General features: G+C 47.4%; 1 long non-coding RNA gene across 1 annotated transcript; it reads right to left on the reverse strand.

The window, feature by feature from the left end:
* Positions 1 to 23,490: 23,490 nt before the first annotated feature.
* LOC149338490 (uncharacterized) lies at positions 23,491 to 23,768 on the reverse strand. Its single transcript, XR_016283853.1, has 2 exons — positions 23,686 to 23,768; positions 23,491 to 23,625 (listed from the first exon to the last, which is right to left on the reverse strand). It is a non-coding gene; the product is annotated as an uncharacterized LOC149338490 (long non-coding RNA).
* Between the last annotated feature and the right edge of the window lie 48,321 nt (positions 23,769 to 72,089).

Here is a 72,089-nt window from a genome sequence, read left to right on the forward strand (position 1 = left end):
ATAATCGTAGTTCATTGAATGTCTTAACATGTAATAAATGAGTGTGCAATGTTTCAAGAGAAAATTCTCACTGTGCAGAACATTACTCATGCTGGCGTTACACAGAAAACAATAAAATTGCATTAAAAAAATATTAATGGAGATGAAAAAAATCAATGCACTCAAGTTTCTGTATACAGGAAAATAAAGTCCTATAGAGCTAACATGCTCCACACCTATAGGGAATTGCGCCTTTAGCGTTTCCCTCTTTTTTTTTTGCGCATGCACCAGCCCGATTTTTCATTTCGTTTTTCTTTTTTTGTTTATTACGGTGTAAGTAACATTTTAGCTTGTTTTTGAACGGCACAGAATCCTAATTTCTAGCGCAAAAGTTAGAAGAATATATCTGGTCATAAATGAAAATGGAAATGAAAACGCCATTTTTCAAGAAAGTTGGAATTTCAAGAGCGTCATCATCGTACCTTAATTACGGCAATGGCCAGTTAAACGCGATGACTGTGCGCAGAACATATTTATCGGTGCATCATAACTTCTTGTTTAAGTAAATTCCATTCGGTATTCACGAAGCGGTCATGCAAGCTGGGCGAGTAATAATCTAAAAGAGCAGACAGATCACGGTTAACAAGGCCACAGTCACCGTTTTTATAATGACAGAATATATTAATGGTGGTTTCTTAGATCAGGCACGGTGCAAGTCAAAGAAAATTGAAGCACTAAATGATCACTTAAGCTTCGTAGGCACTGCATAGGCTGGAAAAGATCATGTGAAATGGGGAGTACTAAATGCAAGACGTTAATAGTAGTACACGTAATTAGTGTGGCCAGTATTGAGACAGAATAGCATTACCATCGTGTCGTTATACGAAATGCCTTAAGTGCTTCATGGGCATGATTGTCTTCATTGTCTGTATATTACGTTTCTTGCTCAAGTGATTGAGCATGTGTGGTTGTATCGTGATGCTGTGTACGCGCCTTTTTGTTTTTGTCGCGCTTTACTTTTTGTTACTATTATTACTGCTTGATTTCGTGTCTCCTTGTCACTTGAATTTTTGTGATGCTTTTTTGTTATGCGCATTTCCTTGACGTACCATTGATATGCCCACTGCTGCCCAAGGCCTCAGTCTGAGGCCGGCAGTATCTTGTAAATAAATAAAATAATTTTTTTTTGCCGATTAGTCATTTCTCTCGCCTCACTGTGACGTTATGCATGTGGCGTTTAAGCGCACAGCTGCAAATGAGATTTCTAATTGTGTCGCTGGAAAGACTAAAAAGTCCAGCCGTTTGGCCTTGCAGTCACACTCAGGAGCTAGAACGGCACTGCCATGTTTCTCCTGGCTGACTATAGTGCTTGGCGGAGTCAGTTTTGCGGGCGCGCATCATGAGCTAGCTCCCCAGGTGCAAGATGGACCTCTCGCTGTTGACGATTTCTCTCCTCTGTATGGGTGTGCAACTCTCGTGTTAACGCTGCCGTCGCTTGCGTTCGCTTCGGCGTTCAGAAAAGTTCCGCCGTCCAGTAATTCGAGAGACCCAACTTCTCCGCCACAGCAGCGAGCGACTGAGTGACGGCGCGCTAACGAGCAACGGGCCACTTCGTGATGCTGTCATAAAAGTCACAAAACCACCACACCTCCTGCATACTGCTAGTGTTAAAAGAACTTTGACGTGAGTGGCGTGAATCACGTCGTCCAAGCTATCTCGCTAGCGTCAGTCGCATGCGCTGGAGGAGGTGAAACTCGACGCTCTCGCTCGAAATATATGCGAATGAATGCGGCTGCGATGATAGTAAAGGTCCTCTCGGCGTGTTCTCACTTCGGGAGGGAATGCAGCCCGCGAAATGCCGTCGAGTTTTGTCGCCTCGACGCAAAGTCGAAGCACCAAAGATGCTATAGGGGTCATCAAGCCTTCTTTTCAACGCTGTTGACATTGCAGCGCAAATGACGTCAAGTTTTAGATATTTTTTGAGAAGATGCATGCATGTTATGCGGTCGGTCAGCGCAAGACTGTGTGAGTTTGTACACTAAACACGAATTACACGAGATGGGAGGTCTATCGGTAATCGTCCACATTAAAACTACGCACTGCCATGCGCAAGCACCGGTAAAACCGGGCACATGATATCATAAACACCAATGTTACACCATCTAAGAAATGACGGTGCGCTAAAGAAGTCTGCAACCGTTCATCAACCTACTCTAACGGAGCCTTTATCAGGTGATCCGAATGGTGTAGAAGAAAAACTCCGTACGGCAAGTGAGGCGGAGCGATGTCGAATCACTGCTGTGCTTCATAAGAACGCGCCAGTGGTAACTGTGTACTTTTCTTCACCTGTTTTGTTTTCTTCATCTGTTTTGCTTACTTCCCGAACGAAGCAGTAAGTTTTCGTTTCGGTGGACATGCAATCAACAGAAGACAGCACCAAGGATCGGGGACGGCGACAGAGCCGTGCATAGGGTCCGAGTTTTCAATATTCCGGGGGAGGGGGGGAGGGAGCAGTTAGCATTCTTTGCTCATTTTCATTCGCCTCCCCCCTTCCTCTGGGCATGCTCCTTGGCAAGAGATATTTATTAATTTATTTTACTCAAGGATACAGAGCACATTAAAGAAGGGAAAGACAATTCACAGCAATCTAGAAGACAAAAAAAAGGTAAGGGAGCCAAGTCTGATCCTTGAGGAACCCCAGAACCAACTGGTACAGCAGAGGAACCAGCGTCGTTAATGCTGACAAATTCAACACGAGAAGAAGGAAATCCACGAATCCAGTTAAGAACTGGAAGGTCAATGTTCACCATACTTAGTTTATATAAGAGTAGTGAGTTATCAGGTTAATGAAATGCTTTAGCAAAGTAAAAAAATATGCTGTCAGACGAAAAAGCGAAGTCGAAAAGAAGTGCGAGTCGTAAGCGAAGGAAAGTAGTTTTCTATATGATTTATTATTATTATTGTAATATAATAATAATTAATTATAATTATATATTATTATATATTATTATCACATTATTTATTTATTTTCTATTCCCCCCCCCCCCGTCGCCGAAGCATTATGGAGAGGATTGGGTTACGTAAATCACAAAAAACAAACAGCGGGAATTTTAGCGAACAAACGCGTATTCGAGGGGTGTGTTTAATATTTATAATCTATCTTTCTGAGCCTAAAATTTGCTTGCCCTCTTGCGAAATTGGCCACAATGCCTCAGTTTTTTTCACTTTAAGCCCATCTTATAACCATGGTATAAGCGCACCTTTACCATTTTTTGGGACAACTGAGGTTAAAAATGTATTGTTGGTATATGTTCCTCCTTGCAGCTAGAGTACAGCTTTCAAAACTTTTATAGGGAGGCCATCGCAGCATTTTATCTTTTGGGTAGTTGTGGCAGTCCATTAAATATGATCGTGGCTCTGATGGGTAAGTCATATGTACAGTCGGGCCTCTTTAATAATGACAGTTTGGCTCCCGAGCAAAATTTTCTTAAAATTCCTTAAATTTCATTTCCATATTAACGAATCATGAAGGAAAAGAAAAATTTCGATACAAAACGTGAGGCTAAGGTCTGCTTCTGCACATAGTGGTGGGCAGTGAAGTGGAATCTAGACAAAGTGTTGGTAGCTGAAAGTACGCTAGCCTGGTCGCCGTTGTCTATAAAAAACGGTTAGCTTGGTTCAGCACCGTTTTTCTGTGTGGAATTTCTGGCTTGGGGAGGGGAGACCACCCCCACATGAATTCACGCCTAGGATAGTGTAGTCATAATGAGCATGATATTGAAATGTGACAGCATTTCTTTACTCTCCTACAAGTGTTAGTAATGTCAGTGACATTGAGTTTTTAATTTCGCAGGAAGACTTGCACCATTCCTCCTCCATATCAAGGCGCAATTTTCCTGTTCATTGGCCAGCACCTTGCAGTAAAAGCCTCATAGCTTCTGTGGGGCTTCTGCTGTTTGCAGCACTCTTGGTGCACCGTGTAGGAAATCTAAGGAAGGCATACTGTCTGCTGAGCTTTCTTGAGCGTGCTTTTACAAGCTTGGCATAAAATAAGCCATACTTCGATGATCTCGAGCTCATCAATTTTCAAAAACTGGTTCATCTTCCTTCGCAGCAGCCTCTTCTATCCGCCAGTACGGGTTGTACATATCTACTTGTTTAGTATTGTTTGAAACATTGCTAGTGGAACGCAAAGTCTGCTGCTATATCTCATCAATGTTAACATGTTACATGATACAGTTGTCCAGAGTAAAAGAAAAAGGAAAATAACATCAGCCTGAATCTGAGAAAACTGATCTATAGCCTTTGTCAAAAGTAAGGAGCCAAAGGTTTTGGCTTCTGTAGGTTGTAGGGCCTGTGTAGCTTCCATGGGCGCTCTAACATTCACGGAGGTGAGGGCGAGAGTTTATGCACTTCCAAGAGATCTGGAATGCTAACGATGGACAAGCCGCAGAAGCGAATTCCCGGGGCTCTAAACTCTTGACAAATGCTGGACGCAATATGTGGCAGTGCGGAAAGACAAGTGACAAACAGGAACAGCGACATGGCGTTGACCCTTGGAATCAGCACTCCACTGTGTTTCTCGTCCCCGCCTGGGCTAGCTATAGTCTTTAAATTTTTGCATCTAGCTGGGACAGCTTTATTTTCTTCTGTTTTGTAATAGTTTTCCTATTCAGCCACACAATGCAGTTGCTAGCATTTATGCATATCCTGCAGTAAGAAAAAAAGTTTCGTAATGATTACGGATTTGGTGAACATTTGTTTTCGAGCAAAAATGTGCTTAGATACAGGTCTTCAGACATTCAATTATTTGTTTACTCATTCAAAAATTATCACTTTGTTAGTCTGGTCAGCTTCCATGGGAACTTCTTATCTGGAATTTTATTTCACCTCGTTATAAAGTGAAGGTGATGAATGCGTTTATTCCTATCAAACAGAACGCCTGTGCCATTGCCTTATCAGAGAAGAGGGAAGGAAGCGATAATGTGTTGTCCCCCGTTGAGAATACAGATGTCAGCCGACCATCATCATTCAAGCGCAACCCCTGACAAGGCCTCCCACACCACAAGGGTGAGGGGAGGAGGGGGGGGGGGGGAGGGCGGTTTCCCTGCCAAGTGGCTCATGCAATAAGGCTCGTCACCACCGGGAGGAGTGCGCTGCACAAATGCACCACGCTCGAGCCACCCCGACGGATCGAAGCCCGACGCGAGCAGGTGTTCTAAAATTTGATGCTAAATTTTTATTCCACATTCTTCAAGCACCGCCATTGGCCGCTCCCATTCTTCGCAAACCTTCTTTCGTACCAAATGCCGTCGTTCTCGTTGGAGGTGGAAGCAAAGCTCCCTCAGATTTTGTTTATTTCCATCAGGTTGAGGATGCGACCGCTGCAAGCCGCGTGGCATCGGGCCACCCTAATTTAATAATTCACTTCCGCGAGCGCCAGCGCGAACAGGTTTTGTGCCTTGCTGTGGATCGAATTGAAGTATGGGATGATCTCATACAGGACGCTTGGCAGTCCGAACAGGTCGCGAAGAGGCTCGAAGAGCGCTGTTTGAGATACGCATTCTTGGAAGATGTGCGTGCCTGTTTCTTGTGGTCCGTAGTAGGGGCCCGCATCTACGAGGCCGGAGAGTCGCGAAACGAAGGCGCAGCATCGGATGGGCAGAATTCCTCGCTCGTAGCGCCGCATGAAAGAAGCGCGGCGCGCGTCCAGAAAATGCACCGTTAACAATTGCCATTCCGGTTTTTCATCTGCATCAGATCCGGTACAGAGAGAGAGAGAGGGGAAAGGCAGGGATGTTAACCAGAAAGGATTCCGGTTGGCTACCCTGCACAGGGGAAGGGAATGAGGGGAATTAAAGAGGAAAGAGAGAAGTAAAGGGAAATAATCACAGTCTGTCAATTAAGGCAGTCGCTCTCAAAAAGCGAAAGAGTGCCTTGTAAGCCTTGATGGCAGTTGACTGTTGTGGCCACGGACCGAGGATCTTGGCCTCTGTGAAAGGGCGAGGGTCCAGGCGGTCCAAAGCACATCGCAGCTATCCGGTACAGAGTGTTGGGAAACGCGAGAGTGAGAAAAGCCAACATTGTATTCAGCGCGATGTTGCGTGGGGGATCGGGGGACTTTGAACTGATCTTATTCATGGCTGCGGCCTTGGCGCTATAAAATGCAAGTAGTGTCCCCGCGCAGGGCGCGGTGTGCGGCAGTGGCTGCTGCGTGAACACAGTTAGCCGCGTGGAAAGGAAGAACGATGTTAGTGTTCTTGTTAGCGGCATGTCGCACACGACACCGCGGAGTGTCCACTGTGCATGCAGCGCTCTGGCCAGGGAATCTAGGAATTCCGAGGCCACCCTTGCGTCTGGGTTGCTAGACAACCGCGCGTCGGATTTGGTCGGGCGCTTCTTGGCATAGAAATTTGTAAATTAGTTTCTGCGCTCTCCTTCTGACACCAGCTGCGGGTACACACAGGATGCTCGCATTGAAACATATGACTGCAACCAGCAGGGCCCGGATAATAGCGCCATGTGCTGTGATTGGACACCACAGTTGGCTAAGATAGGTTGTCAAGGTTGTTAATTTTGTTATAACATCAGGACACGCGCCGCGGTGGCTCAGTGGTTATGGCGCTTGGCTGCTGACCCGAAAGACGCGGGTTCGATCCCGGCCGCGGCTGCCGAATTTCTATGAAGGCGAAATTCTAGAGGCCCGTGTTCTGTGCGATATCAGTTCACGTTAACGAACCCCAGGTGGTCGAAATTTCCGGAGCCCTTCACTACGGCGTCTCTCATAGCCTGAGTTGCTTTGGGACGTTAAACCCCGATACACCAAACACATCCGGACCAAGGCATGCCAGGGAAATGGATCGTCTTTATTCCGAGTAGGTGTACATACATACCGATATGTGACGTCACACGGTTTGCAGTCAGAGATGGTGGCGCCAGATACACATGTTGGCGCGTTAGCCGATTGCTGCGCTATCACACTCTTTCCCGCTTAATTCAGCTACACGCCCTCCTTCATGATGAAGTTAGCGCCAAAAACTAGGACCAAAGTAGGAGACAAGACACAACACGAGGGCTTTTTCGCAGCTAAAACTTTAATGCAAGAACACATGACATATATACCCATCTCGTGAAGTAAATCAAAGGAACATACATGATAACGTCAAGATACATCTGAAGGGGTGATACATCTGAAGAGTGCTCAGGTAATATAAACGGTGCATAAACAGGAAACTTCATGGTCACAATCACGAAGAGCAAACCCAAATACCCCCCCAAAAAAAAACAAGAAGGAAGGAAGGAAATGATATTAATTCCACGTGTGGTCCAGGTATGCCAGCTCCTCTGCTGTTAAAGAGATTGACGTTGCGCTTATGCATGAATTTCCCTGTCGCGAAATATAAAAAGCCTCTGCAATTTCGCGCTGAACGCGTTCTTTATGATGTTTTTATGACAGAATTTCAGCCTGCGCATACCGGGGATTGCATTTTTTCTTGCACACTGGCCCACATTCCGGCTTACACTCTATACATCCCTGGCAATGGTCAACCAAATGCGAAGACTTCGACCCAGAGAGCGATTTCTCGTGTTCTTTTAGCCGCACGTTTCCAAAACGTCCTGTCTGACCTAAGTAGGTCTTGCCACAGGAAACAGGCAGTTCATACACCACACCCGTTTTGCATGGGATGAATCCCGTAGTATCCCCGCCGCGGTAGCTCAGTGGTTATGGTGCTTGGCTGCTGACCCGAAAGACGCGGGTTCGATCCCGGCCGCGGCGGTTGAATTTTTTTGGAGGAGAAATTCTAGAGGCCCGTGTACTGTGGGATGTCAGTGCCCGTTAAAGAACCCCAGGTGGCAGAAGTTTCCGGAGCCCTCCACTACGGCGTCTGTCATAGCCTTAGTCACTTTGGGACGTTAAATCCCATAAGCCAAACGAAACCGAAGTATGGCATTTCTTGGACCTTTTCTTATTTTTATTTTGTCCTCTCTGGTTCCCTATTGTTCTGCTTACTAGGCCACACACTTTCTTGAGCTTGTTTGGAGCCGAGAAGATTACCTGTACGCCATAGCACCTGGCCACGTTGGCAAGGTTGTGCGAAAGTTGATGCTTATATGGTATCACTACTTTTTTCTTCTTTATTTTATCGTCCTTTTCCTTCTTTGATGCAATACCGTTTACCGAGCGGATAAGTTCTTCGCATGCAAAACCAATAGCGCTGTACGGATAGCCTGATGACTTTATTCTATTTACTTGTTCATGAAAACTTTCAGCCATGTCGTGCGTGTAGGAATTTACCAGGACTTAACATAGGCATTAAAGTGCAATGCCATTTTTTACAACTTTCGAGTGGCCTGAGGCGCTATGCAGCAGGGGTTTGACTGATCGCGGATTATAGCGCCAACAAACATGACCCTGGTTGAAAGATAGCAGCACATCAAGAACATGCAATTTGCCCCCGGCTGGTAATTCGAATAGGACAACTAGACCATGCCCACATTCCCGGAAGACGTTCAAAATATTCACAACGTTGTCAGTGAAGCGTGCACTGTCCACAAATACCAAGTAATCGTCCACGTACGTGAACACATGAGAACACATGTCGTTTAGACGGCTTTCAAGACATCTGTCCACGCTGCTGAGGAAGATGTCGGAGAGGACGGGCGCCACACATGAACCAATACATACACCTGACTTCTGTATGTACGTTTTGCCTTCCGAGGTGGCACAGGTAGACTTCAGGTAAAACGAAAACAATTTAAGAAAAGACTCCACCGGGATTCCTGTACTATTCCCGAACATTAACACATCATTAACTTATCAACTAACATTATTGAGGCCCCCACTAGAATTACAGAATGTACATAAACGTTGATTGACTTATGTTTATCTTCATATGAAAAAAATGTAATAGAAGCTGGCGTTTTAATGAGTGATATCAATGATCATATGGCGCAGTTTTGCTTTTCTCCCGAATTTTTCCTCATGCCGAAACCGGAAAATCGATCCAATTATTTCGAGGCGGAACATTACGAAAAACAACATTAGTTATTTCCGCCAGTTTGTAGCATCAGTAGACTGGAGCGCTGTTATATGTTTAGAAGATCCGAATTCGTTTTATAACCAGTTTCTGGAACGGATGATTAAACTTTATGACACTGCATTTCCTTTGGTAATACACAAAAATAGCAAGAAAGGAAGAAAGCCATGGATAACTGAAGACCTGCTGCGCAGAATAAAAGCCCGTAATGAACTCTTTGAAAGGTTTGTATCATCGAGACAGAGATATTAAAAAAGTTTAAGAAATTGAGAAATAAGTTAGGGGCCGATTTAAAGAAGTCTTGTATGCGCTACTATACTGATAAATTTGCCAGTATTCACTTCGATCCGCAAAAAACGTGGCGCACAATAAAGAGCTTGTTGAGACAACCCGCTAACTGTATGCCTAATGAAATGGAGTTAGGTGAGCAATTATTCAGTGGCGTAAGCCTTGCAAATGAATTCAATCGACATTTCCTAGATTTTGGTGCCATGAATTCAACATCCTCTCCACAAGCTACTACATATATTAAGCATAGTATCCAGAACATCATGCCTTTAAAACCTGTTACTCCCGCGGAAATTGTCAGCATAATCAACAATATTAAGAACAGCTCTGTGTTTGGTCTCGACGGGATCAGTGTGTTGCCAATGAAGGCTGTGGCAGATCTGATATGCGATGTGCTGTGTCGATTGATTAATCTAGTGTTTGCGACAGGTGTTTTTCCTGAAAAAATGAAAATAGCAAAAGTGTGTTATACACAAAGGAGGAGCTCTGAACGATATAGGTAACTATAGGCCTATATCAATTTTGCCATTGTTCTCAAAGGTAGTAGACAAAGCTATTAACACTAGATTGATTAATCATCTAAATACACACAACTTACTATCTGACTGTCAATATGGATTCCAGAAAGCCAAATCCACTGAGTCAGCACTGCTAAAAATTCGAGATAAAATTGTCAATAATATTGAGCAACAACTGTACACCATAGGTATATTTTAGACTTTAGGAAAGCATTTGATTCCATAAAACATGACATTCTGTACACCAAATTACCTCATTACGGCATAAGAGGCCTTCCGCTTAAATTGAACCGCAGTTACCTAACAAATCGTAAACAATATGTCACAGTAAACAGTATCGTTTCAGACACCGGAGAGATAAAATTCGGTGTCCCGCAAGGCTCCATTCTTGGTCCTGTAATTTTTCTCTTATATGTAAATGACATAGTCTCACTTTCCAAAGCCCAAGATATTATTCTCTACGCGGATGATACAAATGTTTTCTTTCCTTTTGATGATTTAACATCTCTCTGCGTAACCGCAAATATGTGGCTTCGGAATCTGTCTCAGTGGCTTCAGGCTAATCACGTTAATTTAAACGTGAAAAAAACACAAAAATATTTTTTTTGGTCATAAAAATAAGCGGACCAATCTTGCTTATACAAAGAAATTTAACCTACATACTTTAGAAAGAGTATCCGAGCATAAATTCTTAGGGGTCAAATTTCATGAAAACCTTCACTGGTCCGAACATGTAAATTCAGTAAAAAGTAGTATTGCTCAAATGTTGGGGATGCTAAACAGAATTCAAGCTTACCTTCCAAAGAACCTAAAACGCCATCTATATTTCGCCTTAATTCATTCCCGGTTGACTTACTGTCTACTTGTTTGGGGCGTAACTTCAAAATCAAACCTTAATAAATGATATCTGATGCAAAAGAAAGGTTTAAGATTTATTCATGGCCTATCTTCTTATGAACACGTGTCTGAGTTTTTTATTAAAGATGGTATATTGAAACTTGAAGCCTTGTATTACCAGCGGCTTTCCGAAGCTATCTATCTAGAGGTGAAAGCAAATAGCGAACTTTTTTTTCTACTTACACTAAGAATTTACCTTATTACACGTTCACACACCACTCCTTTGTTAATCCTTTCATTAGAACGAATTATGGTATGCAACTGCTCAGCTGGCAAATTCCTAACTATTTGAATCTTTTCCCGCCTTTAATCGAAATCATTAATTGCTATTCTTCCCTGATTTCCTTCAGGAAAAAGGGGAAAATTTATTTTCTGGATAAGTTGTAAGCATATCCAGATATTGGGTCAATTATCCTGCTTGCGAATAGCATATCATAATGCAATGTTGTCCTGTGATTTTATTATTTTCTACTGCATGAGTTTATGCCCACTGATTGGTTCTGTATTTTATTATTCAACTTATTCTGTCAACTTATTTTGTGCTTAGTTTACACAATTGTATAATTTGACTACTTAGTGCTCGCTTCAATCCTGCTCTTTTTAATTTCCTCTGTAATCGACAGATTGCCTCTGTTCATGTGCAGGTTTGCTTTAGTTGCATCATTCCTATGCGCTTGCTGTTTGTGCTGCAAGTTTTGTAGGGACATTGGCCCAGTCAGGCGTTCATTGCTATCGCCTTTTGCCTCTGACCCTTGGCACTACTTCTGTACTGTCTTAAGCACAATAAACAAACAAACAAACAAACAAACAAACAAACAAACAAACAAACCAACAAACAATTTGATTTTCAAATGCAGTTCTTCACGCTATGCATAAGGGCCGAGTGAGGCAAAGAATAAAAGAGGTCGGTGACATCAATGCTGAAAGCTTTGTAAAAGTAAAGGCGCCAAAAACCACACACACACACGCACACGCACACACACACACACACACACACACACACGCACGCACGCACGCACGCGCACGCACACGCGCACACGCACGCACGCGCGCACAGGCACACGCACACGCACGCACGCACACACACCACACACACGCGCGCGCACGCACGCGCACGCGCACACGCACATGCACACGCGCACACGTACACGCACACGCACACACACACACACGCACACGCACACGCACACGCGCACACGCACACGCACACGCACACGCACACGCGCACACGCACATGCACGCACGCACGCACGCACACACGCACACACACGCACACACACACACACACACAAGACAAGAGAACGGGACAGAGCGCCTCCCACTTTGTTGCTACCAGGATTACACTTGAACAATACATCTACCAGTTTTTAAGAGTTTGGAACCAAATATGGGTCATTAATATGTAGAACGGACAAGTACTTTACTAGATAGCTCGAGATGGCATGTTGCCATGTGTTTCTTTCTGTAACAATCACACGGAAAGGGATATCTGGCTTGTGGGTTTTCGCTGAAAAGAACATATTCGCGGGCGAATACGTACAAGCCAGATATTCCTTCCCGTGCCAGAAAGAAACGCATGGCAACATGCCATCTCGAGCAATCTAGTAAAGTACTTGTCCAGCCTACATATTAATGACCCATATTTGGTTCTAAACTCTGAAAAACTCGTAGATGTGTTGTTGCAGTGTAATCCTGGTAGCAGCAAAGCTTTCAGCATTGATGTCACCGACCTCTTTTATTCTTTGCCTCACTCGGCCCTTATGCATAGCGTGAAGAACTGTATTTGAGAATCAAATACTTCAAAATATTCAAAACGTTGTCAGTGAAGCCTGCACTCTCCACAAATACCAGGTAATCGTCCACGTACCTAAACACATGAGAATACATGTCGTTTAGACGGCTTTCAAGATATCTGTCCACGCTGCTGAGGAAGATGTCGGAGAGGACGGGTGCCCCACATGAACCAATACATACACCTGACTTCTGTATGTACGTTTTGCCTTCCCAGGTGCCATAGGTAGACTTCAGGTAAAACGAAAGCAATTCAAGAAAAGACTTCACCGGGATTCCTGTACTATTCCCGATCTGATTCTTTCATTTTACCTGAAGTCTACCTATGCCACCTGGGAAGGCAAAACGTACATACAGAAGTCAGGTGTACGTATTGGTTCATGTGGGGCACCCGTCCTCTCCGACATCTTCCTCAGCAGCGTGGACAGATATCTTGAAAGCTGTGTAAACGACATGTATTCTCATGTGTTTAGGTACGTGGACGATTACCTGGTATTTGTGGATAGTGCAGGCTTCACTGACAACGTTGTGAATATTTTGAAGATCTTCCGGTAATGTGGGCATGGTCTTGTTTTCACATTCTAATTACCAGCCGGAGATAAATTGCAGTTTCTTGATGTGCTGCTATCTTTCAACCAGACTCATGTTTCTTGGCACTATAATTTGCGATCAATCAAACCCCTACTGCATAGCGCCTCAGGCCACTCGAAAGTTGTAAAAAATGCCTTTGTACTTTCATGCCTACGTTCAGTCCTGCTAGTTTTCATGGAGAAGTAAATAGAATAAAGTCATTAGGCTATCCGCACAGCGCAATGGTTTTGCATGCGAAAAACTTATCCAATCCGCGGCCGGGTTCGATCCCGGCCGCGGTGGTTGAATTTCTTTGGAGGAGAAATTCCAGAGGCCCGTGTACTGTGCGATTTCAGTGCACGTTAAAGAACCCCAGGTGGTCGAAATTTCCGGAGCCCTCCACTACGGCGTCTCTCATAGCCTTAGTCGCTTTGGGACGTTAAACCCCATAAACCAAACCAAACCAAAACTTATCCGCTGGGTAAAAGATATTGCACCAAAGAAGGAAAAGGACGAAAAAATAAAGAAAAAAAAAGTGGTGATACCATATAAACATCAACTTTCGCACAACCATGCCAACGTGGCGAGGCGCAATGGCGTACACGTAATCTTCTCGGCTCCAAACAAGCTCAAGAAAGTGTGCAGCCTGGTAAGCAGAACAATAGGGAACCGGAGAGGAGAAAATAAAAATAAGAAAAAGTCCAAGACATGCCATACTTCGGGATTCATCCCGTGCAAAACTGCTGTGGCGTATCAACTGCCTGTTTCCTGTGGCAAGACCTACATAGGTCAGACAGGACGTCGTGTAAACGTGCGGCTAAAAGAACACGAGAAATCGCTGTCCTCGCATTTGGTTGACCATTGCCAGGGATATATAGAGTGTAACCCGGATTGTGTGCCGGAATGTGGGTCAGTGTGCAAGAAAAAATGCAATCGCCTTTATGCGCTGGCTGAAATTCTGTAACATCATAAAGAACGCCTCCAGCGCGAAATTACAGAGGCCTTTTATATTTCGCGACAGGGAAATTCATGCATAAGCGCACCGTCAATCTCTTTAACAGCAAAGGAGCTGGCATACCTGGGCCACACGTGGAATTAATATCATTTCCTTCTTTCCTTTTTTTTTGGGGTATTTGGGTTTGCTCTTCGTGATTGTGACAACGAAGTTTCCTATTTTTGCACCGTTTATATTACCTGAACACTCTTCAGATGTATCGCCCCTTCAGATGTATCTTGACGTTATCATGTATGTTCCTTTGATTTACTTCACGAGATGGGTATATATGTCATGTGTACTTGCATTAAAGTTTTAGCTGCGAAAAAACCCTCGTGCTGTGTCTTGTCTCCTACTTTGGTCCTCGTTTTTAAGGCAGAAGCCTTTAATGCCTCATCGTTGTAAGCAGGAGCTGTCGACAGAAATGTCACGCTTTTCAGTTGGTCGAAAAGGTCGTGACGTCACAATGCGCGAATTTCAAACGGGGCCAATTGTACTTTGGCTACTAACCATGCAACAATTAAAGGGATCGTATAGTGATGCTCCAAGTAAATTCGACTGAGTTTAGTTAATTGCTTACTTAACCAATTAGTCTAATCAACCTTTCTAGTCAGACCAGATAAATAAATAAAACCGAGTAAGAAATTGGCCGTGCTTTGGAATTGAACCCCGGTCTCCGCAGTGCGAGTCGAGCACGCCAGCACTCCGCCATGCCAGCTCGATGGTTTGGTATGAACAAAGGTGCGTCTAGTGAATACGGTGTCTTCGTTCACTCCCATCTTCCTCCCTTCCCGTTACGGCGAGGTTCAGGTGTGCACCGAGATATGCGAGACAGATACATTTCCTTTCCTCGAAAACCAATTTACTGACGAGCAAGGCGTATTTGTCCGCGTCTCAGATTGGTCCAAATTGTCGTGATGTCACCACGCGCGAATTTTGACGGGTGTCCACCGAAATATGCGAGACAGTTAATGCGTAATTTCCTTTCCTCAAATACAATTTTAATTTTCTTCACTACGGCCCCTTTTTCTTCTTTCACTTCACTTCCTCTCTTCCTGTACAGTGCGGCTCAGGTGTCCACCGAGCGACAGAGAATTACTGCGCCATTTCCTTTCCTTAAAACGCGTTGCGTTCAAAGGGCAAGGCATCGCGCCGAACGGGTGGTGGCGTTCAATGGGCTCCGTGGCAGCGCTACAACACGCTGTCGCGTTCGCACTCCTAAAGGCGAAGCTTAAGCGTCATTAATTGGCAGTTAATTAATGCATCAACAAAATGTTAAGTGAACAATCGCGTAGCAGAATGCAGCACTCAGGCTTTCGTTTTTCAGCACTTTAACTCCTAAAGTTCCTCCTAATTTTTGGCGCTAACTTCATCATGAATAAGATTCAACTCGCCCAACTTTCCACCGTACTACACGCCGTCACAAAAGTTCTGGTGTCAAAACCAGTGTGGTTGCGTTCGCACGTGAGCACTTCTACGTAGCGCCGGCTCCTACCCTGGTGCACACAGTGTTGACGCGTTGGCCAAGGGAGCCTCCGTCAGCTCCTGCGGATCAGGCTACACCGTGGCCGGCTGGGTTAATTCGTTAGGCACTATCTGCGCCGCTGATTGGCTCCGATGCCGACAGTGAAGAGTCCGTGTCAGACAGGGATGGTTACACTTCGACCGGTCGGGTTGCCTCAGCACCCACATTCTTGGGCGGAGGAGTAGAGCTGGGTCGGCGTGCAGAGGACACAGAGTATCGGCATGCGTGAAGTGCAACTCATCGCGCACTTCCACCACGTAAGTCACATTACTGACAACTTGGGACACATCATCTTCTTCCCAGCAGGCACTCTCACCGCGCACAGTTTTCAGAAAAACACAGTCGCCCACCACAAACGCGCTCTCTAGCCCACGGACCAAATCGCGTTGTGCCTTTAACTGCTCCAGTTTGTGTTGCATTGTCTTTGCAAAATTAGGTTTGAGTAAAAGTTTTACGCGTGGCTGACGCTTCAAAAATGTTCAGCGGGTGTTGTGCCCGCCGCACTAGCCGATAAGCGATAAAAAAGCTATCTATTCGTTCTTGAATCGTCGGCTTCGTATGCGATGCCTCGCTTTTAAGTACCTGCTTCAGCTAAGCCTTTTTCACGGTTTGTACGGTTCTTTCTGCAGCACCATTGCATACTGCATGGTAAGGCAGGGTACGAACGTATACACCGTTGGTGCTCAGGAAGTCAGTGAACTCAGCTGAGGTAAACTGTGGCCCGTTGTCGCTCACCAATACAGGCAAGCCGTAAGCGGCGAAAACACCCCTAATCTTCTCAATGGATTTTAATGCAGACGTTGACGGCACTGGGAATACTTCGATTCATTTTCAGAACGAATCTACCGGTACGAAAAACACATTTCTTTCTTTTTGTGCAAAATCCACGTCCACGCATGACCAACCGTGCACAGGGTATGGCCAGGAGTGAAGAGGGACCGCTGGGAAGCAGGTTGAACTGCTTGGCAGATTTTGCATCTCTGCACGTACTGTTCAATCGCTAAATCGTTCCCGGGCCACTAGACAAAGCTTCGCTCGCGCGACTATTTTCATGCGGCTGGCTCCCGGATGCTCCTCATGTATCATGGTTAGCACGCGTTCCCTAAGCAGTTGTGGGATTACAACTCTACACCCCCGGTCACGCACCCCTGCTCCAGCGATAGTTCGTCGCGGCGAACTATCGCTGGAGCAGGGGAGCAGGGAGCGGAACTATCGCTACATACTCTCAAGGCAACCCGTTAAACGTGAAGTGTGCCACCCGGCTGAGTGTTAAGCTTCGGTTTGAGGCTTTTGCTATCTCGACAGCGGTCAGAGGAAGGCATTGAAACACTGCCAAGCATTCGCATGCCTCGCTTTTCGTGGGTACCGGCTGGGGCAGCCCTGACAATGTGTCGGCCACTTCTGCATTTTTCCCTTCCTAAACTTTAGTTGGTACCTGTAAGCTGCAAGCATTATAGCCCAGCGCTGCATACATGCGGCCGCCACTGTTGGAATACGTTTATTGTGCCCTAAGATACCAAGTAATTGCTAGCTATCTGTGTATATGGTGAATTCTCGGCCGTGACCCGCCGCGGTGGCTAAGTGCTTATGGTGCTCGGCTGCTCACCCGAAAGACATAAGTTCGATCCTGGCCGCGGCGTTGGAATTTCGATGGAGGCGAAATCCTAGAGGCCAGTGTACTGTACGATGTCAGTCCGCGTTAAAAAACCCTACGTGGTCAAAATTTCCGGAGCCCTCCACTGAAATTTCTTGAGTCCAAAAATGAGGCCAAAGCCTAGCGCTCATACTGTGCATACTTTTTCTGCATCTGTAAGTGTACGCGACGCAAATTAAATTGGTTTCTTGTCGCTTTCAGCCGTCTCTTGAAAGATAACCGCTCCTAAGCCATAGGACGATGCCTCACAATACATTGTGAGTGGTTTCCTGACGTCATAGAATGTCAGCACCTTGCTGCTGTTCAGCAGGGCTTTCGTATCATTAAATGCATCGCTGCAATGCTTCGTCCCAGACCATTTCTGATCTTTTTTAACAGCCGGGAAAACGGCTCCACTATAATTGGGGCGCTCCAGAGAAATTTGGAATAAAGATTCTAAATACGCATTAAGCTCTGTGATATTGGCGGGCTCTGGAGCTTCTAAGATTGCCCCTTTCTTGGTGTCCTTAGGGTAAATACCTTCTTTAGTTACCGTGTGACAAAAGCACGTGACCGACTTCAGAAAGAAGCGTATTTGTTCAGGTTGAGAGTGATGTTATATACACTGAAGCGCTGCAAGACGCGCTGCAGTGTCTTCTGGCAGTCTGTCGTGTCATGTCCAGTCACGATCACGTCATCGATGTAACATTCCACGTGCGGGATGCCATGAAGCACCTCGTCCATCATGGACTGGAATATTGCCGGCGCACTGGCCACACCGTAAGGTAGGCGTTGGAATTAAAACAACCCTCGACTAGTGTTTATTGTCAAAAAAAGGTCGGGACTCTGGAGTAAGCGGAAATTGCTGGCACGGCAAAGTGAAAATTGGTTGGTTGAGGAGGTTTGTAAAAGGGCGCTCCAGGAGAGGTCAGAATTTCTTTTGAAAGGCGGGCTGGAGGCCGTCGGTGACAGGGCTACGATTCGGTGTCATTAGTTGCAGCGCCGCGAAAAGTTCGTCCTCGTTTATCCACGTCGCGTCTACTGCGGGCTCTTCGCGCGGGTTTTCCAGAGGGAAGTCGTCCGATGTGCACGGCGCGGCCTTGCATAAATCCTCGTAAGAATTGCGAGGACACTTTGGCAACTAAAGTGTTGAGAGGCGAAAGCCGAGGACACTATGCCGTGACGACTCCCGGTAGATGTGACGACACAGCGTTCCCGTGGCTATATCGATACCCAAATTGCACATCTTTCAGGGATCTTAAATGTTAATTACGCTTAATTACACATTTTACACAATCTACACGGTACACACAGAAGTCAAAGTGCGGGTTAACGAAAGGGCCGGCTAGACACCTCACCCTCGTAGAGCGAGGTAATCCTACAACCGCCAGGGATCAGCAGGTATTCCAGCCAGGTTAATTCCCGCCTTGAGTTGTCAGACGGAAGGGAAGGCAGCGAAGTGTGCTGTTTTTCATTGAGAGTACAGATCTCAGACGACCATTATCATCTTATGGCATCCCCAGACAAGACCTCCCGCACGGCAATGGTGAGGGAAGCTTTGTTTTGGGGAGCAGGCAATTCCTGCCAAGGCGCTCGTGCGATCAGGCTTGTCACTGCCGGGAGTTTTGCGCAGTCCAAGTGTACCACGCTCGCACCTCCCCGGAGGATCAAAGCCTGACGCAAGCATACCTCCTAATACTTCACGTCGATTCTTCCAGCACACTACTCAAATATTATCATTGGGTGGCCCGATTGTTCAAGAAACTTCTTTCTTCCAAGATGACGTCGCTCTCTCTCAAGCTGTGCGTATTTTGTTCTTCACCTCTAGGAGGCTGGGCATCCGTGCGCTGTCGCGGCAGCGCGCTATCCAGACTTGATAGTTGATATCAGCAGTGCAAGGACAAAGTGCTCCGCCCTTCGCTTTGCAGGAGTTCATGTAACGCACTGTGCGATAAGGAATACCTGAAAGTTAGTATAAGTCCCTTAGCGTTTCTAGAAGCAATACCTGCAGGATGAATTCGAAAAAGACGTGTGCAGGCGTCTCCGGCACTCCCCAGAAGGGGAATGCGTCGTTCAGTCCTGACAGCGACGCTACGAATGTGCGGCGGCGGATGGGCAGGATAGCGCGAGCGTAGGAACAAAGCGCTTTGTTAGGGTCCCCTGCTGATGAGCTTGAGCTGGTTTCTGGGGAGCTGGTCTTTGTCTGCTTCTTTGATTTCTTACCGGGGCTTGGCTTGCGCTTCGGGCGGTCGCTGATGGCGTCCATTTCTTCTACCCCTTTGGTCTAGTCCTTTTCATGGGTGGCAGGAACACGACCTACTTATATTGGGCGACTTGCGCATCGCGCCACCCTCTACGGGAGCGCGCGGCCGAAGAAATACCTCGTGACCTCTGAGTAGGGACTAAGGCAGCCGGTAGGTGCCGCTAAAACTCACCCCCTGAGCAGCGTTTCACGCGCTTCGGCTGTGCCTGCAAGCGACCGGCGCCGGCGGCGCATAGTTCCGCGCAATAGTTTGCGAAGCCGTTATTTGGCATGAGAAATGGCTGCGGCAAGGTAAAGCCGCGGGCCAGTGAAATGAGAGTTGCAGTGTTGAGGGAAAGAGCTCGTGGGCTGGGGTGCGGCGGCGGCGGGAGGTCATCAGCCGCCGTCGTTCTTTCGACGGACGCGATTGCGACGACACTCGCCTTTCCTGCTCTTTAACCGCGTTTTCACTCTTTTTAGTTGGCGGGCGATAGCAGCACAGTTGGAGCAGATTGGCAGTCTCCCTTCTCGACTCCCGTGCACGTTCATTCCTCCGTGTTACGTATTTGACGGGCAGGCTGTCCACTGCAATATTAGATGAATACGCGAGCTCGGCCTCTTCCCCCTTGTTTTTTGTCATCCGCTTAAGCTTTTGAACACAAACTTTAGTGATGAGTCTTTTGAAAGGGCGAGATTGTCAACTTTAATGCATGCAATATTTGTGGAAATTTTCAGGGTGAGCTGAGCTGCCAGTTGCAGATGTGCTGAAACAAAAAGTGTCAGTGGTGCTTTATTGCGCCATCACAGAAATAAGTGCTATACTTTCAGTACTTTTCGAGAGCGAGGTTTCTCGTTCAACAATTTTCTTTTTGCATTGCGCTCAGTTAGCTGGCCAGTGAGGTTAGTGAGAAAGGGCCTCATAAATTTGTGACACACGAGCTTCACAAGCCTCATTCTATGGGCCATACTGTCATCCACGGAGCACTGAAACAGTGGATTTTTTGCAGCTGACGGTAGCACCACAGCTGTGAACCGTTTTAGTGGCTGCGGTCCTTTCACGAGCTCTGCAGCTACTCTAGAAGCTGCATTCTCTAGGCTTATAACGAAACCCACAAAAGCAAGGGTAGGGTAGGACAGCCCTCCTCTGTCGATGCCAGCTATCAGGGCTGTTGTCGTTGAGGTAGATGATGGAGCACGCAGCTTGCCAAGGCACCCTGAGCACTCAATGTTGTCTTGTACAGCTCTTATAAGAAAGCCAGCAATCAATGCCAGTGTGCTTAACTTCAGGCTCTGTTGCGGAGGGACTGGAAATGAGGGATGAAGTAAGAAAATGCAATGACAACCTTGAACTATTTCAGTGCTGTTAAAACATATTCACCACAATTATATAACATTTTGAAGACAGCAAACTGATTAGTGATTTTGTTTACTTATTGGTGCCTGCTGCAGAGCCCTTACAATCGGGCCCGTGGTAAAGTGAATTAAGTAAAAAAAAATATGGGAATTGCTTTCCAAAAAAAACCACTGACAGCGTACTATGCACTTTCTGGAGCTCGAAAAAAATCATGTTAACATGCAGTTCCTTGGAAGTTATTTCTGATTTACATTGATTAGAATACACTGCATACTTGGGTAGCGTTCCAGAGCAGCCAGGTGAGGGAGCAGAAGCTTTCGGAGATCCTTTCTTGGAGTAGCCTTGCATTCCGCTTCAAGAGGCAGATTCGGTGCTGCCCCTAATGAGCCCACCACGCTTCCAACATTGCCACCGGCCGAGGAGTGAATGATCCCAGTGACCAGGATTTTTTGTAGAGCTGACAAAGCCGTGTATGCGTCAGTTTGGTCGTTGCTCCCATTAAGCTGCCTAATTGTGGAAAACAACGACTCCACATCGTCACTTGAAAACTTGCCAGTTACAACAACATGGAAGCCTGACTGGAAGAGATGCTTTGTGCACAGAACAGTAGACATCATTCTCACATTGAGCGCTTTGTACGTCTCTGACGTTAGAAATTCCATCTTGTGGCTGGTGCCATCCTTCCACGAAGCAAAGTACTGCAAGCACTCTGGCTCCAGCCACGAAAGCCTACAAAGTAAACAAACAATAAAAAATGCATGAACACACGTCATGAAAAAGACAGAAGAGCTTTCATTGCAATATATATTTACAAATAAAGAAAATAGTTCCAAAAATGATATAAGAGCATCACTTTTCATTGCTTTTCACATGAGCTTCACGTGCAAGATAAGACTTCTAAAAATTAAGCACTTTATCAATCACTACATGCCTCTCATCCCCTGCTCGGTAGAACGGCATCCTCCAGGCGTCCCTGCTCATTATGTGGAACGTGGGGCTCTTGACATTATGGAGGGTAAACAATTTGTACACAGTCTCCATGAATTCTAAAGTGGACAGGCATTTATCAAATCCAGGAGCGCAAAGGCGATGCCCATGCTGCTGAAGGAATCTGAGGATTCATGGGACCTTAAAGAAAGAAAAATATTGTGAGCATAATCACTTTGGCCCAACGCTTAATCACAAGCTACCACTGCGTATATTTAAGTGACACAAGTGATTGATTTCTTGTACAAGGTACATAAGAGTGTGGCAAGCATTTATGAAGGGTGGAGCAATATAATGTTCACAAAAATAAAGTGATCAATGCACATTTTACCTGTGGTGAGAAAATGTGAACGGCTCTACTGACGTTCATTTTCTCGGAATTGCTGGGCCACAGATGTTTTTTTGTCAGGCATCGTACCAGCCTGAAAGCACCTTGCCGTTCTTGTATCTCGTACAGCAACCTACACAAAAGTAAAGTGTTAGCAAATTGCAACAAATGTTCAAAAACAAGACAGTTTTGTGTAACCTTAAATAATCTGGCAGGATCAGTTTTCCTTCATTCCTGAAGATCCTCTTTGTATCCGAAAACTTCGACCCGATGTTTTTGAGGATATGGCAGAAGTCAAATGATAGATGCAACCGCCGACTTGAATCAAGAGGGTGCCTAGAAGAGATGTTTTAAAAACGGTAGTTAAGTTTGAACATGCATCGAATGCTTTTTTATACGCACCTACAACAGAGGATGTAGTCCACAAATATTGAGTGTAAAATGTACATTGCATGGGATGTTAAATGATCACACTCAAGTGCTGACAGGTCGGATAGGGCCATCTGACAAGCTTGCAAAAAATGGCTGAGGCTTAAGCCTGGAGAATGCGAAGCATCATCGTGTCGCGTAATTTGGAGGCGCACAACCACAGCGACGGCGCGAGGTGGGCCCCCATTTCTCCACTGTCGTGACGTCATCGTGCCACGTGGTGTGGCATCATCGTGTCACGTGATTTGGAGGCGCACAACCACAGCGACGGCGCGAGGTGGGCCCCCGTTTCTCCACTGTCGTGACGTCATCGTGTCACGTGGTGTGACGTCATGTATCACGTGATTTGGAGGCGCACAACCACAGCGACGGCGCGAGGTGGGCCCCCGTTTCTCCACTGTCGTGACGTCATCGTGTCACGTGGTGTGACAACATGTATCACGTGATTTGGAGGCGCACAACCACAGCGACGGCGCGAGGTGGGCCCCCGTTTCTCCACTGCAGTGACGTCATCTTGTCACGTGGTGTGACGTCATGTATCACGTGATTTGGGGGCGCATAACCACGGTGAAGGGCTGAAGTGGTAGCTAAAGTAGTATGCTTCGCATAAAATTTGCAGTTGGCTTGGTGGTTGTCCGCAACAAGTCGCACCACTTGAAATCCTGCATCTTCGACTGATTTCATTACTTTGAGCGCAAGAATTTCAAGTTGCTCGGCAGTTAGGGCCTTGGTAAAATAATACCCGACTGGTAGCCTGGAAAAAAAAAGCACTTGCCAGATATTTGCTACCCTTTAGTATTTTCGAGACGTTAAAATTCTCAGATCAATTGCCTGCCAATCTAAGAACACAGCTGAAAGTTTTATATACCTGTAATAAGTGGCCAGTCCAACAAACACAAAGCAAAGAAGGTGGGTCGCTAGTTCATCTCGAAGGCCAAATCGGCTTCCACGCCACCCATGTTCACCAGGTCATGAACAGCATCCGACAGCTTGTGATATGTGGTGGCTTTCTTCAGCGACATTTCATCCATAATCACCGAGCCACACCGTGCCTGCAGAGATTAACATATAAACATAACTAACCCTTTCAGGTACTAGCAGAAATGTTTTACCTCTTCAGAGTGCTGCCTTGCTTCCATGTGGAGTCGCTGCTCCATGTGGAGTCGTTGTGGAGTCGCAGCTGTTCTTGTAAGAATAGGCCATTTTCGTCATTTTGTTCCACTTTCTCCTGGAAGTGTTTAAAATTTGTTAAGAGCAAGTTTCGTAACAAACGCTAAGTATAATCAATATGGTAATGGACACTATACCTGGAAGACTACGAGGTTCGTTTTTTTCAACACTGCCGCTGTCCTCCTCTACTCTTTTTTCAGCAAGGCAATTTCCTGTAGCAGCTCCACATTTTTTTTACAAGCCTGCTGCATTTTCTGGTCAGGGTTGCAACCTCCCTAAAAAGCTTTGATAACCTGATAACCTGATAACCTTTGATAACTGATAACCTAGTTTCTGTTGCACGTGCTTTAAGCAATGGAGCTGACTTTAAACCATTTGCTGGCGGCTCTTCTAGAAGAAGCACCACAGCAGGAAACGAAGGAGGGCCAGAGGAGGCTTCTTGCGTGGGCTCCGATGAAAGTGATGGTAGCTCCAGCACAGCTTGCGGAAAACCAGCATGCATTACTTATGTAGAAATAAGATTACTAGAAAAAATGATGGAAAGAATGGAATTTACCTGCTTTTCTTCGCACGAGGAAGCTTGCTTGGGGAAGAAGCTGGAGCAGCACATTTTCGGTTCAGCGGGCGTCGCAGATGTTTTTCTGATGGTTGCAGATATGCCGGGAATTCCGGAAAAACATTAGGTATGGCATCTGCCTTTAGTCTCCGTATCTTGAGGTTTTCTCTGCAGCCATCCTGCTTGAAATGCAAGCTACATACTCAGCTCCGGTCATTTGGTATCCAGGGCTGTTTCCCTGGTCCTGAAATGCAAGGAGTGCCATTACAGAAATGCACTTTCCGGGAATTACTGAACGCAACGAAAACTCGACTAACACAACATCAGCTGATGATCGCAAGCCCTTTCGTTCTAATGATCTTGCTATCACAGCGAAGGCCGTCGCTCGAAATGTTCGAGCAAGCGATATTTTAAGCACGTTTAAAAGCAGGTCCAGCTGCATACCTTATTTTCGGCTTGCCGCGAGATGTTCTTCAGCCACTGATTCCGTATCTCTGTCACAGGAAACTCATGAAAGGAGATCCCTGGTGACGTTCGCCCGCTCGACTTGCAGAGTGGCACGCAACAGTAGACCATACTGCGCGAATATGTCGCAAACGCGGAGGCATTCGCCGCCACCCACAGGCACACGGCACGCCAAAGCTTCCTCCGGTTAAGTGACAACCTGCCTACTTAAAAAGAACTCTTCGGCACCCAGCTTAGCGGCCGCTCAGCACGTAAATTGAGGGCCCACACGTGGTAGGTCATAGTGCTCCGCAGCCGGTCGCCGTCTCGTCGGTTTCGCCGTGGGGGTGAGTTACAGCGCCACTCTCAGCGGTGGCAGCTTAGAGAACTAAAAATACAGCACAAGTAAAAGCAAAACTTCGGCGCTGGGGCGGCGGTGCAGCGCAGGTCACCCAATATACAGTAGGTCGTGGGCAGGAACCACGTCCACTGGGCCTGCAGCCGGGGCTGAGGTCTCCAGAGGCACGGATCCGCTTGCTTCTGCTGCTGGTTCTGTGGGCGGTTGCTCCTCGGTGGAGGTGCTTTCAACGGCCGCGTTGGCCTTCCTGGCTTCTGTTGAGGCGGCTGCCTGGCTCACGGTGGGCAGCTCCCAGGCCACTGGCGGCTACTCCTTTTTTTTCGCCTTCGCCTACAATCGACCCGAATGTGCGCTTCTTGCAGGCCCTCACGTAGTGGTGTTCGCCGCACTTGGGACAGGCGGCGTCGCAGGTCATGCCCATAGGCTCCGCACCTAACACACTGCGGTGTTTCGCAGTTGGCCCCATGTGGCCCTGAAAGCCACACTTCCGGCAGACACGAAAGACGCCCTCGTGATCTCATTGCACGGTGGCATCGATCCCGTCCAGGAAATTGGAGACCACCCTCTTCATCTCGAATTTCACGCGCCTGATCCCTGCGGTCAAAGTGGGGAACCCCGGCACTGTTTCTCGTGTCACGCTGACAATCTTCCGGAACGGCTGCAACGCGCGAGGTAACTCGACATCATGGTGCTTATCGGAATAGCCGAAGACACACACCATCTTCGCTCTCGTGCCTCTGTACTCGAAGGGCACTGCTGTGCCCCTCACCTCGACAACGGGTCCTGTAAAATCCTTTTCACAGCAGCACGTGTCTTGAGAAAGAATTCGTTCTTTCTTGCCGTGGAGTCGTGCACGCCTACTAACTCACTCTTGCTGAATCTCTTGACTAAAATCTTAGTAAACTCTAGGCTTATTTTGCCATGCAGAACTCACCCGAAAAACGTAAAAGGCTTAAACCTTTTCGTGGCCGCCATTGCGTCGAAGTCGGGCGCGCATGCGCCATGCATGCGCTTGCCTTCACTCTCGGTTCAGTCTCTAACTCTACGCGGCACACAGAAGATTGGCCTACTAACTCCTGTGCAGCGAGGTAATCCAAACCGCCAGTGATCAGCAGGTCCCTCGTCGTCGTACCATCGTGGAGCTAGGTCGTCCTGGCCGCAGGAATCATCAGGTAATCCAGCCCAGTCCCTTGCCGCCTTGCCTTGTCAGATGGAAAGGAGGACAGTGATAGGGTGGTAGCTCCTAGTGAGAGTACAGACCTCCACCGACCCGCACAATTCAGGCGCATCCTAGGGCAAGGCCTCCCACACCACTAGGGTAAGGGGGAATTTTGTTTTGGGGAGCGGGCATTTCCATCCCAAGAGGTTCATGCAATCGAGCTCGTCTCCAACAGAAGGGGGGGGGGGAGAGAGGGGAGCGCAGTGCGAGTGCACCACGATCGCACCGCCCCGGTGTATCAAAGCCAGACGCGGGCAAGACCGCTAGTACTTCATTATAAAGCGCTTGGGGCCTTCTAACTCGAAAATTATGCGCGGAGTGCACAATTCTTCTACAAATATTTCTCTTGCCAAGTGCTTCTTCTCTCTTTCCAAGTGGAATCGTAGTTCTTGGCAGACTGTGGCCATGACCTCCTGAAGGCTTGGTGTCTTGCTGCTGTAGGCCGCTCCGCATCTTGCTAACCGCACTTCATAGGTGATCTCCACAATAGCCAGTACAAACTGCTTGCAGCCTTCACTCGGTAAGCGCTTGACATACCTGACCGAGCGGTAAGGAATCTCTGGGAGCGCAAACATGTCGCGTAGGCGGCCCAGGTGCGCGGCGGGAAGCAAACAGTCATTGAAGATGTGGTGCGGCCAGAATAATACGGAGCACGCGAAAGGCGGCCAAGCTAGCAGAAGCTGCATCTAAGCGCCACCTATCAGCACAACAAAGACACCTCTGGCTATCCGCGCGCAGCGAGAATGCCTGCCGCCGAGCCCCCCTCTTTGGTGCAACCCTGCCGTTATCACTGTCCGAAAGATGCTGAGCTGGTTCGGGCAACACCGCCAGGTGCTGCCTTCATCCAGGCGTGCTCACTTCAGCCTCGGTGTCGCGCGCCGTCGACTAAACTGCAAAAGGCCGATTCACACGACGGACCGTTCGCCCGCGGCCCGCGCACTACGTGTGCATACGTCAGCACTTTGAGGGGCGCGCTGTCGGCCGCCATCCATCCATGCATCCAGCGCGCCTCTCAAAGTGCTGACGTATGCACACGTAGTGCGCGGGCCGCGGGCGAACGGTCCGTCGTGTGAATCGGCCGCGCGGACTGAAGGGCCGAGATAACACGTAACGCCAAAACGGCCGTCTTGCGCCCGTTTACAGCGCGCGCCGCTCCTCGATGCGAGGAACGGGGCAACGAAGCGCATGGCGCTGTCAGAAGAGTATCAGTCGATAATAGAGCAAGGGATTGCATGCTACATGCTGTGATGTTGATAGGCCTGCGGAAAAAGTGGGTCCGTGCTACCGGCGCCATCTCGACGCGTCCAAATTAAGATAGTTCCTGTCGCCACTGCTAGGCAGCGCGCATAAGCACGTTTCCGCTGCTCCGCGACCCTTCCTGTGCTCCGTATTATTCTGGCCGCACCTGTACTTGGGGTTTTCAAACACTCCGCAGAAGGGGCATTCATTGATGCATCCGTATGTGGATGACAGAAACGTGCAGCGGCGAATTGGGAGTATTCCGCGGCAACCCTCCGCATAAAGGACGCACGCTGCGCATCAAGAAACTGTCCGCTTATGAATGTCTCCATGGGTCTCTCTGTCAGCATCAGATTTCTAAACAGGCGGCTCGAGAGGGGCGGGGTAAGAACAGCGAGCAGGGTATTCAGTGGGCTTCATCTCCAGGCTGTTGTGTCATTGTGTCATGTATTCTAGGTCTTTCGCGGCCATTCCATAGAATTTAAGCACACTCCCAGCGCGGGGACTGTTGTCCGACAGCGGCCACTGCGTGAACTCTGATAGCCGTGTTGATAGAAAATAGCTTGTCAGCATTCTTGTCAGAGGCAAGTCACACTCCACTGCACGAGCTCTCCACATTACGTGCAGTGCTCTAGCGAGCACGCCGATGTTAGGAACTCCCAGTGCGCCCTTCTTTCTTGGCAGCCTGACTATCTGGCGCTTCACCTTCTCAGGCGCGCCCCAACGTAAGAAATGAAAGATGCCGGCGTTCAGTCGCCTCTGCGCGGCTGCAGGCGCATCCAAAACGCTGGCCATGAAGCTAACCAAGGCCATATCAGGAGAGTGCGCGCGATTTTCGCGTGGGTGGTGATTGGGCACCGCAGCATTCCATGTCTGCCATGTTTTTGTTGACTTCGTCTACAGTAATGTCCCAATTCCGCGCCTAGGGTTAATGCTGGTTAAAATTGTAACCCAGGACGCGCATTTCGGGCACTGATTAGACTCCAGAGATGACTGGGGGATTTTCGCAGTTCAGGGACATTGCAGAGCTCTTGCGCCTGTTTAAACGCGGTCCACTTGCAGCGCCGCAGCTAGCTGCTAATTCTAGTATTTTCTCCGGATTTCGCGTCTGGGACTACTACTGTGACGTCGTATGCATAGCCAAAAACTGGAATGCTGGGCGGGCCCACAGGAAGCGGTTCGCCTGATCATGGGTTCGGTGGTTAGGCGCTGCAGCAGTGGTTCTATGGTGATCACGTAGAGCAGCGGGGTCAAGGTGCAACCTTGTCTGACGCCCCGCGTCACCGCAAACTGGTTGGAAACCCGCCCATGCACTATCACTGTTGCACGTGGCTACGCATATAGGGAGCGTATAATTGCGATTAGTGGCACTTCCAGCGTTGCCTGCTCCACCTGATGCATTAGGTAATTATACGATAACCCATCAAATGATTTTTTTTTGGTCGAGAGAGATGACCATTCCGCGCAAGTTGCGTGAGCTCATCCGCAGAAGGAGGTCTCTGAGTGTTATTTCATGCAATTGCACCGAGCGGCCGGGAACGCAGCAAGCCTGGTGCGGCCCAACGATGCTGGAAAGTACCGGCGTTGGGCGCACTGACAAGCACTTAGCGATGATCTTGTAGTCAATGTGTTTAGTAGCGTGGCAGGTCTCCATGCTCTGACGCCCGCTGCCCTGTTTGAGTCTTTGCAGTGCAGGTTGATCATGCCCTCGCTCATAGCGGGGCGAAGTTTTCCTTCATCCAAAAGGTGGTTGGTTAGGTCTGCGAAGGGTTTCTTGAGCATTGGCCAGAATTTGTAAAATGCGGGTGTGAGGCCATCTGTGCCAGGACTTCTGTTTGGCTTCATTTCGTTTAAGGCTGCTAGCAATTCCTCGCTTGTCAAATACGTGCCATTGATAGTGGGTGCAACCTGCGGGCTGGTAAGGGCGAACGCACCTGCGTCGTATGGCTCTGCTGCGTTTAGTTCTGCATAGAATTGGCACGCCTGTTCCAGTACCTTCTCTGGGGCCGAAGTGATAGCTCCGGAGGTGGGGTCTTGCACTGCCGTCAAGGAGTCACGCTTTGTGCTGAGACAGCGTCGCAGCAGGTGCCTGGAACACCAGGTTTCACACTCCCACCGCTCAGCACGCGCGATTGCTCGCAACTTGTCCCAGCGCCTGTTGAGCAGATGCTGCAGCTCTTTCTGCAGAGCCAGTAGCGTTGGGGCTATGCTTAGCCCCTGCGACAGTGGACTGGAGAGGAAGATTATGGCGTCCTAGGCAATGCGGATCTCCAGACGATCCTCGCGTGCCAGACTCTTTCCCCAGTCCTGGAGAACTTCTCTCACTGCAGCCTTCATTTGGTCCTATGTGCTCTCGGTCATATTGGGGGATATGTGTTTCCTGAGGACGGGCAGTGCATCTTGTAGGAGACGCGTGTTGAGCCGGCGGCAGCCTTTCGCGCGTGGAGCCAATTCAACTGCCCACAACCTCCCCGCTGCCAGCCTGTGGTCGCTCAGCGCCGTGGGGAAAACCCAGATGGATTGCAGGTCGTCCTCGAGCGTGGCAGAGATATATACGTGGTCTAGCCTGCTTTCGAGACTCCGACCCGACCAGGTTGCAGTGCGCTCCCGCAATCGATGAGACCTATAATATAGTTCGTCCACAAGGGTGCTCAGCGTGTGTGCTCCCCTGTAGTCGCGGCCTAAATGACGCGGCGAGCCGCGGAGCGAGTGCCGGTCTAGAGCACGCAGTTGAACTCCCGCATTAGGACAATCCTGCTGGGCTTAATCATCCTGCTCTTCCAGTCCCTCAAAAAATTCGCGTTACCCGTAGCGGCAGGGCGCACAGACGTTTATGAGCATCGTGCCATTGTTGAGGTCGATCACGATAACGCAGCCCTCGGTGTCCCGATCATGGCGTAGGACCGTGAGGCCACCGCCACGAAGGAAGAGAAGCGCAACCTCCCCTCCCTGAACACTTTCTGCCAAAGCTCCAGCAGCAGCGACTCCCGAATCGGCTGTCGAAACTTTCCATTTGTTCTTGCTTGTGGACATATGTTTCCTGCAGAGCGAGGATGTCTATGCGTTTGCATTTGGCCATGTGAAGGACGTCTGCTTGCTTAGTAAAACCTCGGAGATTAAGTGTCGCTAGGACTAGGGCAATTACCAGTGTGTGGCTGAGAGAAAGGTGGGGGATGCCGGTTCCTTGGCTCGATGATTTATCGTCTGTGTCGCGGGGGGGGGGGGGGTGACTCCTAAGTCTCGTCAGAGGTGTAAGAGAAGTCGCAGCCTGTTCCGCCGCAGTACGGGCATCGCTCTTGGGAGGTGCTTGGCTCACTGTCTGAGTCACTGTCGCTCGATGACAAGGGCGGAGGCTTCAGAAAGGCGCGCTTGTTGGGCGGTGCACCCGCGGACGAATTTTAGGAATTGGATATTCCCTTCTTTGTTTTCTTGCGCGGGCTGCGCTTGCGTTTGGGGCGCGCGGAAGCGGCTTCCATGTCGCTTTCTTCTGCTGCTGCCTCATTGGTGGTGGCGATACAGCTTCCCGCTTCTTTTTCACTATCTCCCAGCTGCAGCTGGTGCTGAGGTCACCTGTTGGACTTCAATGCTCGCTTCTTCGGGATTCTCTTCTCTGCTCTCAACTGGTGCGGCGTGGGCGGCACGAAGGTGAGAGGGGCTTCTACTTCTTCGGTAACTCGTGTCGCCGCTCTGCCCTGCGTTGGGATCTCACTCTCTGTTAGAGTTGCCTGCGAGCCGGTGGACGCCTGCGTCTGTACAGCTGCGGGCTGCTCCCAGACTGCTGCAGGCTGTTCGGGTTCTTCCTCTGCACCTCCGACCATGCACGCGATGGTTCGCTTTTTTTACTCCTTAACAGCGTTGTCCTGAGCAGACTTGGGACACGGAGCTTTGCATATCTCATGCCCAGAGGCGCCGCAGTGACTGCATTGTGCGGTATCGCAGTTGGCTCCCATGTGCCCCTGAGCGCCGCAGCGACGGCAAACGCGGAGCACGCCCTCATACTCCAGCTGAACCGTGATGTCTATGATATCCAAGAAGTTAGGCACCGTGGTCTCCACCTCCATCTTTATGCGCCGGATTCCCGTGGTGACAGTCGGAAAACCAGGTACAGACTCTCTTGACACGCTAAGTATCTTGCCATATGGCTGGAGCGCATTCACCAACTCGACATCTTGGTGTTCCGATGAGTAGCCGAAGACTCTTACGAGCCTGGCCCACGTTCCCCGATACTAAAATGGAACGGTCGTGCCCTTCACCTCGACTACTGGATCGTACAGAAAACGTTCCACTGCGCCTCTAGCTTTTAGAAATATCTGAAACTTGCCCCGAGTAAAATACTGGACGCCACCCAACTCAGCATTCGGAAAGCGGGTGACCAATATTTTGGTTAGGTGAAGGGTCGTAGCAGGAGACGGCAGAAAGTTAGGTGGGCGGATGAGATTAAGAAGTTTGCGGGGATACAGTGGCATCAACTGACAAAGACAAGGGTTAGTTGGAGAGACATGGGAGAGGCCTTTGCCCTGCAGTGGGTGTAGTCAGGCTGATGATGATGATGAAAGGTCGTGGTGCTCTGCGGCACACGCCCGAAAAAAGCGAAGGGCTTGAGCCTTTTAGCGGCTGTCATCCTGGCACCACGCGCGGGGAGCAGCTCCACTAAGGAAAGCGAGGTCTATCGTCCACGCGTGCCGCATGAAGCGGTGACGCGGCTCACACCCACCCTACGTGCACGTGGAATCCGCCGCGCGACAACACAAAACAACGCGATAGACAACGCCGCGCCTGACCGTAACAGGCAGGGAAAAGGCCAGTTGGCCAACTTGCCAGAATCATGCGGCGTAATCTAAAACCCGCCAGGGAGCTGCAGGCCAAACGAGCGTCGCTACGAGTCTCCTTGCCTTTTGATTTGGGGAGCGGGCATTTCCCTGCAAGGGGCTCATGCAGTCCACCTGATCTCAACGGGGAGAGGGGGGGGGGGGGGGGAGTGCCAGTGCACCACACTTGCATCATCCCGGTGGATCAAAGCCAGACGCGAGCAAATCTTCTAATACTTCATTGTGATGCGATTCGTGCCTTCGTCGAAACTTATGCGCGGATTGCACCATTCATCTATGAACTTTTCTCTTCCCAAGTGCCTCTTCTCCCTTCACAGGTGAAACCACAGCTCTTTGCGGACTTTGGCCTTGACCTCCTGAAGGCTTGGCGTCTTGTTGGTGTAGGCCGCTCTGCATCTGTCTAACCACACTCGGTAGTTTCTCTCCGCAATAGTCAGGACAAACTGCTTCCAGCCCTCAATCGGTAGGGGGTTGAAGTATCTCACCGAGAGGTAAGGAATCCCTGAGAGCGCGAACATGTCACGTAGGTGGCCCAGGAGAGCGGCGGGAAGCAGATAGTCAGAGAAGATGTGCTCGGGATTTTCATTTACTCCGCAGAAGGGGCAGGCGTTGATGCGTCTGGTTGTTGATACGAACATGCGGCGGTGAATCGGGAGTATACCGCGGGCAAACCTCCACATAAGAGATGCACGCCGCGCATCAAGAAAGTGCCCTGTTATTAAACTCCACATGGGCCTCTCTGTCAACATTAGGTCTCCCAGCAGGTGGCTCGGAAGGGGCGGGGTAAGTAGATTCAGCAGGTCCTTCAGTCCGGTTTCCTGGGCTTCATCTGCCAGCTGCTGTCTGATGTACTCCAGGTCCTTTGCTGCCGTTCCATATAATGCGAGTGCACTCCCAGCGCGGGGACTTTTGTGCGACAGCGGCCACTGCGTGAACACTGAGAGCCGTGTGGATAAAAAGTAGCTTGTCAGTGTTCTTGTCAAGGGCATCTCACACCCCATTGGAAGCGCCGTCCAGATTACATGCAGTGCTCTAGCAAGTGCGCCGAGGTCAGGGGGATTCCCAGTCCGCCGTTCTTCCTTGGCAGCCTGACTTCCTGGCACTTCACCTTATCTGGCGTGCCCCGCCACAAGAAGCGAAAAATACTGTCGTTCAGACGCCTCTGCGTGTCTGCAGGCCCGTCCAGGATACCGGCCGTGAAGCTGACCAAGGCCATCAGTAGGGTGCGCGCGATGGTCGCTTGGGCGGTGACTGGGCACCGCAGCACTCCCTTGTCTGACATCTTTTTGTTCACTTTATCTACGGTGATGTCCCAATTCCGCGCCGAGAGAACCCGCTGCTTGAAATGGTAACCCAGGACGGGCATTTCGGGTACTGACTGGACTCCAGATTTTACTGGGTGTTTTTTGCGGTTCACGGACATTGCAGACCTCTTGCTCCTGTTTAAATGAGCCCGACTTGCGGCGCAGTAACCAGCCGTCAATTCTAGAACTCTTTTCCCGGATTTCGTGTCTGGGACGAGTACAGTGACGTCGTCGGAATAGCCGGAGACTGGAATGCAGGGCGGGCCTACGGGGAGCACGGTTCGCCCGATCAAGGGGTCGGTGGTGAGGCGCTTCAGCAGTGGTTCAATGGCGATGAAGGAGAGCAGCGATGACAAGGGGCAACCCTGCCTGACACCCCGCGTCACCGCAAACTGGTTGGAAATGCGCCCCTGCATTGTCACTGCTGCAGGTGGATCCACGTATAGGGCGCGTATCTTTTAAATGAGTGGCGTGCCCAGCTTGGCCTGATCCAGCAGGTGCATCAGGTAGTTATGCGATAACCTGTCAAACGCTTTTTCTTGGTAGAGCGAGATGATCATTCCGCGCAAGTTACGCGAACTCATTCACAGGAGGAGGTCTCTCAGCATTATGTCATGAATTGCATCGGGCGGGGAGCGCATCAAGCATGGTGCGGCTCAACGATGCTGGAAAGTGTCCGTGTTAGGCGCACTGACATGCACTTTGCGATGATCTTCGTGTTCAGGAGCGTTATAGGTGTCCATGCTCTGAAGTCTGCTGCCCTGTTCGGGTCTTTGCAAAGCAGGGTGATCATGCCCTCGTTCATGGTGAGGCTTAGGTTCCCCTCATCCAAGAGGAGGTCGGTGAGGACTGAAAACGGTTTCTTCGTTTAACGCCGCTAGCAGTTCCTCACTTGTCATACCTGTGTCATCTATGGTGGGTGCAACCTGCGGGCTATTAAGGGCGAACGCCTCTTAGTCGCACGGCTCTGTGGTGTATAACTTTGCATAGAATTTTCGTGTCTGTTACAGCACCTCCTCTGGGGCCGATGTGGTAGCTCCGGAGCTGGGGTCTTGCGCTGCCGTCAAGGAGTCACTCTTTTCGCTGAGACAGCGTTGCAGCAGATGCCTGGAACGCCAGGTTTCACACTCCCACCGCTCAGCACGCGCAACTGCGCGCAGCTTGTTCCAGCGCCTGTTAAGCAGATGTTGCAGCTCTTTCTGCAGAGCCAGCAGCGTTGGGGCTATGCTTGGCTCCTGCGACAGTGGACTGGAGAGCAAGATTATGGCGTCCGAGACAATGCGGATCTCCAGACGATCCTTGCGTGCCAGTCTCTTTCTTCAGTCCTGGAAAACTTCTCGCACTGCAGCCTTCATTTGGTCCCATGTGCTCCCGGTCATGTTGGCGATATGTGTTGCCTAAGGACGAGCAGTGTATCCTGTAGGAGTCTTTCGTCCTCGAGGAGACGCGTGTTGAGCCGCCAGCAGCCTTTAGCGCGTGGAGCCAGGTCAGCCGCACATAACCTCACCACTGCCAGCCTGAGGTCGCTTAGCGCCGTGGGGAAAACCCACATAAATTGCAGGTTCTCTACGACCATGGCAGAGATATACACGCGGTCTATTCTGCTTTCGAGACCCCTGCCCGTCTAGGTCATGCTCGCGCGCCCAGGTTGCAGTGCGCGCCAGCAATCGGTGAGACCTAGTTCGTCCACAAGGGAGCCCAGCACCTGTGCTCTCCTGTAGTCGCGGCCTAAATTACGCGGCCTGCTGCGGAGCGAGCGTCGGTCTTCGGCATATAGCGCGCAGTTTAAGTCCCCCATTAGGACGATCCTGGAGGGGCCAACCATCTTGCTCTCCAGTTTCTCAAAAAATTCTCGTTGCCCATCGTGGCAGGGTGCATAAACGTTTATAAGTATCATGCCATTGTTCAGGTCAAGCGCGATAACGCGGTCCTCAGTGTCCCGATCGTGACGAAGGACCGTGAGGCCAACGTCTCGAAGGAAGTGAAGCGCATATCCCCCCCCCCCCCCCCTGAACCCTTTTTCCCGAAGCGCCAGTAGGCGCGAATGCCGACTCGGTTGTCCAAATTTGTTATTTTGTCTTGCTTGTGCACATATGTTTCCTGCAGAGCAAGGATGTCTATGCGTTTGGATGGATTTGGCCATGTGAATGACTTCTGCTTGCTTAGCAGGCTTGGTAAAACCTCGGACATTATATGTCGCGAGGACAAGAGCGAACGCCAGTGTGTGGCTGAGAGAACGGCGGGGGGTGCGTGGCAGGTTCATTGGCTAGATGGGTTATCTTCTGCGTCGGGGCGGGGGGGGGGGGGGGGTGGAGTGTGGAGGCGGGCGGCGTCTCTGACGAGGACTCGTAAGCTCGTAAGTCCTATGAGAGATGTAAGAGCAGTCGCAACCTGTCCCGCCGCAGTAGGGGCATAGCTCTTGGGAGGTGCTCTCTGGCTCACTGTCTGACTCACTGTCACTCGATGACGAGGGCGCGGGCTTCAGGAAGGCGCGCTTGTTGAGTAGTGTACCCTCGGACGACTTTGAGGAATTGGGTGTGGCCGTGTTTGTCTTCGTTTTCTTGCCCGGGCTGCGCTTGCGTTTGGGGAAGGCAGACGTGGCTTCCATGTTACTTTCGGCTGCTGGTGCCTCAGTGGTGGTGGCGATGCAGCTTTCCGCTTCTTTTTCATTCTCTCCCATAGGTCCTGCAGCTGGTGCTGAGGTCACCCGTTGCACTTCAAGGCTCGCTTCTTCGGGGGTCTCTTCTCTGCTCTCAACTGGTGCGGCGGGGGCCTGCGCCGAGGTGAGAGGGGCTTCTACTTCTTCGGTAGCGCGTGTCGCTGTGCTGCCCTGCGTTGCGCTCTCACTCTCTGTTGCAGTTGCCTGCGAGCCGGTGCGCGCCTGCGTCTGTACAGCTGCGGGCTTGCTCCCAGACGGCTGCAGACTGTTCGGTGTCTTCCTGTGCCCCTCCAACCACGGATACGAAGGTGCGCTTTCTGCACTCCTGAACGGCGTGGTCCTGACCACACTTGGGGCATGGAGCCTCGCATAACTCACGGCCATAGACGCCGCAGCGACTGCACTGTGCGGTTTCGCAGTTGGCTCCCATGTGTCCCCGAGTGCCGCAGCGACGGCAAACGCGGAGCACACCCTCATACTGTAGCTGAACCGTGGTGTCGATAACATCCAACATGTTAGGCACCGCGGTCTTCATCTCCATTTTTATGCGCGGGATTCTCGTAGTGGCATTCGGAAAACCAGGCACAGAGTCTCTTGACATGCTAAGTATCTTGCCATATGGCTGCAGCGCCGTCGCTAACTCTACATCGTGGTGTTCCGATGAGTAGCCGAAGGCTCTCACGAGCTTGGCCCGCGTTTCCCGATACTCAAATGGAACAGCCGTGCCCTTCATCTCTACTACTGGATCTTGCAGAAAACTTTCCACTGCGGCTCTAGTCTTCAGAAAAATGTCCCCCCCCCCCCCCCCCGTAAATTGCTGGACGCCACCCAACTAAGGCTTCGAAAAGCGGGTGACCAATATTTTGGTCAGGTCAAGGGTCGTGATGCCCTGTGCATACAGCCGAAAAAAAGTGAAAGGCTGAGCCTTTTAGCGGCTGCCATCCAGTACCGACGCGCGGGGCGCAGCTCCACTAAGGAAAGCCAGCACCCGTCTATCGTCCACGCGTGCCGCACGAAGCGGCTGGGGGGGGGGGGGGGGGGGGGGCTCCATCGTAGGCACGTAGCGAAACACTGCAGAAACTGCAAAAGTGATTATGTTGATGATGAAGAGGACAACGATGCCTGCGAGCCATTGTAGAACGAGTGCGTTGTGATAGGTAGGAACCGCGATTCGCTGACAAGAGAAATTATAGAAGCACACATGATAGCCAGGCTCCCGGAAGACTGCATAAGCGTACCATCTGTATTGCTGTCAGAAAAAGGAAAACGCTACCTCGAATGCGAATGTTGACACGTGTGTCCTTTATTTCGAGTTTTTTGATTTTCTGAATTTTGTGTTTTCGCTGCATGACTTGTGTCCATTACTTTCCATTTTTGGCCGCAAATTAGGTACTTATTCCGGCTGGCAGGTAATAAAGATTTTACTCGTGAGTCAGCGCTGTGTTGTGTCCCTGCCTGTGTCATTCTTGTGCCTTTCGTTGCGCTGTCGACATGGAATGGTCAAACAAACCGGTCCATTCAAAAAATTTAACCGACTACCAATTCACTCTTAAAAACTCTATACTTGGAAAGAATTCAGCGTCTTGGAGGAAGGCTTAGCCTTAGTAAATATTACCATGTTGCCGCACAGTTTCTTTTGTAAGCGTCCCAAAGTATAATCTAAGGACGAATACGCCAATACGGGAGTTAAAAGGAAGTATGCTATTCGCCAGCGCGCACCCTTTTATTAAATATCGTGCGTTAGAGGACAGCTTACTCTCTTTTTAATCCTTTCTGTTTAGTGTTTACGCTAGCCCTCAGTGCACAGCTCTCGAAGGGCGGCGTGTAATTTGAAATGGAAACTCCGCAAGTTGAATCCCTTCAGGAACTTAGCCGCCTCCAGATTCATGAGTATTCGACTCCCTGGATGACACATCGGTGCAAGCAGCCTGCGCTCAATCGCCGTTGGGAAGATCGGTGGGATAGAGAGAGTTATTCTTAACGTGAAGGCTTTCTGTCTAAGGCTACGAGGAGCACTTTGAAGACCGATGGGTGCCTTCGAATCCATCGGGGCTACACTGAAATTCCACTGCATCCACACTGTACGTTATGCGAGGTTGCCAGCGATACTCGCAGAAAGTTCTGGCACGCTCTCCCAGTCGAAAAGAATACTGACCCGGCCTTGGTCTTTACAGCTTGCAGCATCCAAGAGTTGAAGACAACACGGTCTAGAAGTCTGAACGCACCCTGACGTAGACTGTCTGTCACGATTCCCGCTTGACAACAGCAGAAATTCGACAATAACTACGCCTTCCTTAAAATCATATGCAAGATGACTTCCGCATGACAGCAACGCTGAGACCTTGTGCTACAACATGTCACCGAATATTTGTAAGGAAAAACTTCCTTATAGATATAAGGAACCTTCCCGGCCTTCGAAGCCTGTAAGCGTGGATTTCCTGATTCCTGTTATAGAACGGAATTCTTGGAAAGATTATCGGCCCTGACTAGACCGCTTTCCTTCCTGTCCACACCGCAAACCTTGTAGAAAACATTTTATAAGCTTTTTACGATGAGGGAACCGCGGGTCACATAGCATTCAAAAGCCGTGTGCTGAATTAAGGTAAAATATGGTTTGGTTTATGGTTTGGTGTACGGGGTTGAACATCCCAAAGCGACTGAGGCTATGAGAAACGCCGTAGTGAAGGGCTCTGGAAATTTGGAACACCTGGGGTTTTTTAACGTGCACTGACAGCGCACAGTACATGGGCCTCTAGAATTTCGCCTCCATCAAAATTCGACTGCCGCGGCAGGGTTCGAACCCGCGTCTTTCGGGTCAGCATCCGAGCACCATAACCACTGAGCCGCCACGGCAGTTTCAGGTAAAATATAGCAGGCTGAATGTGCACGCCGATGTTACACGCTAGGTGATACCTCGATGAAGGCACAAACGACGAAAACACCGCCATAAAAAAATAAAAAAACCGGGGTTTTCATCTCTAATTGCATCACCAACAAAACCGTTCCAACAAACAGGCATGAACCACTTGGTCCATATCAAACATAGACGCCCGGTAACAATATGATAATATTTTGGCATGCAGCTGACCAGCTGCGCTGAAATGATAGCCCTGTGCCACAATAGCGCATTTGAAGTTGTATCAAGAATCTTTCTTCACCAAGGCATCCCGACATTCTCCTCACGAACAGAGGAACTGCACTTATCATTGGCATTATACAAGAGGTTGCATGCTACATTAAAATAAGATTCTGGTGGATAATTACTTTTCATACACGACGGATTGACCTCACACGACGCTGAAACTAAACCATCGCAGATATGCTTGCCGTGTACGCCGATGTCACACACACACGGGGGCGTCATCCATCGCAATGCCGTCTTCACCTGCATGTAAGGCCGCCGTGCAGGGAACAACGCCGATGACTTCTGTAGGAACAAAAGCTAGTATCATACTGGGCGCACTGGTGGCAAACGAGATCGAGGACAGCACGAAGAAAACGTTTTTGTTGCAGCCTTCCTATAACTAGTGGAAAAGAACTGCAGTTTGTCCGGTTGTTGAATAAATAGTAACAGCAGACTTATTCACGACGGTGTAGTAAAGACCGGCGTATTCTGGAATATAGGGCTGTATTAAATGTGTGAGAATGGTGACTTCACCTGCATGTAAGACCGCCGTGCAGGGAACAACGCCGATGACTTCTGTAGGAACAAAAGCTGGTATCATACTGGGCGCACTGGTGGCAAACGAGATCGAGGACAGCACGAAGAAAACGTTTTTGTTGCAGCCTTCCTATAACTAGTGGAAAAGAACTGCAGTTTGTCCGGTTGTTGAATAAATAGTAACAGCAGACTTATTCACGACGGTGTAGTAAAGACCGGCGTATTCTGGAATATAGGGCTGTATTAAATGTGTGAGAATGGTGACTTCACCTGCATGTAAGACCGCCGTGCAGGGAACAACGCCGATGACTTCTGTAGGAACAAAAGCTGGTATCATACTGGGCGCACTGGTGGCAAACGAGATCGAGGACAGCACGAAGAAAACGTTTTTGTTGCAGCCTTCCTATAACTAGTGGAAAAGAACTGCAGTTTGTCCGGTTGTTGAATAAATAGTAACACCAGACTTATTCACGACGGTGTAGTAAAGACCGGCGTATTCTGGAATATAGGGCTGTATTAAATGTGTGAGAATGGTGACTTCACCTGCATGTAAGACCGCCGTGCAGGGAACAACGCCGATGACTTCTGTAGGAACAAAAGCTAGTATCATACTGGGCGCACTGGTGGCAAACGAGATCGAGGACAGCACGAAGAAAACGTTTTTGTTGCAGCCTTCCTATAACTAGTGGAAAAGAACTGCAGTTTGTCCGGTTGTTGAATAAATAGTAACAGCAGACTTATTCACGACGGTGTAGTAAAGACCGGCGTATTCTGGAATATAGGGCTGTATTAAATGTGTGAGAATGGTGACTTCACCTGCATGTAAGACCGCCGTGCAGGGAACAACGCCGATGACTTCTGTAGGAACAAAAGCTAGTATCATACTGGGCGCACTGGTGGCAAACGAGATCGAGGACAGCACGAAGAAAACGTTTTTGTTGCAGCCTTCCTATAACTAGTGGAAAAGAACTGCAGTTTGTCCGGTTGTTGAATAAATAGTAACAGCAGACTTATTCACGACGGTGTAGTAAAGACCGGCGTATTCTGGAATATAGGGCTGTATTAAATGTGTGAGAATGGTGACTTCACCTGCATGTAAGACCGCCGTGCAGGGAACAACGCCGATGACTTCTGTAGGAACAAAAGCTGGTATCATACTGGGCGCACTGGTGGCAAACGAGATCGAGGACAGCACGAAGAAAACGTTTTTGTTGCAGCCTTCCTATAACTAGTGGAAAAGAACTGCAGTTTGTCCGGTTGTTGAATAAATAGTAACAGCAGACTTATTCACGACGGTGTAGTAAAGACCGGCGTATTCTGGAATATAGGGCTGTATTAAATGTGTGAGAATGGTGACTTCACCTGCATGTAAGACCGCCGTGCAGGGAACAACGCCGATGACTTCTGTAGGAACAAAAGCTAGTATCATACTGGGCGCACTGGTGGCAAACGAGATCGAGGACAGCACGAAGAAAACGTTTTTGTTGCAGCCTTCCTATAACTAGTGGAAAAGAACTGCAGTTTGTCCGGTTGTTGAATAAATAGTAACAGCAGACTTATTCACGACGGTGTAGTAAAGACCGGCGTATTCTGGAATATAGGGCTGTATTAAATGTGTGAGAATGGTGACTTCACCTGCATGTAAGACCGCCGTGCAGGGAACAACGCCGATGACTTCTGTAGGAACAAAAGCTGGTATCATACTGGGCGCACTGGTGGCAAACGAGATCGAGGACAGCACGACGAAAACGTTTTTGTTGCAGCCTTCCTATAACTAGTGGAAAAGAACTGCAGTTTGTCCGGTTGTTGAATAAATAGTAACAGCAGACTTATTCACGACGGTGTAGTAAAGACCGGCGTATTCTGGAATATAGGGCTGTATTAAATGTGTGAGAATGGTGACTTCACCTGCATGTAAGACCGCCGTGCAGGGAACAACGCCGATGACTTCTGTAGGAACAAAAGCTGGTATCATACTGGGCGCACTGGTGGCAAACGAGATCGAGGACAGCACGACGAAAACGTTTTTGTTGCAGCCTTCCTATAACTAGTGGAAAAGAACTGCAGTTTGTCCGGTTGTTGAATAAATAGTAACAGCAGACTTATTCACGACGGTGTAGTAAAGACCGGCGTATTCTGGAATATAGGGCTGTATTAAATGTGTGAGAATGGTGACTTCACCTGCATGTAAGACCGCCGTGCAGGGAACAACGCCGATGACTTCTGTAGGAACAAAAGCTGGTATCATACTGGGCGCACTGGTGGCAAACGAGATCGAGGACAGCACGAAGAAAACGTTTTTGTTGCAGCCTTCCTATAACTAGTGGAAAAGAACTGCAGTTTGTCCGGTTGTTGAATAAATAGTAACAGCAGACTTATTCACGACGGTGTAGTAAAGACCGGCGTATTCTGGAATATAGGGCTGTATTAAATGTGTGAGAATGGTGACTTCACCTGCATGTAAGACCGCCGTGCAGGAAACAACGCCGATGACTTCTGTAGGAACAAAAGCTAGTATCATACTGGGCGCACTGGTGGCAAACGAGATCGAGGACAGCACGAAGAAAACGTTTTTGTTGCAGCCTTCCTATAACTAGTGGAAAAGAACTGCAGTTTGTCCGGTTGTTGAATAAATAGTAACAGCAGACTTATTCACGACGGTGTAGTAAAGACCGGCGTATTCTGGAATATAGGGCTGTATTAAATGTGTGAGAATGGTGACTTCACCTGCATGTAAGACCGCCGTGCAGGGAACAACGCCGATGACTTCTGTAGGAACAAAAGCTAGTATCATACTGGGCGCACTGGTGGCAAACGAGATCGAGGACAGCACGAAGAAAACGTTTTTGTTGCAGCCTTCCTATAACTAGTGGAAAAGAACTGCAGTTTGTCCGGTTGTTGAATAAATAGTAACAGCAGACTTATTCACGACGGTGTAGTAAAGACCGGCGTATTCTGGAATATAGGGCTGTATTAAATGTGTGAGAATGGTGACTTCACCTGCATGTAAGACCGCCGTGCAGGGAACAACGCCGATGACTTCTGTAGGAACAAAAGCTGGTATCATACTGGGCGCACTGGTGGCAAACGAGATCGAGGACAGCACGCCGAAAACGTTTTTGTTGCAGCCTTCCTATAACTAGTGGAAAAGAACTGCAGTTTGTCCGGTTGTTGAATAAATAGTAACAGCAGACTTATTCACGACGGTGTAGTAAAGACCGGCGTATTCTGGAATATAGGGCTATATTAAATGTGTGAGAATGGTGACTTCACCTGCATGTAAGACCGCCGTGCAGGGAACAACGCCGATGACTTCTGTAGGAACAAAAGCTGGTATTATACTGGGCGCACTGGTGGCAAACGAGATCGAGGACAGCACGAAGAAAACGTTTTTGTTGCAGCCTTCCTATAACTAGTGGAAAAGAACTGCAGTTTGTCCGGTTGTTGAATAAATAGTAACAGCAGACTTATTCACGACGGTGTAGTAAAGACCGGCGTATTCTGGAATATAGGGCTGTATTAAATGTGTGAGAATGGTGACTTCACCTGCATGTAAGACCGCCGTGCAGGGAACAACGCCGATGACTTCTGTAGGAACAAAAGCTGGTATCATACTGGGCGCACTGGTGGCAAACGAGATCGAGGACAGCACGACGAAAACGTTTTTGTTGCAGCCTTCCTATAACTAGTGGAAAAGAACTGCAGTTTGTCCGGTTGTTGAATAAATAGTAACAGCAGACTTATTCACGACGGTGTAGTAAAGACCGGCGTATTCTGGAATATAGGGCTGTATTAAATGTGTGAGAATGGTGACTTCACCTGCATGTAAGACCGCCGTGCAGGGAACAACGCCGATGACTTCTGTAGGAACAAAAGCTGGTATCATACTGGGCGCACTGGTGGCGAACGAGATCGAGGACAGCACGACGAAAACGTTTTTGTTGCAGCCTTCCTATAACTAGTGGAAAAGAACTGCAGTTTGTCCGGTTGTTGAATAAATAGTAACAGCAGACTTATTCACGACGGTGTAGTAAAGACCGGCGTATTCTGGAATATAGGGCTGTATTAAATGTGTGAGAATGGTGACTTCACCTGCATGTAAGACCGCCGTGCAGGGAACAACGCCGATGACTTCTGTAGGAACAAAAGCTGGTATCATACTGGGCGCACTGGTGGCAAACGAGATCGAGGACAGCACGACGAAAACGTTTTTGTTGCAGCCTTCCTATAACTAGTGGAAAAGAACTGCAGTTTGTCCGGTTGTTGAATAAATAGTAACAGCAGACTTATTCACGACGGTGTAGTAAAGACCGGCGTATTCTGGAATATAGGGCTGTATTAAATGTGTGAGAATGGTGACTTCACCTGCATGTAAGACCGCCGTGCAGGGAACAACGCCGATGACTTCTGTAGGAACAAAAGCTGGTATCATACTGGGCGCACTGGTGGCAAACGAGATCGAGGACAGCACGACGAAAACGTTTTTGTTGCAGCCTTCCTATAACTAGTGGAAAAGAACTGCAGTTTGTCCGGTTGTTGAATAAATAGTAACAGCAGACTTATTCACGACGGTGTAGTAAAGACCGGCGTATTCTGGAATATAGGGCTGTATTAAATGTGTGAGAATGGTGACTTCACCTGCATGTAAGACCGCCGTGCAGGGAACAACGCCGATGACTTCTGTAGGAACAAAAGCTGGTATCATACTGGGCGCACTGGTGGCGAACGAGATCGAGGACAGCACGACGAAAACGTTTTTGTTGCAGCCTTCCTATAACTAGTGGAAAAGAACTGCAGTTTGTCCGGTTGTTGAATAAATAGTAACAGCAGACTTATTCACGACGGTGTAGTAAAGACCGGCGTATTCTGGAATATAGGGCTGTATTAAATGTGTGAGAATGGTGACTTCACCTGCATGTAAGACCGCCGTGCAGGGAACAACGCCGATGACTTCTGTAGGAACAAAAGCTGGTATCATACTGGGCGCACTGGTGGCGAACGAGATCGAGGACAGCACGACGAAAACGTTTTTGTTGCAGCCTTCCTATAACTGGTGGAAAAGAACTGCAGTTTGTCCGGTTGTTGAATAAATAGTAACAGCAGACTTATTCACGACGGTGTAGTAAAGACCGGAGTATTCTGGAATACAGGGCTGTATTAAATGTGTGAGAATGGTGACTTCACCTGCATGTAAGACCGCCGTGCAGGGAACAACGCCGATGACTTCTGGTGGCGAACGAGATCGAGGACAGCACGACGAAAACGTTTTTGTTGCAGCCTTCCTATAACTAGTGGAAAAGAACTGCAGTTTGGCCGGTTGTTGAATAAATAGTAACAGCAGACTTATTCACGACGGTGTAGTAAAGACCGGCGTATTCTGGAATATAGGGCTGTATTAAATGTGTGAGAATGGTGACTCCACTTTGCGAAAGATGACAGGGTAAAAAGTTTTTTGCACTGCTTCAACAAACAGAAATTTTTTTTCACAGCTCGTCCAACTAGACTGTGCGTAGTCGTTCCGAACAGACCGACAGCATCCCATAGTCAGGCACCGCGCACGCCGGTATTGATTCTTGTCGTATACCATTAAAATATTTAACATACGTGCTATCTGGCACTTGTGTTCGGATATTTGTTTTACTACTTTTGTCTGCTTCTAATATAGCTGGAAGAGTAGGATCGATATTTCATGAAATGTGGGATAGTGGGACAAAACATTGTTGTGCTTCTGCCATTTTCTTTGCTTAACGCCTCCGGCACACAACCTCCGTGTTCAGTACCCCTGAAGCAGCCACAGCATTCTGGAACGATCTATTTACTTGTTTATTTTTCATTTTCTATTCTCTTAGTGCTCGTAGGCATTACAGTGAAAAGGGGTATGAAACCGGCGGCGGCTTTCTTCAAGTGGTCGTCAACGACGGTGTTAGTGATGGAGGAAGTGAAGTGGTATTACAGATCAAGGAATTAGATAATGGGATAAATGAAACGGTATATTAATAATATGCGACGCCATATATGACTTGCGCTTTTTTGTATGGATAGCAAAATCACAGGCAAAAAAAAAAGGTGGCGCAACCGTTACATCTTCAGCGCCACAACGCCTATTGGGTGGTCTTAGCGACGTGGCCAGTTAGCAGTATAGGTAATCCAGGCTAGCGTCCAGCCGGGAAGTGGGAAGGCAGTTGATGCAGATAAGTTAAAAGGAGATCTGTTGAAGGACGGGGGGGGGGGGGGGGATTGTGCTGGAACAACTAGTCACCCTGGATGGGAAGATTATGATAGAGCAACTAGCCACATTGTATACGAGTTTTCTTATGATCTCCAACCTACCGGATGCCTCGAAGAACACTAACATCATGTCAATGAATAAAAAAAGAGACGTACCGGACTTCAAAAATTAGTGACCGTCAGCTTACTGTCCGTTTCCTACAAGGCATTTACTAAACTCGCTAAAAGAATCGCTACAACCTTACACTTCAATGAACCAAGATGACCATGCAGGCTTTCGTGAAGACTACCCGACAATAGACAATATGCACACAATCGCTGAGGTGATTGAGGAATGCGTAGAATACCCCCCTAGTATATACCCTTCATAGATAACCCGAAAGCATCAGACTCATTCGAAAGCTCAGCAGTCGTGCGGGCATTATCAAATCATTGTTTAGATGTAAAAATTCTACAAGACATCTATAATGGCTGCTCAGCCAAGGTAGTACTGTATGAAATCACCAATAAAATTCCAATAAAGAAGGGTGTCATGCAGGCAGCCCCGATTTCGCCAATTCTATTCACCGCCTTCTTACAACAGGTATTCAAAGGTCTGGATTGGGAACAGTTCGGCAGAAGAGTTTAAGGAGCACTAAAGAGGAATCTGCACTCGTCTTATTACCGCGGGTTAACTCTATCTACACTTTCGGAGAATTCTTAGAAACTTCGAATTAATGTCCTGTGCAGCCGATTTCCCTACTTGAAATCGGATGAAATGTCCCGGCTCGCGCCTTTTTTGAACTCGCCGCTGACGGTAGGAGGAGTCAGCCAACCTTTCATGCAGTCGCGTGGCAGCTTGCCGCTCTGCCATCGGCGAAGTGATACGTAGCGATCGGCGAAATCAAGGAGTCCACGCGTATTTTTATTTCCGTGGGCCTAATTTGCAGCTACGCAGTCTCTGACTTCATCTGTTTATTCACTTAAACCTAAAAACAAAATAAAAGCGAACTCTAAGCCGGCACGCGACTGCATGAACGGCACCCCACGCGCTACTTGATTCCCCCTACCTTCAGCGGTCCTACGATATGTGCAAGTTAAGGGTATAGGCCTTTAATTTGCGGGGGTGGAAACTGCACCTCATTTATGAACTTGAACAATTTTGGCAATTTTCCAGTCGGCTGGGAGACAGCTGTCTTGTAATGACTTTGTGAATATCAGGCACAAATACCTTCTGATTGGTTCGGCAAACTGGCTTAGGAAGCCATTCGCAATTACATCAGGATCGCTACAATTTTATCGTCAATATTTGACAAAATTGAAAGCAGACCAGTTTCGGAGATATTTGAGGAGCCAACCATATTTCTTCTGCTCATTATTAAAGGTAGGTGGGTGTTCTGGAGGATTGACATTACGCGTAAAAGCCGACGGAAAATAGCTACTAAAGTCATCTGCCCGATTTTCATATTCTGCGGGGAATTCTACACGCGAGCTCTGTTGAGAGTATATGTAATTCTAAAACTTATGAGGCGAATCCTTACTGGACTGATGTAGTCTGGTACTGCTGAAATGTTGTTTAGCGGTTCGTACTTTACTTTTTAGTAGCTTTGTAAGAGTACTCAGATGCGAGCTATATGCAGGGTCTATGTATGATTTTGAGCTTTCCTTAGCCTCTTAATCGTACGTTTTAAATGAATTATTTGACGTGTAATCCGCGCATTGTGCTTTCGCGCCACATTTGCTATTTTTGGAACGAAATTGTCAATGCGTTACGTAATATGTGCCTTGAAATCGAGCCAGGCATAGTCAATAGTGAATTGCTCATTAGTACGAAAATACAGAAGTCTAGGTATTCATGAGTGACATACGCCATCACAGCAGCGTCCCCTGCCCGGTAGAAAGCAAAGACATATTTGACGAGGACCTTTTTCGGAATAGCACGTGCTATTGGCAAAGCACATAGGACTAGTTTATGATCCGACAGGCCGTCTGCTTAAGGCTAAAGGTGAACATGAAATCTAAGATGCGGTTAGTTTCTGCTCTACCTGGGCTCAGAGCACTCCAGTTTACATCAGGAAGGCTCACATCACCCGTCAAGATTACTTTCAGGCATGTGCTTGAGCATATAGTCAATGGGACGAGGTAGTTTAATTCGGAATTCGGAGGTCCGTAAACGGAACCCACATGCATGAGACAATCCTGGAGGTACACTTTACATCACACAACTTCAACACCAGAAACATCTGGCATGACAAGGTGGGAAATTCCCTTCTTCAAAAGAGCTGCCACGCCCCCTCCCCTTGCTCCTGTGTCTCTTTGGACGCTCACATATCCAGATCCAGGCAGAACAATTTTTTGATCCGTAATATTCGTGAGCAACCATGTCTCAGTTATTCTGATCACATCTGGATGAATTGCCAGCAAGATAAGTTCTTGGTCAGCAAATTTACTGATAAATCTGCGCACGTTTAGATTGATCAAAGTTAATGCGCAGCGACAGAGTAGTCCATGGTTCCGTACTGGACTTTTTTTCGTTTTCTTTGTTTTATGCGTAGCATATTGCAATCACTCAGTTCAGCCCTTGGGCGCGGCCGGGCAGCCACTAAACCACGTTACGTGACGTCACGTGGCTTGGTGACGTGACATCACCAAACCACTTTAAAAAAATTAAAAAAGGGGAAAAAAAATAAAAAAGAAAAGGAGAAAAAAAAAAAGACGGCTGAGCATGGTGGTGGTTGCCACCACCCCGTTTCAAAGGGGGCGCTCCTATCCATCCATCCATACATCCATACGTCACGGAGGAAAAGCTGCTGAGAAAATCGAGTGCCGCCAAGCAATGCCCCGCGCAAAAAGACCGCGTAATATGCAACGCATTCTTGGCTTAACCATGCTAAGCCTGGGCATCTTTTTTTGTTTCCAGTTCAACCCTGTCGTTCCTATCATTGTCCCAGGCGAAAAGACAACCGTTAACTAAGACCTTGTCATACGCCAACCTCACTTTTTCTGTTCTGTCACGATTTTCTGTGGTTCGGTTCCACAGCTCGTTCCTCACGTCTGACACTTTGCGAGAAATCTTTACTGATAGAATAGTTAGATCTTTTGAGCTCAGAACACCGCTTTAAAATGTTAACCCTATCGTGGTAGTCTAGTAATTTCTAGTAAAGTGACAAGTCAATCTTTGCCTCCATTCTCTTCCTTTCGTCTACCAAGCCGATGTAATCTTTCAATTCTTAGTAGCGTTACGTGTAGCTTATCTTCAAGAATATCTCTTTTTTTACTATTGTTTCAAGTAGTTCGGTAGACTATTCTTCAGCTCTTTTATGCCAAGCCGATGTAATCTTTCAATTCTTAGTAGCGTTACGTGTAGCTTATCTTCAAGAATATCTCTTTTTTACTATTGTTTCAGATAGTTCGGTAGACTATTCTTCAGCTCTTTTATGCCAAGCCGATGTAATCTTCAATTCTTAGTAGCGTTACGTGTAGCCTTATCTTCAAGAATATCTCTTTTCTTACTATTGTTTCAAGTAGTTCGGTAGACTATTCTTCAGCTCTTTTATGCCAAAGACAATGAGGTTTGATCGTCGGCTGCGATTTTCTAATGGTCGATTCTTTTGGTCATTACTGACAGCTGTTGTTTCAATTCAGTTACTTTTTTACCCACTCGTTACTTCGATCTCAAGCTGCCCGTTTTTCTAGTTTCTTTTCAATAGCGTTAAGCGTCTGTTTGGTCACATTTTTTTTCTTCTTTATTTCTTGTATGTCTGCCGCAATCAGTTTTAACTGCTGCGAAAGGGAGGATTTGGTCTGGGGTTCACTTGATGTCACCCCCCAGGAGCAACAGGAACCGTACCGACAACACTCAACTACGCTCAAATCAAGCCAACGAGCCGCGGGCACGACAGCAAAAGTAGGGAACATTGTTTCTGCGCAGGCACTTTCCGTAACGTATCGCACTCATACCAGCTGGAGGATGAAGACAGCTTGATTTAGCCACTATGGCATGCAGGCGCCCTAATGCCGTATGCCTGCTCGGCCACACCTCCTTTATACTGTCGACTGACTATTGTCGCTATTGTCGAGTGCTAGCCATAGAAGCGTCACATGCTGATGAGCAATATGACGTGTGACAATGCCTATCGACTACTGATTCAGCCGATTTCACCTAAGATGTTATGCAATTTTATACTGTATATAGCGCTTCTGTCTCCATCGCTGCAAAATCTACTATCCGCATCGTCTCATCAGAAGCTTGTAGGCAAACCAATTCCTCCAGTGCATGTGACTCGCCGAAATTAATTGCCAAAATTTCTTGTACCACAGCCCAGAGGGTAACAGCGTTTGCGAAATTCTAAAAATTGATTGAGGTGTAGGCTTTGCAGCTCTCAGCTAAATAAGGATACAACACTAATAGTTTAAAAGCGAGCTAGCTAATATTAATTAGCTACAACGCTACTACTGATAGTTTATTCTGATCGCGTAGCACGTGCATAAACAGCTATTAGCATTTTGTATTAGATGCGCTACACCACTCGTGCTGCTATGTGAAAAGGGCCATTAGTAATACAAAGCCTTTTTAAAAATTGGACATCTTAGGTGAACCACCACTTGGAAAGAAAGAAATGGACGTATGCTATCTCTGATCCTCCATGATTACCGTTACCAGCTCAGGTAATGGTCGAAGGAAACAGCCCTGTAGTAGTAGCTAATCGTTAGTGTTGAAGTTCACGTGCATTGAAGTTCCTTCCCACCTACATTGATTACTTCATTGACATGTGTCGTGAGTTACGGCGCCGGCTCGTGAGAGATATGATTTTATAAAAGCATCATTATTTTAGTTTTTTTATAAGAAATGGATGCAGCGCTCTTACGCTGAGCAAATTCCATTGTCCTCTGATGTAGCCTTGTTGTGGCGGGCGTTACAAGGATCGTGGTCTAATGGCTTTATCCACATAAACACAGCAAACCATGCCGGTATCCAATCATTCCTGACAGGGTACGTACTTGAATGACCGAAAAACAGCCTAAGCTTGTCGTGGTTCATTATTCTGAGGCACAAGATAAGTGTACGTCGGTGCCTCTTTCTCGTGCAGCCACAGACGGCAAGCTAGCCGCAACTTCGTCTTATATTTCACCAGACGGGAAATAAATATCACATGAATGTTTCGGGACTAAACATAAGCGAGACACTTTGGAAGTGATAAAGTACAAGCTAGCTAGGGCTATATCCGGAACCGGCTAATAGCAGCTAGCGCGACTGTTTACCCCCCGGGCGATCAGCCGTGTGCTACTTGTGGCAGCGTAGATCGCTTGGGGCTATTCGGCGTCACGCATCTGTACCTTCTCGATTGCCTTTAGCATATATCGCTTCATTTACTTTTGTCGGGAACTTTCCCGTCTTTCTCTCATCGTCTCCGCCTTACTTGGCCCAAGGGCTTCTGGGCAATTCTTACCGCGATATGGTGGGCAGACGCCCCGGGGTGTTGGTACACTCGCTTACAAGACTGGGCAAGTAAAGAGCCAAACGATCGGCCGCACTGGCAGGAATGGAGGCTGTCAGCGCAACAGTTGTGATCAGCCTGCCCGCCATCAAAACTGCGCGCTGCATGCATGACGGGGTACGCAGCGATAAACAGGATGCGCACTTGTGTTTGTGCGGAAGTTGCTTGTCTTGCGCGTCTCTGCAGATAGGGGCAGTCACCACATTTCCTTTCATTGAGGAGACCGTGCACATTCTTGAATGCAGCGGCTTCCCGGCGACAAGTACCACTGCTCACTTTTTTGGATGATAGCTAAAAGAGTAAATATGCTTCTAACGGTGTCCATGCTAGTGTCCTCTAGAAAATGATAACTTTAGTATGATGAAAGTCACTGGTTGAAAGAAGAATGCGAACATAACTTTTCCCGAGACTAAAAAAATCTCAAAGTGCTCATTTGAAGAGGAAGATCATGTAACATTGTTTTCTAATATTATTTGGGTAACCTTTAAGTTAGCGCAATGAATATGCGAATTTGATCATGTAACATTTTCGTGATAATATTTGCAGATTGTTTCGAGTAGCGCAATGGTATTCATTTCGCAGTGATTTTCATGCATAAATGCTATTCGACTAGCTATACACTGTATGTATGACAGCTATGTGAGTAAGTTTGTGACAGTTGCATTCCTCATCAACGGGGGCTTGCACCTTGTGAAGGGTTTTTTTTTTCACTTTTGCTCGAGCTCCGGCAGATTTGATGGAAATTTGTTATTGTTATTTTTAAGAGCGGTGATAACGACACGTCATAAAGGTGCAAAAATATCGGTTTATTTTCTCAGGTGCATTATTTCACATGCTCTCATGTCGAACGAATATCATCTGGCAAGGCGGTTCGTTTGTTTCAGATGGAGCAACCTCTTACACATCATGATAGTGCATTGGGAAGAAAAGCATAGCGACATGCCTGATATTATGCACATTGCAGTTCCTGCACACAAACACATGAAGTTGACATGAAGCTGAGGTGTTGGAACAGTTTCGCGACCATGGACACCGATCTCATAAAAATTTATTGCAGTGATGAAGGACGTAGTTTCGCTTCTAAACAATAAGTAGGCGGGAGCACAGAGATCAGCAGAGTGTGATAGAGACTGGAAGGGTATCATTAAAGACTATTAACGAACTTTAATAAGCGGAATAACTGACAAAGAATGAATTAATTTTTCTGCAAACCCGAGAACAAATGTTGATCTTGGAATTTTGATAGCCGGGACAGAAAAAAATTTTGAGGCGACTATCAAAGATTGTGCGGATTTTAGTGCCACGTGCACCTTTAAACTCGCTCTGGTGACATTTTATTTTATCAGCGAAGCTTGGCTAATCGTGCAGCTACCGATGAAATCCACTGCACATATTATGGTCGTCCAGTAATGATTTCACATAGAGCTTCTATTGCGAAGGGTCCTCGCTTTGGCGTCGCCGCTCTTGCACATTTTCAGTGGTGGCTATGCGTTCGTAAATGCAAGCTCTGCAGCTTGAGTGCGCCAAGTGGTTACTAGGACGACTTGAGACAACTACTGCACGCAGCGTCGCTCTCTCATGTCGTTCGAGGAACGAGTCAACGAATTCAAACTACAAATAAGTGCAATACGAACCAGCCTCTTTTGTCGCCTTGGTGACTTAAACGCGAAGACTGTTCGCGTCCATCTTTGTTGCACCACTGATTGCGCTTTGGCTTGTTTTGTCAGCACTAGATCCCCTTTCGCGGTTGCCGTGCGTGACTTTCTCCCCACGAAAAATAGAAAGCCAACATTTTGAAGGTTATTTGCATTCCTGGCGTAACGAGGAATAATGTTTACTATTCGATAACTGTAAAGCATCTCCGCATCATTCTGTGTACTTTCAATAAACATTTGCATAAAAACACTGGTAGTATCTTAGCTCGGCTATGACAGGATATACGTAGCGAAAGCTAAGGCGTAGCTTGTTGAGCCTCGGTTAATCTTGATTGCAAGTCCAGGGAGGCGAGCGCAACGACGAGGCAAGCGGTGTGACGTCACACGAAACGGCGGCGGCGGCTCTACGGCGAAGCGCGCGGTGTGACGTCATGCCAGATGGCGCGGCGAGCGCGCAGCGTCCGCCAGCTGCGTCGGTTGCTATGCAACGGCTGAAGGTCGGTCTCTGTGCCTTCTCGGAGCACCGCCACTGCGAAATCGCAAGTTCGTGGCCAATGTAGCCTTCGCTTCACAGTATTTTTAGCACGGTAAGTTTCATATCAGTCCTGCATACCAGCTCTTTCAGGGATTACTTTCAAAAAGTTACAAAAATGGCTTTTTTTGGGGGCAAAAATATGGCTTGTGCAGCTTAGAATTACGAGTGTTGGCAGACACCGTAAAGCCGGTGAATTTTCTTACGTGTTCAACTTGTTAACTAATTTTTGATAATGAACTTTAAATATCGCAGCTTGACAAGTGGTTGGAATTAGAGATTTGTAGCCGGTCTTTGGTAATAGCCTAACCAGGTTTTAGAATTTAGATAACGCTGTTATCCTCGCCTCTCTGGGTAGACAAAATATGGCTGCATCGTGCCAAAATACATGCCCTTTCAAAAAGAATGCTTGCAAGCCAACTTTTCCAGTGTGTGTAACTAGTAAAAAAAAAAAACTTTGTCGAGCCACAGTGCCAAACACAAAAGCGTTTTCGAAATTTTAAAAACTGATATGGCTATTACTAACGACCAGCTACTAATCCCCAATTGCAACTAGGCGCCTAACTCTGCCAATTAACAAGTTAATTATTAAAAATCAATTAATCAGCTTGCTACTCAAGGCAATCCACCAGTTTTCTGGCGTCCACCAACACTGGCAATGCTATGCTCAAAAAATCATATTTTGCCTCAAAAGACCTATTTATGAAATTTTTGAAAGCCATCCTTGAAAGAACTGCTATATCTGGTGTAGCGAGGATTGTCGATATTAGCTGTGTTCTAAAAGTATTTATCTGGTGGTCGGTCCGGCTTCTTCACTGCCGCCACTGTCTTTTAATTTTCGTCACGGAAGCGTGTCGCTACATGCGCGTGCGATGCACAAAAGCGAATGAGAGCAACAATGAAAAATATAAGCTTGCTTTGCTTCAACATGAACCACTTTATTTCGCATGACGGGACGAACTGCTGAAGAGGAGTCCTAAGCGTGAACGTAGTATTAAAACAGGGGATCGAGAATGCCTCCATGTTGCCCACTCAATTTCTTTTTAACTCCGCAACAGTCGCGACGATTCAGCACGTGTGTAGGCAGCGCGGAAAAAGAGAAATGCTCCTCATTCGCTTCGGATTGGCTTCGGACTCTCAGGTTTCGTTCGGAAGAAGTTACTGAAGCGTAGCTCACCTAACAAGGTGGATTCCCAACTCAAGTAAAGGGGAAAAAAAGATAAAAAGAGCTGAAGGAGCTCATTAGGTTTGTTTTTCGTGCGCGTGGCTATTCGGAATTATACGATTGGCCCCGTCGTGCCTGTCGAGAAACGGGGAGGGAGTTGGCATTAGCACAAGCCTCGCGACAGTCCGAGCAAAAGACCGCACATTGATCCAAGGTTCATTAGCGTGGATGGCGGGGGCTTTCGCCCTCGACGTTCCAATTCAACCTGCACGCGGCACAGCGTGCGTACGCTAGGCCAACAGATTGAAGTTTCTTTTTTTGATAAATTCCACTGTGATTAGAAGGACTTCACTCTCCTGCCGTTCTGCTGCTCTTGATGAATCCTTTGGGCCGAATAATGATTTAGAGGAACGAACTGCGTTCCGTTTGATTTGAGGCATCCACTTCGTCTTCCTGCTCATTCTTCTTGTTCGAAACAAGCTCCAATCTCAGAACGCAAAATTGGTGGTACAAGAAGAAACTAAACAGCATATTTTTGTGCCTTGCAGCCTTTCAGTTCTGTTTTATTTCGCACACGCCACAAATATAGCATATAAACGTTACTCTTGCTCATGGTCGCCGTAATGAGGTCTGTGCAATGAACCGTGGCCCAGAGCAGAGCTGGTTCCCTTGTGCGCAGTCAACACGAACGCCAGAAGAATTGGTAGTTCATGATACTCATCGCATGGTTCTGTAATCATCCGTCTCCAATTCCTTCGTCTTCCTGGGTCTGCCCTCGCTAAATAAAGCTTATTGTGCAGTAGAGCGCTAAAGCAACAAAAAATAGTAACGGTGTGACACATTCAAAAAGTTCTAATATCGAATCCAATATCCACCTATTCGATTTGCTGAGCGAATGAAACAGTGCCCATTCAGTTTTATTCGAACCAATTAGATTATACTTTCAAGTTCTTGACTAGTAGGCGAATGCTGACACGAAGTTCGAATAAGGCACCGCTCACAGCATGCTGCCGGGTTTCGTTTGTGTGGAATGGAGGGTGCAGTACCGAGACGCGGTATATTTGGGAGCCGGTGTTGATAATGTTGGCACACGGCCTTCAAGACAGGGTGAGCAGGTAGTAGTGCTCAAGCAAGCATGACAAACCGTGCTTTGCTGCAGTTATCAAAGGCCATGAACCATATGCAGCTCCCGCCTTTCACCCACAGAGATGTTGCGCTAGTTTACTCACTGTCATGAGAAGCAAATCGTAATTTTTCTGCAAGCATGACACGATGTATGACCTGGCTCAGGGAACAAACTCGGGTTAATGACACCCTAGTCGAAATCAAGAAGAAGAAATGGGCTTGGGCAGGGTATGTGATGCGAAGTTGAGTTAATCGATGGCCGGCACCGGTAGCCGACTGAGCACCAAGAAAACGCAAGTGTAGCAACGGGCGAGAGAAAGTTAGAGATGAAGATGAGATTAAATGATTTGCGTGGATAAGGTGGCCGAAGATGGTAATGGACAGTTATAACTTGGGAGATATAGAAGAGGCCTTTGTTCTTTACAGGGCGTAGTCATGCAGATGATGCGATGGTGATAGAGTTCCTTATTAATTGAACGGTGGACATAAAGGCGTAGCGTTCTGTATTCTATTAGAGATCAGATTTGCGTCTATTGACGTCTATTGCTATAACTCCGAAAGTCATAGCGCAGCACCGTTGCGCCGCCGCTAGTGCTTCGCTGTATCAAACGATTATTTGCACAAATAGTGAATATTAGCAAAAATATTTGGTTTGGTTCTGTCACCGTTCAACTTGTAATGGAATGGATTTGGTTTGAGCTCGACTATCCGTGTTCGCTTCGGCAGGAAAGCTGTGCTATTCGTATTCAATTCGGTTTTGAAAATTTGTGTTTGCACACCCATAAAGAAAGGAAAATACAACCTGCGCGTGCAAAACATTTAAGCTATAGTGAATAGAAAGCATGTGCTCAAAGCCCTTTGGATCGCCTCCCACACGTTTCAGTCCCGCCTGCACCTTTAATGGCGACAGATTTGACGACCATGATGCAAGCATTTATTAGTCCAATAAGAAGTTTGCCCCGTCCGGAAGGGGCCTTCAGTTCAGTTCTTCCGCAGCGGTGCCAGTCAGCCTGGTCCGATCCACCAGTTTGCGCTGGTCATCCAGGTCCGAGGCTGACAGCACAACTACCCTTTGGGCTGGGGGGGTTAGAGACTTCTCTCGGACATGAGCGTGGCTCTCCGATCCGCGACATTACTTTCATCGCAAGCTATAAGGCATAGTTTCCAACGCTTCACCTTCAGTGGGCATGGCGAAATCGATTCAACGGTGTTCAACAGACCTGTCCATTTCATCGTTCAGGCTATGTTTTGTTTATTTATGTTACTACATATCGCCCTAAACCCATCTTTTAGGGGTATGTTACAGATAGGGTAATATGATCAAAACGCTGAAGCGCCGTATGAGTATCGAGCGTTAGCAATATCGAAAGAATATCGTGTCATTAGCCATCTTCCCTATATCCGCTACAAATTTTTCGTTATATCCGAATGACTACTTTCTTGATGCCAACGTATAAAGTGCAAAAAAAAAAAGAAATCGTCTGACTCCGCTCGAATGTCCTACGTAAATAGTTTGCCTGTAATGGACGTTTGAAGTTTCAAGAAGTCACGGTTTGGGGAGCCAAAAAATCGGCGATGCGAATCCTTCTGATTGGCTACGCTCTGATTCGACTATTAATCTTATGCTCCATAACGAGCTGAATCGTTTCATACCACTCCGAACAATCTATGATAAATTAAGTGGTCATCAATCCGTGTACCTGTGGTACCATCCACTGGTCCCACTTGAACTCCTTACACACTGGAGCATATATAGAGAACAAAAGTGTACTACTAAATGTGTGGTGCCGCGCTGTTGCTATAAGACCTATTGGGTCACCTGGTATGCTACCATGGTATGGTGCCACTTGGTTGCCACCTGATGGTAGTGATGCACCACCTGTTTTTGCCCACTGTTGCTATGCGGGGACACCATTGCGGCCGCCAGTTTCGACGAATGACGTTGTGCATCATACCAATGTGGCCTTGTCTAAAAACGCGAATAAACAACAAGGAAAGTATCATTGCAAAGAATTCATATAAAACACCAAGAACAAAATTTCCTCAAGTAAATGTAGAAATTAATGAAGCGTCAAGACGAGCAGAAGTTGTTACAAGGTAAAAAAAGCAAACAAAAAATACACTGCAGAGTTTCATTCTCTGAGTAGGCGCTCTGACATAGAGAGCGTCTTAACACACTCACGCAGTGCTTGTCACTTCTCCACACCACGGCCTGAGGCAGTTTCTTCAATTCGTTAATGCTGCGGGAAAGAAAGACGGTTGGGAGACTGTCGTTCGGCACGCAATTTCACGTATTTTTCTGTTATCACCACATCTTTGTTATAGTACGGTTCGCGGCTGGAAGAAACCGTAGAAGTTAATGACGATATGATTCTTATCAGTCTGATTTCACAGTGAACACCGGGATCTGGTACGCTGGATAATAAGTGTGCCCCACCTGAGCATGATCTTAAGGGTGGCGACGCTGTAGTGTTAATCTGGTACGAGTTTGTTACAAATCGAGGTGCATTATTTTGGAGCGTTTCCAATTATTAGCGAAGGTTACACTCTCGGAGTCCGAGAGCACAGCTGCATATTACAAGAAAAAGTGCACATTAAAAATGTACAGCATCTCTTGGCTTCCCGCAATCATTTCATGCAGTTGCTTCTCAAAATTAATTAGGCGGCTAGCTTCTCTCGTTACGTAGCGTATATGGCTATTGCAGGTTAAGTTGGATGAAATATAACTTCCACGTATTTTGCTTCCTCATTTATCTCTATTTGCTTACCATATAAAGAGTAGTTGTTACCTACGGGCTCTAGCTTCCTACAGAAACGTACTTGATAACACTTGCCAAAGTTTAATCCATATGCCATTTTTGACACCACGAAACTGTGCGGTCCAGATATGATTGCAAGACAGTAGTGCCTACATGGTTGCTAATATCGTTATAAATGATATTATCTTCGGCTAATAATCTAACATTAGCTGTGATGACTTCTCATATGCCACTATATATACCAAAAAGGATGATATCAACTAATTCTGAATGTGATCCTTTATATACCTTTTCCTTCCGGTTTGTCAGATAATCTCAGCCATCCAAGAAAACAATATGACGAGCCAAGGTCCAAGAACATAAAAAAGTTGGTTAACAAAGAGTCTTATTATCCTTACTCTATGAAAACCAGTAACAGGTTCATCATTTTGCCATGTGCATGTATATATCTGTGTGTTATGTAGAAATGCTTTTTGCTTGAAACTTCTGCTCTTTGGAGACATTGCACCGAACCCTGGGCCGAACAGTACCATGCTGGCGAGTATTTGACGGTAAAACACCCATAAGTAATAGTATCAATGAGATGAAGACGCAACATTCTTTTAACCATGCAGCAGAAACAGCACTCAAGAAGAAAGTTTCTGGAACAGACAACCTTCTTTGGTCAATGCACCAATCTGCATGCAAAATTAATGGTTTAAACGGCTCTTTGAGCTTTCTGCACTCCAAGCGCAAAACCACGTGAGAAACTTGTCTAGCTTTAATGCAGTGGACGCCGTTCCTATTTAGTGGTCCATTGTCTTACAGAAGCTTATGGCGAGACAGATCACAGCATACAGGTAAAGTAATTAAAGAAGTATTGGAATAAATGGGAAGTTTATTTGTAACTAAAGTAAATTTAATTGATTGATTTGATTTTGTTTGAATTATTTTACATTTAAAGAAAATGGTGGAAACTCAAGCACAAGCTGCATAAACCAGCTTGAAAGTCCATGAGTCCCAGTAGAATGGCAGCAGCAGAGGAAACACATGCACAATTTCTTATAACACTGTTAACGGATAAAATTACTCAGCCTAATAAGTTAAACAACCTGATAAATTTAACAAAAACTTGATAAATTTAAACAATTGATCGCACACACATTGGAAGATATTGGTTTATTGTTTTGTGGGTGTTCCACAAACATGTATAACAAAAAACGCATACATACAGAAACCTTTTGCAGAAATTGCTCAGTAGGGAATAAATAATTCAATGAAATTGTGTATGTTGAGCACAAGAGTTTATAAGTTTCTTAAAGTCGGTTAATGAGAGATTACAGATGTTTGTGCATTGTGCGAGGTATGAATTCAGTAGCCTCAGAAGTGTATTACACAGCATGTGATGTCGATAGTAAGTCTGAGAAAGAGAAAAAATATAGATTTTCGGAGAGCAAGTGATGTACGCTGCAACGTTTTCATGCAGATTTGCAATTTCTCTTAAAGTTTTGCTGTTTTGCCTGGAGGGAAAATGGAATTTTCTCAACAGCATGCATTTGTATACGATGCATACTTGTGCCATGTTATATAGTTTAAACACGTGACTTGGGTGCTTTATATAGGAAAGGTTGACTATGATTCGCAGATTTTTTTCTACATTAGGAAGAGTTTATTTAGGTTTGCATCAGTGGGGGTTCCCCAGAGAAGACGGCAGTAACGAATATGTGATAGAAACAAAGAATTATGTATTAATAACTTGACTGACGTAGGTAAGTTATATCTAATACGTTTAAGCTTCTGCAGCAGAAAATTGACATGGTCATCCCGCTGTAGTGCGCTTTGAAGAACAAGTCCGAGCACGTTTATTTTGTTAACAATCTCTATTTTCATCGAGTTTAATATTAAACTGTCGTTAGCAGGAATATATGTATCTTTTGCATGAAAAATGAGTGCTTAAGTTTTTTTCCAATTTACATGTGGGGCATTTTCGTTTGAACAAACGCCAAGTTTGTGAAGCACTTCATTTGAAGCACTGATTAAGTTAGAGTAAGAGTGGGAAGAAATAAATATACTAGTGCCGTCAGCATATGTTACAAACCTAGTCTTCGGATTTATAGACGCAATATCATTAGTGTACAGTATAGAAAGCAGGGCCCAAGTATACTGCCCTGAGGGACACTGGACGCAGTATCTTTCTGTTGTGAGGCTGCATTATTTAAAAGCACAAACTGACGCCTTTTGTATAGGTAGGGCTTAATTAATTGCAAAGGTAGGCCTCTAATGACGCATGTTTCAAGTTTCTCGAACAGAATACGGTAATTAACATGGTTGAAGGCCTGACTTAATTATTTGAAGAGTAAGTAATTCCTCTTCGAAACTTCGCAGGATATATTCTTTTTCGCCTAAAAGGACGAGTTCTGTAGATTTAAGTTTTTGAAAGCCGTACTGTGATTTGTCTATTATGTTATGTTTGTTGCAGAAAGAGGATAACCTATTAAACATTATTTTCTCCAATCCCTTTAAGAAAACAGGCAGAACAGATATAGGGCGGTAATTTTTCATATCGAACCTGTCGCCTTTCTTGTAGAGTACCATCACTCTATCAACCTTCATTTGTGAAGGAAATACACCTGATGTTAAACATAGGTTATAAATGTCAGCTAGAACCGGGGCAATTTCCTGGATTACATATTTGACACATCGTACCTGTATACCAGCGAAGTCACAGCTTCTTGACTTCTTAAAATTTAAAAATATTGACTGAACTTCTGAAGTAGTTGTTGGGTGGAAAAATATAGTATCTTTGTTTCGTACTAAAGGAAAACTATGGAGAAGAAGTCATGGGACTGGTAACTCGGTCAACAAAATACTCATTAAAGGCATCCGCTATGCCCTCTCCTGTCATCACAAGTCCCCCAGACAACACACAAAGTTTTCCTGTTTTCGCAGAAGGCTATTCAAGTTTTTCCATATTTTTTCCGGCTGCCCAGCACATGCAGCAAATAGCTTTATGTAATAGTCGTCCTTAGCTTTTTAACTCCTTATTTAATCTGTTCTGAGATTTCTTAAACAGTTGTAAGTCAGAGGGTTGGCGAGTTTTAACGAACGTGGCACAACCTTTGTCCCGCTTCTTAATTTTTTTCAAGAGCCGTTTCTTAATCCAAGGTTTTTTGCATGCTTGCAACGTAGAATAATTTTATTGGTGAAGTGCTTGTGATACTCATGAACAAAAGTACTTATAAACATATTGTGAGCATCCTTTATTTAGGCTAAAAATGCTATTCCAGTTTAATCGGCTGATCTCTGTACGGAAGGCCTCAAGAGTTTCTTCCGTAATGGCTTGGAAAGTTGTTGTAGAGGGACTTGACGTAGTGTTCATGGGAGCCTTAACACTAAGACGTATAGGCATATGGTCACTGATCGGACAGCATAGAACAGCGCTAGTCGGAGGTGAAGTGTCGTAATTTGTAAAAAAGAGATGTATAATGGTTTTAAATAAATGGGTAAATTGGTTTTTGAGGAAAGGAAATGGCGCAGTATCTGTCTCACATATCTCGACGGACACCAGAACAGTGCCCCCTTAGGGGAAGGGAGGAAGGTAGGAGTGAAAGGTAGAGGGTTCAAGTTAAGGACGGCGCAACAAGCAATGGAAAAAAAAGATAGTTGTAACGTTAAGATAGGAAAAGGGCAGAGTGGGTCAAGGAAGAAACGAAGGCTAATGACATCTTAGTCGTAATCAAGAGGAAGAGATTGACTTGGGTAGGGCATGTAATGCGAAGGCAAGATAACCAACGGTCGTTAAGTGTAACTGACTGGATTACAGAGAGGACTTTGCCTGGCAGTGGGTGTAGTCAAGCTAATGATGATGATTAATCAGTAGTCAGGCTAGTGATTAACATTTCATTACTCAATCGCCTGCTCAGATTGAAAACAGAATTAATGCAAAAACCAAATGCAAATTCTTCGTCACCGTAAGCTGTCCCGACGATAAAACTTTTTTTTTCTTGCGTGGGATTATATGCCGTAGAAAGCTTGCAGCAACCTTTAATTTACAGCGGTATGCAGCACAGAACCCTGTTTATGCTGTGTCCATTTCTTGCCTCCCTCGTTTGCTCCTCTTTGGGCTTCTCGAAACAAAGGTAAGCCTTTTTTCTTTGACGAATAAGTGCAAGATGGGACACCGCTGCCCAGTAATTGTCCTTTACTATGAATACTGTGCGGATGCAAAGTACACTAATTAACTAATTAGGCTTTTGTAATTTAACTCATTCATGTTCTTCTTTTCCTTTCATACTACCTTACCATGATCCGTTTTTGGGCTAGTTAGTGATTCGTCATCACTATAATGGTCTATAAAAAAACTAAAGACAGCAACACAGACACGGAAACGAAACACGGTGCTTCCAACGTTCCATTGGAAGTCGTGGTCTTAAATTCACTATTGCCTGTTTTCATTTTTTTTTACCTCCATTCTCTTCTATCCACTTGGAGTAACTTTCACGTAAGGCCATCACGTACGTCGTAATCAACCAAACAGCTGCGTTCACTTCCATGCAATGGCATCTCTCACTGATCTCAAACAAGTCCGCTCCTGCGTTAGCTGGGGCCACCCTACCCCCGCAGATTTCATCTGCTCCGCTGGCCACCTGTGGCACTACATTGGAATGACAGACTGTCCAGCAGGTGCACACTGCGGGTGCAAAGACACAATTCCGACTGCCCTCGGTTGATCGTTTGGAAGTACCCTCGATACAGCTCTCCGGTAATTGAATGACCGTTTCCTAACGGAAACCAAAATCTTCTGGCCTTCACCCCAATCTTCGTATGAGAAGAAAGCCATGCAGGCGCTGATTCAATACTTAAAGGAAACATGTTTGAGTTCCAGACTATACAGACCGTGCGCGTCGTGTGTTCCCCGGCGTAATTGCCCTCCCCCCCTGCGCCCCCCCCCGTTCTCCTTTATTTCCCTGACGATTTTCACAATGTGCTTTGTTCTTCTATATGTCCTACTCTGTCTTTCTACCAATTTATCCCCCTCTCTTCGTGTAAGGCCGCAAACCAGGCGTTGGTTAGTTAAATTCCCGGCTCTTCTATTAATCTGCATCTGAGTGCGGCACCTGCTGCGGTTGCATACTCTTGGAACTCACCCAGTCCGTTACTGTAAGCTACCATCAGTTATCTGTCCTCCGCGTTACGTACGCTGCCACGCCAATTTGCTATTCTTGATTTAACCCAGGGAGTGACTAGCTCGCCTTTGTTACCTAACACCACTTCCAGCCCGCGGACGTTACCCCTATGATATTCCTTCCCACAGCTCACTGCGTTGTCCGCAAATTAAAGCCTTTTGATTAGTCTCCAAGTTTCTGCCCTGTAGGTGGGCACTGGTAAAATACAACGACGATTGTACTCTTCGCTTCAGAGTGATATTACTAGGGGACTAAACAAGGCGCTTCCATCGACCCTTTGTAAGTCACGGTCTTTAGTGCACTCTTGCCTCTATTTTCTGCACCATAGGGTAACAACCGAATGCACTTCTATACACTCTTATCCTTCTGTAATGGTTATTTTACTTTCACAGAGTGAATATGGAGTCATTATTTGCTCTAGGAAGGCGTATCCCCTCAAATTTTGCAATTTCTCACAACTTCTTTTAAAATGTCTATCCTTTCGCAGGCTGTTTAAAATAATAAAATGATGGATGGTGTGAATATTGCTACGGACGCTGGGAGGACGACGAAGTGGTTTGTAACGAAGACGACGCTGAGGTGCGCGCTTGCGTGCTGAGAGACTACTCCAAGCCGTCGGTCCCTTGCGTAGCAGGTTACCTCTGCTTGTTCTACTGCTGCTTCTAGCCGCCACGTATCAATATATTACATTGAGGAGCACTCTTTGCGAAAATAAGCCTTTTGCTTCGTTGACTGAACTCTCAGTTAGCTTTGACTGTATTACGAATACATTAGCAATGTAAGGGATCGGTAGTGCGTGCGAGCGCGGTCGTTAGTACCGCTAATCCCCTCTTAGCACCCCGCCGCTGCCGTCTTCAATGGACGCCACCGGCGTGAGTGGGGTGGCCGGGGCGCTCAAAGCGAAGCGTCTCCTTTCTCGGAACGCGGCCGCTCGCGAATGCGCCGGGAAGTACGGGTGTCCCTCGCCCGGGTTACCGATTCGCGCACGTGCTGGCACGAATGTGTGTTTGTGTTTGTTTTTATTTTTATTTTGTGGTAGCGAGGCTGGTTTACCTTGTAGAAGCCGGAGGGCTGGCCATGCGTTTGAAGAGCCAATCATGTTAAGAGTGCAACATGATTGGAAGCTTGCAAATGTGGGCCGGGCCTTTAGGGCTCTAAAACCGGGGCCCGGAGCCGGAATAGGGGGTTCTGCACTAAGGTCAGATGCTATGCATCTTCGGCTATGCCGATAAGGGGCCTCCCCTAATGTTAGCCAGATCCACTTTTTTTGTTGTTTTGTATATTTTAGCTGCTAAGTGTGTCTATCCAGTGCCATAACTTGTATATGCTGTAAATATCTGTACATAAATCTTCAAGCATTCTCTTTATCCCTGCATCTCAACTCATCACGAGACCGTCTCTGACGGGGCACCCCTGGTGCGAAGGAACGCTTCAGTCTTCAAGTTAAAAAAAACGTCTCTGGCGGGGCACCTCTGGTGCGAGGAAGGAAGATAGAGAACCTGAACTTTACTAGCAAGTAACTCGTACGCAACGCAGAGTAAGGTAATCGGTCTATAATGTTTAGTGTTTGGAATTTCGTTACTTAGGGATCAGTATGATATGATCATTATTTCATGCTTCCGGTATGCTGGAGGTTATAAGGTATCGCGTGTACAGGGCGGCAAGTTTTTATATCGCAATATTAGCGTATTTTTACAGATCTGGCGTTGCATAATCATCGCCTACCGGATTTTTGTGTTGTATTGCTCGTAACTCTTTTATTACATATTATATTATCTTTTGTTCGCACTGAATTTACATTTCCTATGATCCGCTGCTTTATATTTATATCGGCTGGGTACAAATCCGCGCAGGTGGCTTCTGATACATTTAGTGTCCTATAAAAATTGCTGAAACATTGTCTTGCTTGCCTCTTACGCGGTACTCTTACTTTCTGCCAATGTTTCCAGATACAGCTGCTGAGCCCTCAGTGTTTGTTTGCTATTTGTGCCGGCTGCTGTCGTGGTGTACGGTCCTTGTTACTGCTTGCTGGTGACACTGAGACTAATCCTAGTCTTGACAAGTTGGATGTCGCTGCGGATGAATTGAAAAAAAAACTGTCTGCAGGCCAGGCACCGCTAATCTCTTAGCTGCAAGATACCAAAGGACGCATGGTTTCAGTCGACAGAACGATATCCGATTTCAAAACCCGCTTCACCGAACTCGAAGAACACCTCCAGGCTCTGTCTAGAATTCAATACGCGACGTCGAAAGAGGTCAGACAACAGCCATACACACATCTCGTTTGGTTCATGACCTACTGCTTCGTCTTGACGATGCTCAAAACTGCTCACGCATGAACATTAAATTTTTTTATGGTCTGCCTGATCCATCTTCCCTTGACATATATACTGAGTCTGAAAAACATTGCTTAGAACACTTCGAAATAACCCTGGAAACCAAATATATAGAGCCCACCCATAAAGATATAGAGCTCGCTCGGCCGTCACTTCCCAAACCATCAATGCACTTTCATTGTCAAACTGACACCATCCAAGACCAAAGAAGGTATTCTTTCCCAAGGGCGCAAATCAAATGAACAGACATTAGCGTCGGCGAAGATTTTTCCTGCCATGTTCAAACTATTTGCATGCACTTGGTTGCGTTCTCAGAAGAAATGTCTGACAAATGATTGTCTCTTCCTTACAAGACGCTTTATATCCGCCCAAGCGCTGCTTTTTAGACGAAACGACCGAAACAGTGAAAGGATTCGCATAGCAGATATCTTTTCGTCCCCAGTCTCCACACTACCCTCGTTCAACTTGTCATCTTAGAACCGACTCCCGAACTAACCTTGGCCTTTCTGTAACTTACACAAATATGCGCCGCTTCCTACCCAAACGAGAGCTTGTATCTAACCTTGTATCGCACCGCCGCGGTGGCTCAGTGTTCATGGCGCTCAGCTGCTGACCCGAAAGACGCGTGTTCGATCCCGGCCGCTGAGGCCGAATTTGATGGAGGCGAGATTCTAGGGTCCCGTGTCCTGCGCGATGTCAGTGCACGTTAAAGAACCCCAGGTGGTCGAAATTTCCGGAGCCCTTCTCTACGGCGTCCCTCATAGCCTGAGTCGCTTTTGGACGTTAAACCCCCTCAAACCAGACAAAACCTAACCTAGTATCGTCATCTGGCTGCAACATACTCGTACTAACAAAAACATAGCTTAACGAAAGCAACAACGATTCTGAAGTTTCGCACTATTTTGCCAAATTTCTACTTTTTTGCGCTGTGAGGGTTCTCAAGGTGGGGGGAGGGGAGTGGTTTAGTCCGTTAATAAGGAACTACACCACATCTCAACTTTAATTTTTGTGGCTCATGTGCCGCACTGCGCCAGTAACAACACCAATGGGCGCCTGCTATCGACCGCCAAATAGTAGCCCTGAATTGCACCGCCAGCTCAATGGTAATGAACCTTTCCGTTGCAATTCCCCAGTGAGGCCACACCACGTAAGAGCGACAAGCTCGATAAAGTTCGACGCCAGACCTTGGAAGCGCAGGACCAGCAGCAAGTATGGGTGCTCCTCCCTCCCAAAAGCCTTAGCATATCGGTCCAAGGAAATCACCACACCGCTAAGCACCTTGTCATGTGCATAAGCGAAAACATCCCGCCTGAGCGTAAGGGACAGCCCCGGTCTTAAAGGGGCAGACGTGGTGTACCAAGAGAGGACGCAAGCATCCGGCGAGCCCTGAAGCAACCAACTTTGTCACCTGTGTTCTGCAGGATCATCGGCTTGCATGCCGTGGGGCACGACGACAATCCTTCCAACGCTAAAAGACCAGGGTTTAAGTCCCTCTTTAAGCAAGACGTTTAACAAGCGAGTGAGAAACTCCCAGAGGACATCAAAAGAGGTAAACTAAAGTTTTACCCGCGACGAGACCGTCACGTCCCTGTGCGGCTGCATGTTGCATATCTCGAAGGATGCTAAATACGCCTTCTCTTCTGCCGCTGAAGCACTAAACGCTTACCCAGCGTCGTCTGGTGGAAAGGGATGATTGCCGCAATATTCAACTGCTGCGGCGTGAATACCATTCATACCGCAGAAATTCTGCAGTTCGAATCGAGTCTTGAAAATCGAGCTCAATGTCAGCAGATTGTTCGGAGAACTGTGCTATCTCGGCATGAGGACAGATTCTTCTTTTTCTTCTTTATTGTTTCCTTACACACAGTCTAAGAGGGGGCCGAGGCTAAACGCGACAGCGCGCCTGACAAGGGCCTCGACCCCCTTACACAATATTTACAAACAAAATAATAAACAAAGTTCGGCCAAACAGTCCATGTCGGAATTAAAAGGGGCTCGTCTGTGCGAGAATAACATGTCATCAAAAACACTGATTATTCACTGAGATTCAATGAGGACAAGCGTTTCGTTTTTAGGTTTACAGGCTACGAGCGTGCATGAGCTCTCCGGGGTCTTGCGAAGGCAAAAGGATACGTCCGTGGCGACGCGGGCGGCTTGGGAGCTCTTCTAAAGAATGCGATGGTATCAAACCCGAAATGCTCCCAGATACTACCGCGGCACAAAATTTAGCTCGCGTCCTTACTTCACAATACGCATGAGACGCAAAACATCGTTGATTGCGCCCGTGTTGCGCGCATGTCTCGCCTTCCCGTACGGACTGGAGGGTCTCGCCACTTGAGTTTTAATGGCATCCCACGTCCTGGGACTGAACCTGTCGAAACTGGTGATGGAGCGGGACGACTACACGCGGATCTCTCTAACACTCGTGGTGTCGTGCAACACAGACGTCCATGCGCCAGGTAGCTGTAGAAGCTGCTGTACGGCCAGGTAGCTGTAGAAGCTGTACAGCTCAGGGACAGCGCCAAGGAACAATGGTTGCTGATGACTCTGGTACCAGTAGGAAAAGAGACTACCTTACACGACACGAGATGCGGGACGAGCGCGGAAGGTATGTAGACACGGTCGAGTCGACTGGCACTTCGGCCCCTTACGCGACTTCCCGCAATGAGGTCACCGTGTACCAAGACCCGCGCATCCGTGAAGTGAAGCTGGTGAACAAGCTTGCCCAGTTCACTGGCGTGATAATTGGATGAACCATGACCAGGGCGCTGAACATCGCGCCGTACTGATAACGCCACTGAAATCCCCTGATAGGACGTGCGGATGGGCCCGAACAGGTGCGAGGTGGCTGAGCGGAACAAGCAGTTTGTCAAGGCACCCGCTACTGGCGGTACACATTTACAAAACAAATCTTCCGCTCGTCGAGAAACGCATGCACTGTCATTACTTGACCGTCAAAGCCAAAGGTGCAGTGTGCGCTCGCACCCACTGTGCAACACCGTGAGTCAGTCATCGGAAAGAAGGCGTCAACACTAAAGTGGCTCTGAAAAGAACTCTCAATAAAGTTCAGGTATGCCTAGAACGTTTAATAGTTTAACTTCATTAGTGCGCTGCCCATGGGAAGGGACAACGCTGGACACCATAACCAGTCAGGTGGGGCGAATAATTAAGTTAAACATGAAAAACCAACTAGGCTCATTTACAGCTTTACGTACGTTTAAAGACTACGCTTGAAAAATATCCTCCAGCAAGAATTTCATTTTTAATGTGTTTGGTGGAAGTTGAGTTATCGGTTGGGAACACTTGAATATCCGCATTTCCGCGCCTTTCCTCCTCTTCTCGTCAAGTTTTGCGCGCTGAAATGTCGGCGCTCCAGCAGCGCATGTCCCGCTCACTCGGCCGCTCCGCCGGCGGCCGACGCTCGCGAGAATACCCTGGGAGGCGGAGTTTCCTGACCTGCCTTAGCGGCCGTAGCAGCGTGACGTATTAAAGAGCTCGCACAGCGGACCAGTGAAAGCCCTCCGCTGCTGACTTAACTAGCGGTACATGATGCGGGGCGCTCGGATTCGATCGAAAACCCCGCATCGCTGGTCGCTGCGAGGCGCGGAAGCGGAAGTTTTCAAAAAATATCAATTATCGCCTCGCTTTCGAGGACTTTCACGCGGCATGAACGCTCGGTGGACTGCATTCTACGAAATGCAAGCATTTTCTAGCAAACCTCAAACACCTTTTAAAACGAAAGCTTTACTACTTGCACTTTCAGCCTTTGGCGTGGCGCGGCGGTGCCACCACCACCGGCGCCTAACGCCTGCGCTCTCCGCTAGGAGCGCAACAGGTGCTTTGACACGTCACGCCGAAGAGAAGGGCGACCGACTCGCGCCGTCGCAAGCCGCGGCGGTGCCACCGCGGCGTGGCCTCCGCGATCGAAGCGCACTTTTAAGGCGGAAGCATTTAATGCCTCATCGTTGTAAGCAGGAGCTGCCGACAGAAATGTCACGCTTTTCAATTGGTCGAAACGGTCGTGACGTCACAGTGCGCGAATTTGAAATGGGGCTAATTGTACTTTGGCTACTAACCATGCAACCAATTAAAGGGATCGTTTAGTGATGCTCCAAGTAAGTTTGACTGAGTTTAATTAATGTCCTACTTAACCAATTAGTCAAACCTTTCTAGTCAGACCAGATAAATAAATAAAACACAGTAAGAAATTTGCCGAGCTTGGGAATCGAACCCCGGTCTCCGGAGGGCGAGTCGAGCACGCTACCACTCCGCCATGCCAGCTCGATGGTTCGGAATGAACAAAGGTGCGTCTAGTGAATACGGTGTCTTCGTTCACTCCCATCTTCCTACCACTTCCCCAATCACCCCTTCCCCTACCCGAGAGGACTGGGAGGCGGCCCTGCTCAGCTGCCAGGAACTATCGGCCCAACAGGCCCTGGCTCGGCGGACTTGTGTAGCGGTCTCGACCAACGGGATCCCGGAATGAAGGACTCCGCCTAGTATTGTAAGTGGTGAGACCCATTAGGGGCCTCTCCCCGAGCACCTCTCTGTACATTACTAAATAAATGCTTTTCTCCTCCTCCTCCTCCCTTCCCGTTACGGCGAGGTTTAGGTGTCGACCGAGATATGAGAGACAGATACGTTTCCTTTCCTCAAAAACCAATTCACCGACGAGCAAGGCGTATTTGTCCGCGTTTCAGATTGAGCCAAGTTGTCGTGACGTAACCGCGCGCGAAATTTGACGGGTGTCTACCGAAATATGTCAGACAGTTACTGCGCAACTTCCCTTCCTCAAATACAATTTTCGACTAGTGTCTACTGAGATATGTGAGACAGTTAATGAGTAATTTCCTTTCTTCAAATACAATTTTCATTTTGTTCATTACGGCCCCTCTTTCTTCTTTCACTCACACTTCCTCCCTTCCTGTACGGTGCGGCTCAGGTGTCCACCGAGATGACAGCGAATTATAGACCATTTCCTTTGCTCAAAAAGCGTTGCGTTCGAAGGGCAACGCACCGCGCGAACAGGTGGTGGCGTTCTTTGGACTCCGATTAAAAAGTTTGCAGGTGTTAGGTGGCCGAAAATGGTACTGGACAGTTATAGTTTGTAAGCTTAGAAGAGGACTTTACTTTAGGAGGCGTAGTCATGCAGACGATGATCATGTGATGGTGATAGAGTTCCTATATTAAGGCGAAAGCCTTTAATGTCTCATCGTTGTAAGCAGCAGTTATCGACAGAGAATGTCACGCTTTTCGGTTCGTCGAAACGGTCGTGACGTCAAAGTGCGCCAATTTCAAACGGGGCCAATTGTACTTTGGCTAGTAACCATGCAACCAATTGAAGGAACCATATAGTGATGCTCCAAGTAAGTGGGACTGAGCTTAGTTAATTGCTTAATTACCCAAGAAGCCTAATTAACTTCTCTAGTCAGGCCATATAAATAAATAAAACCTAGTAAGAAATTGGTCGAGCTCGGGAATCGAACCCCGGTCTTCGGAGTGCGAGACGAGCATGCTATCCACTCCGCCATGCCAGCTCGATGGTTTGGAATGAACAAAGGCACGTCTAGTGAATACGGTGTCTTCGCTCACTGCCATCCTCCTCCCTTCCCTTCCGGCGAGGTTTAGGTGTCCA

Source organism: Amblyomma mixtum, chromosome 6, assembly GCF_055824585.1.
Source record: "Amblyomma mixtum isolate Tamu chromosome 6, ASM5582458v1, whole genome shotgun sequence".
In the NCBI taxonomy this organism is placed as follows: Eukaryota; Metazoa; Arthropoda; class Arachnida; order Ixodida; family Ixodidae; genus Amblyomma; species Amblyomma mixtum.